We start from the raw sequence: 72,089 nt of genomic DNA, 5'->3' as shown, positions 1-72,089 counted from the left end.
CAGTATCAGACATGGCTCCACGTCGAAGCTCCCATTTGGAGGGTGGTGGCAGTGGAACAACCATGGAATCCTGACCTCGACGTTGTTACCGGAAAACGGAGGATGTTGGGCTGATCACGACTGCAAGGGGAGGCTCGTTGGGCCCTTGTCAAGGATGGTAACCAACACAGAGGAAGAAAGGAAACTCCTCTCGCGCAACTACGTCCCCATCGAGGCAGTATGTGAAAATGCAGCTGGAAGCATACGAGAAAAGTTGACATGAGGAACATGAGGCGGTAATACCGGCCATGGACCAACTTCAATGTTTTGAGTGTCAATTCCAGGAACAAGTGGTGGTGGTCTCGCGCATGCATATGCACATTTTAGACAAGCTGGAGCAGTTAGAGGCCTTGTTGGCTCGCCCGGAGCAATGCACTAGCTGGCCATCCCACCCTCCCCTTCCTTCAAGGATGGGACCAGACGATCCAACCTTTATCAACTTTGATGATTGAGTATGTCTTTTGGTGTCTTTCTTATTTTGTCAAATTTTTGGCATTTTTTTCCCTTACGGTTATGGTCGTCCAACCTTTGTCTTTTTTGGAATGTTTGTTTTCGACTGGTGGCAATGGTCAACAAACTTGGTTGGGGTGAGATGACAAAATTTTAAGAAACAACCCTATAAATATTTACATTTACAACTAATAGAAAGTTCCGACTTACAAAAAAACAAAATCACTACACAAATATATAAAAAACATGCATGAATATTGCAACCATATCCATACATTATAGCATAAAAAATGTAAGATAGTTATCCACATGGCATTATATTGTGTAAGGGATGTAATAAAACCTTCAAGTTATGGTCCAATCAAATGTTTGATTTTTTTTAATAATATTTAAAAATAAATATTTATTTTTCAAGCTTAAACATTATAATTTGCATTGTTCAATGCTAAACTAATAATGATTAACAAACAAATAGATTGTTAGAGTTTTGCCTTGGTAGAGATTAATAATGATTCCATAACCATATTTAAATTTATTTAATAAGCACATAAAAACTTAATACTTACAATATAACAAGTTTCTTATCCATGGATACCCACCCCCACTTTACCACGAATATTATTAACTTATAAATATGTTTTGTTACAATACCATGGACCAATAACATGACTTATCGATACCACATGCCTAAAAACCATAACTCATTTCACAATAAAAAATTAAAATGTAAAATATTTTAGACACTACATATAACATTGATTACATAGAATGAAAATTCTCCATGATATGGATGAGGGGGGGGGGGGCAAAGGAAAGAGGGAGGGAGATAGTGACAAAGCTGGAGAGAGAGAGAGAGAGAGAGAGAGAGAGAGGGAGGGAAGAACAAAGACATAGAGAGAGAGAGGGGGTGACAAGGGAGAAATGGAGAGATAGGGAGAGAGGAGAGGAGGGAAGACATAGAGAAGGAGAGGAGAGAGAGAGGGAGAGAGGAGAGGAGGGAAGGCAGAGAGAAGGAGAGGAGAGAGAGAGGGAGAGAAACAAATAGAAAGGAAGAGAAAGAGGGAGACTAGTGATGGAGGGGGGGGGGAGAGAGAAGGAGAGAGGGAGGGAGACGGTGATAGAGTTGGATGGTAAAGAGGGAGAGAGATGGGGGGAAAAGAGAGAAGGAGGTGGGAGAGAAAGGGAGAGAGATGAAGGAAGAGAGAGGAGGAGACAGGGAGGGAGGGAGAGAGAGAGATGGAAGAACAAAGGCATATAGAGATAGAGGTGGAGAGAGAGAGCGAGTGACAAGGAAGAGATGGAGAAAGAGTGAGTGAGAGAGGAGAGGAGGAGAGAGAGAGAGGGAGAGAAAGGAAAGAGAGAGAGGGAGGCACAAAAATGGAGGGGGAGAGAAGGGGAGAGAGAGAAGAAGATAGGGAGGGAGATAGTGATAGAGTTGGAGGGAAGAGAGAGAGAGAGATGGGGAGGAGAGAGAGGGAGGTGGGAGATAAAGGGAGAGAGAGGAAGGAAAAGACAGAGGGAAGGAGAGATGGAGGGAGAGATAGATGGAGTTGGAGGTGGAGAGAGAGGGAGGGAAGAAGAAATACATAAAGACAGAAAGGTGGAGAGAAAGAGAGAGAGGGTGATAAGGGAGAGATGGAGAGAGAGTGAGGGAGAGAGAAGAGAGAGAGGGTGATAAGGGAGAGATGGAGAGAGAGTGAGGGAGAGAGAAGAGAGAGAGAGGAAGGAGGGATGGATCCAACCTAGATATGGTATGTGTATATATAAAAATCAACCTAGATCCATTTTAACCCTAGATCTATCAAGCGCTGAGAGATCAAAACTTTTCACTTTAAAAAAGATTTGTATCTCAAGCGATTTAATCCCTCTTGGCACTTGATAGATCGAGAGTTAAGATAGATCTAAGCTAATTTATCCAAATAAAAATAATGATGATTAACATTCACTAAAATCAAATATGATTTATAAGACCATAAAAAAAAAAAAGAAATGACTTAAAACTCTAAAATTTTATTTCTATATTTGTAAAACATTAAGAAAACCATTATAAAGTAACCATAATTTTATCAAATTAACAACTCCCAACTCCTTTCAAAATTAAATAGAATTTTTAATTAAAAATATTATAGTATTACCTTTTTACGAATATTACGAAAAACATTCTAAAATAACCATAATTTTATCAAATTAACAACTCCCAACTCCCTTCAAAATTGAGTAGACTTTTTAATTAAAAATATTATAGTATTACCTTTTTTCATAACTAACTTGGGATTTTAAAATATGAAAATATTTAAATAAAGATACTTACTATGAATGGTATAATAAGATAAAGAAAATAAAATGGTTTTTTTTTCTTTTTCTTCTTCTTTCACGTTTCCATTATTCAATTTATTTGATAATAATTTATATTGTGATTATGAGTTTTCTTATAATTATTTATTTTAAAAAGGTTCACTATTTTCTTTAGTGACAATAATGAGTTGTACTAACTAAAACTTATAATAGCATTTACAACAATATTATATTAATAAAAAATGTTTCTAATCAACTATTCACAAGTCAAAAAATATTATATATAATAATAAATTTAAAGGATTTCAAATTTATTTTTCCAAAAAGATGCTCAAATGATAGTCAAATTGAAGCTTGAATGTTTTGTGAGGCTAAGGATGAGTGCCAAAATTGCTGCATATAAGGTTATAAATGCAAACATCTAGCTTAGCCAAGAGCCTATGAATCATTAGCCATGAAAGTCTAAGTATTGCCACATTAAAATCCCTCTATGATTACATCGAGATTGGTCGAATGATTCAAAGACACGTATGAGGGAAGACGAGTTGTGGAATGACATTGGCGATCTTGTCTTACCCTCCCTTGGTCGAGGATGTTGGTCCCCAGGTCCCGGTTCAAGTCTTGGGTGAAAAATGTAATTAAAAGTGAACAAATATACTCAAAAAAATGAACAATGAATATACTAGCAATTGCCCCTAAAGGTGCAAAGATACACCGAAGGCATAGAAGATTTGGAAATATCATCTTGTGAAAAATAATCTCAACATAAACAATAGAACATCAACTTCTCAATTTCCATTATCATTGTGATGAAAAAATTGTTACAAGACCTAAATGTAAGGAATCTAAGTTATTTCTCATACATATCCATCCATTATGTTTATTCAAGGAAAATTCTAGAGAAAGACATCACCAACCTAGATATAACACAAACTACATCTATTAAAATACCCACTTAAGAGCCTCCTTGTGTGTAATCTGAAATTTCCCTCCATACTTTTTAATGAATTATAATTCCCTTGACATTATATTTCCTTTGATATGTCAAAATAGTGAAGATGATTGTTTAAATTGAATGTAACAACACCAATAATTTCATCCAATATATTATTAAGTCAATACAATATATAATTTACAATAAAATATTGTAAAATATCTTAATAAAGTATAAAAATATAAAATTCCAAATAAAAAAATCTTTCATCAAATAAAATAAGAAATTGTGATGTTTAAACCTTATTACAATCCATTTCAATGACTTATACACTCACTTAAAAAAAAAAAGTACATAAATACACATTGAAAAAAAAATGCATAAATACACATTGAAACTTTTCAATTTCAGTGCACTACATATCATCATCTCTAACTTGATAAAACTCACAAATAAGAATCATTAAAACATTATTTTCGGTCATTTACCCATTCAATTTGTATTAAATATTCATATTAATTTGTATTTGGTGTTTGGAAAAACATTTATAACTTTAAAACATCCCATGAATTAACCCTCCCATAAAAATCATGATTATGAAATCCCATTGAAACTAGTGTTCAGATTGACATCCTTACAGTAATCGACTTACACAGAAATATTAAACCTAAAAAAACAAATGAAATGCAAAAGAAGTCAGAGACTTCTGTCACATATCCCATTACCAACCCTTCCTCCTTGATGGTCACAACTTTAAAGAAAAAGCATGTGTTTGGACTTCATAGGAATTTCTATTACGTAGCAGGACCCTTGAGAACATCATTTATCTCAGTGTGCACTAAAAATAACAAACACAATCCTTTCACTTTTTACCGCCTTGTGAAAAAATACGGGTGCTTTGTTGTGGGCATCTTCATTGACTCATATTCTCTGAAGTTCTTTGTATTTTTTTGGAATTGTTTATACTGCCCGTTGCTATAAAAGAAAGGCATGTGTGCAGATATTTGTACTTGCCAGATATTATTTCACCATATTTGGTTCTGCTAGCAGAATGGGATAATCGGTTGGACGAGTTCTAATCCATGCCATAGCTCTCGCATGGCTATGGTTAAACATTTTTGCTATTACTGGAGCTTCCCATGTGATGCAGACCATCAATGCAACGAACTCAAGCGTTGAACAACGGTAATTTTCAACCTCAAAAGAACTCGATGAATGATTTGTATATTCTATCTTATTCAAGTTTGATTTCACATTTAAGTTTTCTATTTTGATTTTTAATTAGATCTTCTAACTCTCTTTTCGTTTGTGGAGCTAAGGAAAGAGTTCTCAAACACAACTGAGAAATGGAAATTCCTTCCAAAAAAAAAAGGATTTGGGTATAAATACAGAAATGTCGGCCTGCTAATGGCATGTAAGGTTGAATCACTACACAGAGTAAACTTATCATTTTGTCCAAAACAAACCCTAAATTTTCTATATTGATAATAAAAAAATTCCCAGAACTCCAACATTTTAGCTTTTACAAACAAACACTGAAATCATACTAGTAGTATGAGCCCTGACAACATTGTTGCTTAATTAATTTAACAGTAAAACATACTAACGAACACTTTTTAAAATTCTAATTGTTTTGAAACTGTAAATGTGTTAGAAAACTTGCACAGATGAATCTAGCTAGTAAAGGTTGAACACACAGCTTTGCAGAGCAAAAACACTAAAAGAAAATCGAAAGAAGAAAAGAATGATTCATTCGAAAATATGTTACAATGCTCGTGATATAGCATCACTGGGTGAAGATCCCAAGGTAATGCACTATAGTGGTGATCAATGAGAAGACTCAACACCTACAACAAGTTCCGGAGATAACTAGTCAGTTGCGGAGTTAAAGAAGGAGCAAATCAAGGAGTAAATCATGCAAAAGGAATCTTGCATGCAATCCCATGCTCTAACTAAGAGTCCGCATGTAGGTGTGTAGTAGTTCCAACATGCAAAAGGAATCTTGCATGCAGTCCCATGCTCTAACTAAGAGTCTGCATGTAGGTGTGTAGTAGTTCCAACACCCCCCCTGAACACCACTATGGGGAAAAATAGAAAATGGGCCCTGGCAACTAAGGCCAAAGGTCACCCAAAATACAGTGCAACTTGTACTAAAATTGAGGAAAGAGGGAAAACCTCGTGGGAAACCCCCCCCCTCAAAATACAATGTAATCAAAAGAAAAGAGGAAGAAAAAATACAGTTGCTAAGCAATCGTGTCCTTCACTCCAAGATGATCGCGCAAAGAGCAAAACTTCTGCTCAGTGAATGTCTTGGTGAAGATGTCTGCAGTCTGTTCTACTGAAGTACGGAACTGCAAATCAATGACCCGATCATGTACTAAGTCTCTGATGTAGTGCATATGGATCTCTATGTGCTTCGTCTGCTGCCGCTGTACTGGATCCCTGCAAAATTTGAGAGTGCTCTGGTTGTCACACCAGATGACAATGGGCTGGTGGAAGTGGACGCCCAACTCAGTGAGGAAGTGCTGTAGCCACAGAGCCTGAATGGTGATGTTGACTACTCCTCGGTACTCAGCCTCAGTTGAAGAGAGAGCAATAGCAGCCTGCTTCTTGCTCGACCAACAGATAGGGCCAGATCCTAGACTGAGTGAATATCCGGAGGTGGACTTGCGATCAATGTTGTCTCCCGCCCAATCAAAATCTGTGAAGCCAAGGAGATTCAATGCAGTTCCTGCTGCATAGTGAATCCGAAGGTGATGGTGCCCTGCACATATCGGAGGATGCGCTTGGCAACATTCCAGTGTAGCTCATGCGGCTCCTGCATGTATCTGGAAACTGCCCCTACTGCATATGAGAGATCTGGTCTGGAGTGGGTGAGGTACAATAAGCTCCCCACTAGCTGTCGGTAGAGAGTGCTGTCAACTAATGGAGTATCACCTCCATCCTCAAGGCGGACCCCAGACAGAAAAGGAGTCGGTGCTGGCTTGCAGTCAGTCATGCGAAATCTCTCGAGGAGATCGCGTGCATACTTAGCCTGAGAGAGTTTGATGCCTATGGCATTCTGGCTGATCTCAAGACCAAGAAATAAGTGTAATGGACCCATGTCCGTCATCAAGAACCTATCATGCAAGGCCCTCTTGACTGTAGCAATGGCTGAAGCCGAGCTGCCAGTGATTAGGAGATCATCTACATACACAACTAAGATAAGAAGAGAATCATGTGTCCTAAGCATGTAAACATTCGGATCAGACTTACATCTTTCAAAGTTTTATGATAAGAGAAAAGAATCCATCTTCGCGTACCAAGCTCTCGGGGCCTGCTTAAGGTCGTAGAGAGATTTCTTCAGTCTGCAGACCAAAGATGAATCCTGAATGAAACCATGTGGCTGCTCCATGTAGATCTCCTCAGATAGGTCTCCATGAAGAAAGGCATTCTTCACATCCATCTGATGTACTTCCCACTGCTGGGCAGCCACAATGGCAAGTGTAAGGTGTATGGAATCCATCTTTTCTACTGGAGCAAAGGTCTCGTCATAATCAATGCCATGCACTTGTTGGAAGCCTTTGGCTACTAGCCTTGCTTTCTGTCTGGTGATTTGCCCATCTGCAACACTCTTGGTCCTGTAGACCCATTTGCATCGGACAAGTTTCCTTCCTGAAGGAAGGGGGACCAGATCCCAAGTCTGGTTCTCGAGGAGGGAGTTATACTCCTCCTCCATGGCAGACTCCCAAGATGGATGCTCAGCAACCTCAGCATAAGACTGTGGATCAGAAGACTGAACCAAATGACAATGCCAGGAGGGCGATGGTTCAGTGGCAGTGAGGACAAGAGGAGGCTCAATAAACTATGAGCTAGTCCTCTACAGATCAGAATTATCCCCCACAAGAACATTTCTAGCAGCTGGTTGGTCTTGTGCATATATCTCACGTAAGCTCCTTGTTCTCTGATTTATGACAGGGGAATATGATTCACTGCTGGAAGCCCGATCTGGGCTTGGATGTGGATCATCATTTGCATGCACTAGATTTGGATCTGAAGACTCTGTCTTTGCATCTGCATGCTCTTCCTCGGCATCTGCATGATCTGTATCTGCATCTAAGTGCACTGAGTCATCATCTCGGACATGAGGTAGATAAAAAGTGTTTGCATGCGGCGCTTGAGGTGCATGCAAGAGACTTTCCTCAAATTTGACACTTCGCTCAATGATGAGCTTGTCCGTAGAGGGAATCGGGAGTCGATATCCCTTCACACCATGAGGGTATCCAACAAAGATGCACTCAATGCTCTGTGGATCAAGAGCTTTCCTCTTTTCAGAGGGGATCCGGGCCCATGCTCGAGAGCCGAAAAGACGGAGGTGAGTGACCTTTGGTTTAGTGCCGCTCCAAGCCTCAAAGGGGGTCTGATCCTTGACAGACCTATGAGGAGATCTGTTCTGGATGTAGTTAGCACAATTAAGTGCTTCGGCCTAGAGCTTATGAGGTAGTGACTTGGCATGCAACATGCAGAAGCCATCTCTTTGAGAGATCGGTTCTTTCTCTCAGCAACTCCATTCTGCTGCGGAGTGTATGGAACTATGTACTGCAACTATATGCCGGACTGAAGGCAAAGGTTCCGAAGTGCTGTGTTAACATATTCCGCCCCATTGTCTGTACGGAGGGCTTTGATCTTTCTCTTTGACTGTGTCTCAACTAGTGCTTTGAAATCTTCAAAGTGCTAAAAAACTTCAGATTTGTTCCCGAGAAGATACACCCAAGTATACCGTGAGAAATCATCAATAAATGTAAGCACATACCTTGCTTTGTTGATGGAAGGATGAGGAAAAGGCCCCATGAGATCACTATGGATCAGATCTAGAGGAGAGGATGCTCTGTGAGTCTTGCCGGTGTCAAACTTTTCTCTGGGATGTTTGCCAAGAACACACCCTTCACAAACTCCTTTGGAGAAACTGATATTTGGCAAGCCTTCCACCATCTCATTCTTGCTTAGCTGCTGCATATACCTGTAATTTAAGTGACCAAACCTCTCGTGCCAAAGCCTACTACTATCATCAGCATGTGTAAGCAATAAGGAGGATTCAGATTCAATAAATTCAGAAAATGTATACAGTCTGGCTCCATTGTTTACCTCACCAGTTGCAATTTTGGCGCTGCTATGTAGATCATATATGTTCACTACATCTGGAGTGAATTCCACTCTCTTTCCAGTGCCGGAATGAGTGATCTGATAAACTAAAAGCAGGTTTACCGAAAGTTTTGGAACATGAAGCACATCTTCAAAGCTTCCGTGTAAAAGTTCCACTCTACCTTTTCCGGTGACCTCAATAGGTGAGTCATCTCCCATGAGGATGGGAGGTCCTTTGCATGCATCCAAAGAGGAATAGACTTCCTTTGCAGCAACCATATGATGTGATGCACCAGAATCTATAATCCATGCATCAGAAGAAGAATTAATTGCAACTAAAGCATGAAAATTGTTACCTTTCCCGTGTGGTGGATCCTCAGTTTTCTTCTTGGTGCCCTGAGGGATGTGGTCCCCAAGGTTGTGCTTATGAAGGATTTCTGCCATTTGGTCAATTTGTTTCTTCATGCAAGAGGATTATGGATGGAATCCTCTTTGACAGTAGGTGCATCTGTTTCCTTTCTTTCCTTTCTCATTTCTCGAGCCGGAGGAGTCATTGAAGGGCTTGGTGTACCCTTCCTTCTTTGGATGGGAATGTGCTTTTCCTTTGTCTTTTTGCTGCTGATTTTTCTGATTTGAATCAGATCCGTGATTTTTATTGTGGCTGCCATCATGCACAGCAAGTGCATGTGCTTTTGGAGGTTTAATTTTCCCCATGCCAATGAGTTTATCTTGCTAAAAAATAAGGGACTCCATAAATTCTTTGAGAGAAGGCATAGTGTAGGATTTACCTGTTGCGAGCCTTATTGAATGAAATGTAGACACAAAGACGGAGTATTCTGGTCCGAGCTTTGACATAATAGAGAGAACTTGGCGACTCTCCTCTTTGGATTTGTCAATTCCACAACCCTTGAGTTGCAGCAATAGATCATTATATTTGGTGAAGAAGTCTTGAATTCTGTCATAGTTCCGTGGATCCAATGATAGCAGCTCCACTTCGAGCAGATGTCCTTTCATCTCATCCTGTTTCCCGTAGAGATCTTCAACCTTTTTCCAAATCTCATTGGGAGTATTGCAGGCAAATAGATGAAACTGCAACTCTGGAGAGATGCACATGCATATGGATCTGTGGGCCTCATCCATACGGTTGAGGTACTTGGATTTCTCTATGGCTGAAGTGGGTTCCACTTCTGTAGCCATGGTAATCATGTACAACCCTTTATGACGAAGGTATCGAGCCATTTGGTCCTTCCATTCATGATAGTTGTACGGTGTTAGGATCGATGCTTTGGGAAACTCCATTTTTCTGTCAATCTTCGATCTCCAAGCTGTAATACTTGCAAAATAAAGTACTGGTGCGCCTTTTATCTAGCAACCTGTGGGCTCTGATACCATGTAAATGTGTTAGAAAACTTGCACAGATGAATCTAGCTAGTAAAGGTTGAACACACAGCTTTGCAGAGCAAAAACACTAAAAGAAAATCGAAAGAAGAAAAGAATGATTCATTTGAAAATATGTTACAATGCTCATGATATAGCATCACTGGGTGAAGATCCCAAGGTAATGCACTATAGTGGTGATCAATGAGAAGACTCAACACCTACAACAAGTTCCGGAGATAACTAGTCAGTTGCGGAGTTAAAGAAGGAGCAAATCAAGGAGTAAATCATGCAAAAGGAATCTTGCATGCAATCCCATGCTCTAACTAAGAGTCCGCATGTAGGTGTGTAGTAGTTCCAACATGCAAAAGGAATCTTGCATGCAGTCCCATGCTCTAACTAAGAGTCTGCATGTAGGTGTGTAGTAGTTCCAACAGAAACATAAATCAATCAAACGAGGTTCGTCAAAGCCTGGAAGGCTTCAATATCAACCCCACAAAGAAAATTCCTATAGTACTATTGAGTGTCGGTTTTCCTCAAATTTGGTCAATCATTCCGCAATTTCAAAAATTAAGAACCACCAAATGATTATGGAGATGCATCGGTGAAATACAAAGTTGTAAAAAAAGAAAACAAAGTAGAAAATGGAGAACGATGAATGCAGCAAGCCAGGTGCACGAGTTTTGTATCGACTTAGTTCTCATCATCAAAGTTTTAAGGTCCCTGCCAGCTTTTGTTCGCCATTTGTTTGGCTTGATTTAATTTAAGGCGAGGTATCTCAGGCAACCTTGGAATCAAAAATGTCTGGGACGCTGACGAATCGTGCAAAATGCAATCTGATTAATTTGATTTGGGTCGAAGTAAGTTGGAATTTTTTTCCATTTCATTTGATTCAAGACCAAGAGAGTTCCACTTGGCCTAATCTTACCACACTAAAGAAATGTTGAAGACGGCTTCTTGGCCCCCTGATTTGGTGGCAGCCGAGGAAAATATGTACAGGTGCTGGCGTCTCAGAAGCTCAAGGCGTCTACCATGATTGGACGTCGGAAAACCTTGCCCTACCCCCAGTTTTCCTACGGGGACAGAGGATGTGCACCAGAAAATTCGCTCATGTTAATTGTGCAGATGAGGGGCTAGGTTTCGTGTTGTGCAAACGAGAGGCCAGGTTTCGTGGTGGGAAAGGTTGGACGTGGCATCAAATCAAGCGAGTAAAATAATGACCACTGTTTTTAAATGAACGGTAGCAAATGAAAAGGTTGACGAAAGTCGGTGTTGAGCTCTTTCAAAAGAGAACACTTTCGGTGTAAATACATAAAAAAGGACAATAATAGAATTCCTTATCTCTATTGAATTTTGAATACACAAAAATTTAGTAATTCAAATTATTATTATTATTATTTAATTTTAAGGTCACAATCAAGCTAGACACCAAATTGGTGTATGAGACCCCTTGTTTGTGGGACAAGAGACCCATCTCTGCGTAGCCATTTGACTACTAAGCCTACGAAGACATACATACTCCACCCCTTTGGTTTTGAACCTGTGACCTCTTAGGAGGAAACACATGCTCTTAACCATTAAGCCCACTCAAACTATTATATTCAATGAAATTATTAGGGAGTTGTCTTTAGTGCGACTTTTCGGAAGCTTTTACGGTGGGTTTTTCCGGTCAAATTTCTCTAAAATCTGGTAAGAATTTATTGAAATGATAAGCTTGATGGGTAATCCTGTGCAATAAAAGTGCCCTAGGGTTTTTCGAGGGTGCTGAATTCATATATCCAGTAAAAATAACTAGTTTAAATAACACAAATCAAAATTTCACCTCAAAATTTTCCACCGATTTTAGCACAAAAAAGTCCAAAAAATCACACTAAAAACAACTCTAATTATTAAAAATGATACTAATACTCTAAACACATGTATAGATAACTTTTTCCATTGAAAGTAAAAATAAAACCCCAAACTTACCACCCCTCTAACAAGTTAATTAAAGCCATAAATATTTCATAATTTTTTTATATAATAGATTGGAAATTATACATTACTTTTATTCGCAAGAAGATGGAATAACATCTGTAAACCATCCATGTGCTTCCCAAAATCCGAAGGGACTCCTAGGCATTTTTTTTAATTAGCGGACGCAAGAATTTTTAAATTGAACACAAAATTTAAATGCCAATGCCAACGCCAACTTCCAAGGATATTCCCACCCTTGCTCACTAGCAAAAATGAGTGGATAAAGAACGCCCTGTTTCTCCTACTGTGTTTTGTTGGTGTTCTCAAGGAAATAAGAAGTATTGTTAGCTCGCATGGCTCTCATGGCGTTTTCCTTGCGATTATCCCCTACATTCGCTTGCCCTCTGAAAGCAAGAGATGGTTATCAGATGCGCCGTTCTCAACCCCTGGTTGTTAGATGCGCAGAGACGGAGAAGGGGAGCGGCATCCGCAGAGGAGGAGGTATCACTCAGCCGCGTCCCATTTCGCCGGCCATGCAAAAGTTCTTAGGCGTCTCCGAGATACCTCGCACCAAGGCCATTAAGAAGATATGGGAGTATATCAAGGAAAACAACTTGCAGGTGGGTTTTGGATTCAATTTATCCTCTCTCTTATACTCTTTGATGCCCAACTGTACTGTCTTTCATGGTGCGAACATGCTAGAAACCTGAGTCGTATGTTTATATTAATGGATATTGATTGGAATCAAATTTAGGGTTTTAAGTATAAACAACCAGTAGGTTTACGCCTTGGTAGAACAAATATGTACAAGATTTGTTAAAATTAATGAGCATAAAAGATTGGCAACATGATGGTCTAATGGGTTTCTCCTGTGCAGTTGTGTGCTTTAGATATGAGGGGATAGTTCACGGCTTTAATCTCGGGAACTCTATTGGGTTTCTCTGGTCTAGTCTTCTGCCTCTTCTCTCGGGGTTGTTCCCTTTTCTTGTCGCTACTACCGTGGTACCTAAGCCACTTGGGTTTTTTGCTTTCTTCTAGAAACCGTCTTTATACGTAGCTGGAAGAAGTTTTCTTTTAGGCTTCACCAAGGAGAACTTCCTATTCTTTTTTGGCGCTAACATCTTCACAACCGTAGTTCCCAATACAGTTGTATTTGTTCTTTCTCCTCATTTTGATTTTCTACGAACCATCTTTATACGCAATTGGAAGATGTTTTCATTCAGGCTACACCTAGGAAAATCTCCTGGGACAATTATCCATGGAGTGGAATTTTTTTGTGGAAGATCTTGCACTTGGAAGCAACGTCTTCATATTTATAACAATTGCGGTCCTTTGGGGCGTAGAGGCCAGATTCTGCTGTATTGGAATTTGTGGTATGGAAATTCATTACTATTCAGTGGTATCACATTTTTTTATTATACTATAAATATGATATGATCAACTTATTTTTGATTATGTGATAATATATTTCATATATTTTGATACTTATTTGTTGAAATATATAACTAGGTTCCGTCTTCATAATAACATATGTAATCATGATTTAATGTATTTGATGTAAAGAGAAAAACAAATTTATTATTGTCATTCTTGAGGCATGGGTTTCATGCTCAAGGTAAATTTATTTATAGTTCAAGCACCCATTGAGTGCTTCTAGGGCTTGTCATTGAGTCAACAAGTCAATTAAGTCATTGTCATGTATGGAAGACCCTTTTGGGCATGTTGTATCTTGTAAAGAAAATTATTGTACAGTGAAAAGTGTCATAAAGACCCTCCAAGACCTTGTCAAAAAAGTAGCAACAAGTCGTCCTACATGAAAGACCAAGTCGGCCTCATGAAGGGCTATTCGATCACCTTGTGAAGCATATATATAAGAGACATCAACCTCACTTGAAGATCACTCACTCACCACACAAGAAATTTGATCAAGGAAGAGAAAGAGACCTAAAAGAGTAAAGAAAAGGAGGAATAAAGGAACAAAGTCTTTGAGTATTGCTTTTGGGCTATCTTCTCCTCACACATGGGAAGATTAGGGCAACTTTACTACAACAAATTCGGAAGTTACAAAAGAAACTGCTTGGAAATCGAGTGTTAGCAAGGTTAGCACATGTGAGGTGACCACTAAGTACATGGTTAGCACATGTGAGATGACCATTGGGTGATCATCAAGGTTAGCACATGTGAGATGACCACCAAGTACAATCATTCAACCAAGGAGAAGTGAGACTCACCCAAACCAAAGAACTCCATCAAATATATAATGCCATGAAGAGGAGGAGCTCGATGAAGATAAATCCTCCAAGTCAGTTTGTTGCTCCAAGATATCGATGACAAATCTCCATCATTGTGATGAAAATCACAAAGTGGAACCTCATACAGTGTGAGGTGTATCAACTCCTAGGAGATGTGCTAGTGATGTAGCATTGGTCTCTTCCATCCATGAGATCTCTAGTTATTCATTGGATGAGAGGTTTGATGCCTTGATGGATGATGCTGAGATTGATTCTGATTCTGGGGTTGTAATTGATGGGAATATTATGGAGCATAGAGCTAGGAGGGATTTTGGATTCACTGAGATAAAGGGAGTTAACCTTGAAGATGTTCTTATTTATAGTTTCTCTTGAGATGGGGAAGTTGATCTAGTTCATGTTGGTTTAGTTGCTAGGGTATTTAAGGTACATGAAAAGGGTTGTCATGTTGACAAGTTGATGATGATCTTGCATAGTTTAATGACTATACAATGAGCTTTATATTCTAGGTTTGTCTTGATCTTGTATGGAGATGTGATTGTCTTTGTAGGATGTCCTGGAGAGTTCATGACGTGGTTTCCATTAATGTTGGCTTGTGATGTGGACGTGGAGGATGATGGAGTTTGGTAGGTTGTTTTTGCTATAGGGAGATATTCCTTCATATTCGTAGATGGTTGTTATTCATTGGATGACTGAGATTTTGTGATAGCACAGTTGACAACTTTGTTGCAAATGACAATGGTTGATTTTGAGACCATAGCTAGTACTATTTTGCAAATAGTAGGTTTGGTGGGGTTGTTGAGGGACTTAATAGGTATTGATGTAAACAATTTCCTCATGAAGAGGGAGTATTATATTTCTAGTTTATATATGTTGATGTGAGTAGCATCGGAACGTCTTCTACAATTTTAGCATGTGGAAGACAGTATTTGCCTCTTCTAGTGATTTATATCTTCTTTCCTAAGTTTAACTTAGGAAAAGTACAATAATTAAAGTCAATTAATTATTATGGACTATTGGGTTATTTTATAAGGATAAATAATTTAATTATTTAAGTGACTTAGAAATAATCTCAACCGTTGATCTTCAAGATGTTTCTAGAAGGAAGATTTAAGATGTTTCTAGAAGGAAGATTCAAGATGTTTCTAAAAGGAATCTTTAAGATGTTTCTGGAAGGAAGATTTAAGATGTTTCTAGAAGGAAGATTCAAGATGTTTCTAGAGGGGATATTGGGGTTAGAGATTTGGACTCAATGAAGATTATAAATGGAGGCTAGCGATGGAGGTGAAGGCACAACAAAGAGCACAAGTGTGTGAGCGAGTCATTATGAGAGAGAGCGATTCTCTCTGAGTGGCTCAATGACCAGTGCACAGAGGAGGAGAAGTGCGAGTGGGTTTGAGTGAATCCAGGAGGGTAAGTTGGAGGAGATTGTAGGGTTGTGTTGTTGGAAGGAGATCGAGTTTGTCTGGAGGAGGTGAGTTGTTGGAGTGTTGGGATTTTCCAATGCATGTTAGTGGCAGGGCGCAGGTCGAGTTGCTGGAGGGCGTAGATATAGTTGTTGGAGGGCACAAATCTAGTTGTTGGAGGGCACAGATCTAGTTGTTGGAGGGTGCATATATGATTGTTGCAAGCTGATTTCTTCAGAGTGATTTCATCTAGAGGCAAATTTCCTTAAGGCCGTTTACCTAGGACGAATTCATTCTGAGGGAGCCAAGTTGTAGGTTTCAGATTGCATTTTTCCTTGTATCTTTGTGGGTCGAAAAACCCAATTTTTCTAGATAATGAATTGACAGATAATTGTTTGTGGGTTAATTAATTTTGTAATGTGTGATTGATATCTCTGGTTTATTTCTGCTGCATATTTTTTATTCTAGATGTTAAAGATATTGATGGTTTTATTTTTCAGTGATTCAATTATTATTTGGGTAAATAAATAATAAACTGGGGATACATTAAATTGTCGGGAGAAAATAGATCTGGCCGATATTAGAAATTTAACAGTTGTGCTTCCTGAGATTTGGAGCACATGGTGTGCATTCGCCCCTTGGATGGTTTGAGATGGATTGTAGCATGAGAGATGGTTCGTGATGGACATGCATAATTGAGATAGCTTTCTCAATGGATGCTTAACTTTAATTTATTGTAGGCTCAATGCTATTCCTTGTTCTTCCCTTGGATGTTGGAGATCTCTTGTTAGTTTGGTGGATGCCCTTCATTGAGGCCTCATGGAAGAGTCACATGTTTGGAGAAGTATGTTACAAGGGACGTGAAGCACTGTGCATCACTGAGGAGGGATTCAAGCCATAGTTGGCATGTGGTAATTTGGTTTCATGTTTGGAGGATTTGAGATGGCTTGGGGATACTTGGAGTTTTGATAGTGTTATTGTAGGAAGTAGTTGATCAAGTGGAGTACATGGCTTTGGCGGATAAATGGAGTTTGTGGAGGATTGTGATGGAGTGGTGTGGACTTTCCTTGTGTGGCTACAATATCATGGAGTCATTATTGTGCATGATATTGCCTTTGGAGCATGACACTTATACAAGTCATTGGACATGCCCTTAAGGGGTCACGTGTGACAAATCCCACATGTTGGACATAGATTTGTTAGGGCACATGTCGAACATGAGTTTGGCATGTGTCATGTTCATAGGACACATGCCAAACTCATGTTTGACACATGTCCTACATGTGTCCCAGTTTTAGGACGTGCCTTGTCAAAAAAGCAGATGTGGGATGTATTTACAAGCAAAGTGAAGAGTGGTTAAATGGAAGGATAATGACGTGGGATGTGTTTTCTGATGATACGGGTTTGGATAGTAGTGTTGAGTTTGCATTAGCCAACTTGGATCTTAATGAACCAATGCTAGAGGCAGTCACTTTTGAAGATGGTAATCCTCTTGAAGGGTCATCCTCCACACTAATAGATGCATTGATTGGATTGGATATAGAGGAGGAGGGGAAGTATTAAGGAGAGATAAATGGCAGTGATTGTGATTTTGATGATTTTAACATGAAGGATAGAATATTGGCAGTTACGAGCTTTGAAATTCTTCCATCTATGGTTCTATTATCTACCCTATTTTGTGTTTTCGATTGTCACTCCCATTTATAGTAGCAATGACTCAATATCTATGTAATACATTTTGTTTTGATTAATTAATGAGAAATTGTCGTTTATGGTTCTAATTTTTGTGCATTCGTCATGAGATCATCATTGATGTAGACTGTATTACTAGTAAGTACTAAGTAGTAACTAGTTGTATGATGGAATTTGTATCATTTAAATGTTTTGGTTTCTAAATTCTAACAAAATTTGAATCTTTGTCTATATATCATCTTTGAATGTGTAACTTACATATATATATATATATATATATATATATATATATATATATATATATATATATGTTCTTCATGTCCTATTTCTCGGTCACTCATGTTTCTATGTCCACCATGTCTTGTCAAGTGACATAGCTTGTACTCTAGAGTGGATGCCCCGCTTTATATTTCCAAGGTCGTTATGTCATGTGTCGTCCACTCATGTTTATGTGTCCTCCATGTCTTGTGTCCACTGACTTAGCTTGTACTCTAGAGTGGATGCCCCACTATATATATATATATATATATATATATATAATCAGACTATGTAATCCATGTCCTATTGCCAAGGTCGCTATGTCTTGTGTTGGACACTTGTGTTTTTGTCCTCCATGTCTCGTGTCAAGTGACTTAGCTTGTACTCTAAGTGGATGTCCCACTTATGTGGCCTACAAGGGCCCATGAAGGTGGCTTGTAAGGGTTTAGACCCACATAATATTGTTGGCCTCCCTTACGTCTTGTATAAGTAGAGGATGGAGAGTCTTGCCACAACATATTCATTTAGTCACTTGTATTCACTCTTGTGATGAGATGTGACTAAGAGAAGAGAGTGTGCACTTCCTCTCTCTCTCTTTCTCTCTCAAGTCTTCACTTGTACTTCTATTTTATTCTCTCTGTCCCTTGAGGCGCTAGGTTTTCTTGGTCTTCATGGAGCATCTTGGAATTCTAGGGTTAGGGTTTATCTCTTGGAGATTTGAGATTATGGTTTTGAGAGAAAACTGTAGGGTGGATTTTTGAAGAATAATTGAAGAGGAGGATAACTTGTCTTGGAGGTTATGTTGAAGAGATTCTTACACTTGGATCTTCTTGTCTCAGCTAGAGTTTGGTGATTTACCCTAGCTAGGGCTTTTTGAATAGTTGGAGTTTTTATGATAGTCTCGAGAGAAGACTATGGTATGCACTTGTACTTGTTCATGAAGTTTCCAGCTGTCTACATCTTGTACCTTTTTCACATTTGAATTTTAGCTATATGTGTTTTTTTATGTTTTGCTATTTATAGTCATTTATGTCTTGCTGATTGGACACAAGTAAAAGTGATTATTGTTAAGCGATCTGACATCCAAGGAAGATTATAAGGGATTGATTTTACTGCTATAAAAGTGTATGTTCCAAATCTGGTTATTTGCTGATAAGTTGTTGTAGAAGGGGCTGAAACTTATCTCTTTGTGTGGTATCTTTTCTCTTTGAATTGCTGAGAAGTTTGGGGTTGATTAAAGTGAATTATTGTCATGCTTCCGCTGTTGTTTTATACTCTAATTGACAGCAGTCCTAAGGACAGAAAATTGTATGGCAAAGATCCAATAAACATTCTAGGAAGAAGGTGAAATTTGAGTTTTGCATTAATTGTTTGACTGCATGAAATTTCCTCAAAGGGAACTTTAACCAAAAAGGATAGTGGGTGTGTCCTCAACTCTTGAGATGAAAATTTGCTCCATGATTGAATGTAGGCCGGAGAACGAGAAATGTTCCACATACCATATTGTAACACCAACCTCATTGCTTCCTTGGAGTTGAACAATTATCCCAACTTCTCTAGTGACATATGAACTTGAAAATTGTTAAGTTTGTCATTTTGTCCTTTTTGCATATAGTAGTAGCTAGATAGATGGAATCAATATAGAGGAAGTGTGCCTTTTGTTAAAATTAATCTTTGGTGCTATTCTGATGAGACTCCCTTCCATCCAAATTTGAAGTGCTTAAAGGCCACCCTTTATTGTGAATTAATACCTTTGGGATTTCTTATGGGAGGAGGCCTACAACCTAGGAAGGAAGAATAGTCAATATGAATGATACTCCTAGATCAAGGCTTCCTAAAGAGAGAAATACTTCTCTTATGGTCTTGTGAGATAACAAGCATATGAAGTTTTGGGACCACAAGGGAGGCCTAAGAGGATTTGAGCAAGGCCTAGAGTTTGCAAATTTCAATGAGAATAAGATGCCTCAATCAAGCAAGGATGACAAGGGTCAACGAATGATTAATTTCTAATGAGTTTTAGGAACAAATGACGCAAGAAAATCTGCTAACTAAAGAAGCATAGGGGAAGGAAATGATGTTGGAGCTAAGGTTTGAATTTTCTCTAAATCTAGCTTGCCAATTAGCACTTCAAGATGACCACCTTAATGCATTTCACACTAAGCCCTAGAAGACCCTCTAAGGTTGGGGCAAAAAATGGGAGAGGGAGAGAAAAGAAGAAATTTGACGTGATTAAACTAGGATTTAAGGTCTGTTGACCACTGGAGTGGCTCCTGATGAATATATGAAGACTCCATGCCCAAGGATGATCCAGAGGACACTTGTATCATCAGATATCATCAGTCAACGAAGTTTTTTAACTCTACTTCTATCTTCTCATCATCTTTCTTGTACCCAGATTCCACACCCTACGGGGAATTGTAATAAGTGATACTAGTAATGATGAGTTTTGAGTCTGTAACAGGCCTAGGATGTTGGAACTCGATCAGCAAACGAGTACACCTTGGAGTGTTTTTTTAATTTGGTTAATTATCCCTTCTTTTTCAGAGGTGGATAATTTTCTAGGTTTTTGCACTCATGTTTTACCCCAAAGCCGGGGTGACGGTTTGAAGGTTGAGCCCCTGACACATCTTAGTGTCTAAAATCGATGTATATTACCATACTAGATGACACAAAATTTTTTGTGGAATTTGGCTAGGTCTAGATAGTCATTTTTTAATTTTTTAGATTTCCCGCAGGTCAAAAATTGCAAATAAAATTGTATTTAAATTGTAATAAGTGTAGTCTAGAGAAGTTGTATGGGGTATGAGTAATCAAATCTACACCCCGCACCCTCAACTTTCTACTATGACACACTTTGAGAGGTTAATAATGTGTTTTGGACCCTCAAAATCCACTTTTCCTAAGTTTAGTGGGAAATCTGGCAATTAATTAAAGCCAGAAATTAAATAAATGGAGAAAAATAAATATCCACACATGCTAATGTTGTGGAAATGAAGTGGAAAATTATGGGGGAGTTAAAGTGAAGTCCCAAGGTGATGTGGACTCCTAAAATCAAGGAAAGGACATATGCTCAAATAAAATCGAATTTCTGGCATTAAATAAAAACGCTGCTTGGAAATTCGAATTTGTGAAGTTAATGCACATTTGGGAGGATTTGGGAGAATATTTGGTGGAGATTTTTGTGAGAAATTGTCCCCACATGGGTTACCACCCATATATACTTGTCATTCCACCATAAAATTCGAATTTGGCACATAAGGGAAGAAGAAAATGATGTCCACTTGCCAAAATTCGATTTTTACACTTGGCATTGGAGCTCCATTCAACAAATTCGAATTTATCTTTGGGATTGTCACCTCATGGCACTTGTTTAATCACTTTTACATTGGGATTGGCTCCAATGCCATTTGTCATTGTCATTCTTCATTGAGATTTGCTCCCAACTTTCTATATAATAGAGCCATCGGCTCTCACATTAGAATAAGATTGTTACTAGCTATTGTGCTTGCGAAAGCGCCACTGTCTTGTACACTTTCAGAAATATCAATAAAGACTTTGGGGTTTCATTCATGAGGTGTTCCTCCTTTTCGAGTGTGATGAATTGTTGAGCATTGGTATAATTCTTTTTACGCATGCTTTGATCTAATTTGTTTTCATATGCTTTTGTAGATTTGTTAATGTAGAGCTATCTTGCATTGACATTTGATTTAGAAGTATGCTCTAGGTATAGAATGCTCTAGTTGGTTTTAAATAAATCTCTAGAGTTTCTTATCATTGTTTATTGCTAAATATATATGAAACTAATTCTTGATTGAAGTTTTGTAGAGAGAACATCTTGTTGAGATTACAAAATCAAGCGTGAGGGGAAGTCTTTGGAGAGACCAACCCACTCTTGATACATTCTTAAAGGAGCTCTCATTTGTTCTTTGAACCTTCATAGTCTTATCTTACAAAGTGGTTTTGCAGGGATTTTGGCACATAGCTTGTACACAAGTTGAGAACTTCTAAATTTAAATCTCTTTTAAAAAACATTGTACTTCATTTCTTTCATTTGCTATCTAAGAGCTTGAAGATGGCTAAGCAAAAACGAGAGTTTACTCTCACTCTTTAGCTTAGCCTTTTGTAAATTATAATTGTACATATACATTTTATCTTGTTGATTTTTCCATTAATACTTAACTTATTTTGCAGCCATTGTTTGGATTGTTTGCTAACTCTTGTGTGGTAGATTTTGAAGAGAAACTTCCCGCAACATCTAACAAATGTTTGCAAGACCTTTGGCAAGTGTTGGGGGTTCGATTTCCAAGGATGTCGTGAGCCATTTTGAGGCTTATTTTGGCCAAGTCGAGTTCACTAGAGGGTTGCCCATTTTCCGCTTTAAGCCGTGGGCATTTAGAGGAAACTCACACCTTGTTTCCCTTGCATAAGTTTTGTGAGATCTTGTCACTACTTTCTCAAAAAAGGAGGTCTAGTGTCCAAGTTTCAAGCAATTATTGTGAGGACTTTCCTTGAAGTATAATTGAGAACTTTGAAGGGCCCTTTTCTCTTTGTAATATTAATAAAAGATCTAACTTGCTTGTGGGAATTTGGGATTTCTCCCATGGTATCCTATCTCCCCATTTAGAGGGAGGCTTTTCTTGGGTGGATTGACATTTGCATGGTTTAAGCTTTCATACTTCATTCACTTACATGCATGCTTAAATTGGGAATTAACACAACCTCACTATCACATTTCATTAAGTTAAAGTTTTTTACAATTTCATGTGAGCTTTGCATTATCTATCTCATTGTTGCTTGAAGCTACAAGCTTACATTTTACTTTGGGCAATTCATCCTTTACATGCAAGAATTTTATATTCTTAACAAACTTTGATTCGTTTCCAGTTACCTTCGTAAATTGTTTCATGAGCACTTGAATACATGTTTCAATTTTATGCTACATTGTTATCTTGAATATTGGAGCAATTTATTGCCAGTCTATTTGAAACAAATTTTACTTTCAAGCAAATTACTTGTATCATTTTAATTCATTGATGAAACACATGCAACACTTGTAAGCTAATTTTATTCCTCCAGTTGAAGTTATAATTGCAACTTATGTTGAACACTATTTCATTCTCAAGCATTGCAAATCAATCTATTTGAAGCATTTGCATGTATAATTATTTTAATATGGAGAATTAACACAGTTTGCATTTCATCTAGGCATTTTAGTGTAGGAAGGCTCCAAGCCTTATTAAAATTTTATCTCCAACATAAGTTGGTTGAAGTAGACATCTTAGAGATCCTCTACTCTTCTATTGACTCCTCACTGTGAGATCCATATCATTGGGTGAGGGTGAGGTTTGAGGATTGAAGAGTTAAATTGTAATCTTGTTGTAGAGCTAATTAATAAAATTAACCAAGAGCACTTTCCATTACATTTACTTTACTTGTCTCTTGATGGTTTGAGTTTTCATATGCAAAGTCTATTCCAAAAGCAAGTATTGTAATCATTTCAAACAAGTGTTTTCTTTTCATGTTTCGAGTCTAATTGCATATTGATGTCTTGGTTTAGCACTTCCTTTCTTTTACATTTCCAAGTTAATTACTAATTTTTGTGTTTTGGCAAGATATGTTTCACATGTTTTGATTTATAAAGTTGATTATATCAAAAGCATTTTGTATCTTACATCTCTTGTGCTAACAATTCTTATTTACATTTCAGGGTGACTTTGTTTTCTCTTTTGAGAGCATTTCATTTTACTTTTGAGCAAATATATCTTTAAATTGTTGAGCAAATTCCTTATAAGGCACTGGTTTTATGGTTTTTAATCATATTAATGATTGACATTGTTGTTTCAAGTTGCTCATTTCATATTTGCTCATAAATCTTTAAAAGTAATCCATTTTCACTATAACACTCTCCTAGAAACTCACATTTTTTAACTTAACTTTTCATTAGGGACCACCCCCCTTAGCTAACCTAAGAGATAGCTCAAATGGAGAGAGTCGGGATTAGTGTGGCAGCCCTTCTCTGAGTTCCCTGCCACCAACCACACCTTGTGGGGTTGAAGGCTTTTCTCACTGACTTGTAGGTAGGTGTAGGCGGGAGGGTCAACAAGGTCAATGCTTGGTTCTTGGGAGGATTGGAGTCAAAATTGTTGAGAAATCTAGGAGGCAACAAGTGTAGGTGATTTCTCTTACTTTGATAACTGCTTGATGTATTTTTACTTTACTTGATTAACTTCTTCTTTCCTTTATTATTATTAGAGTTCTCTATTTTCAAATAACTACCAAATCATAAAGAACAATGGGACAATATGACATAAGATACAGGTGATCAACTATGGCCAAAACCTCTCCAATTAAGAGGAGAAACCCACCAGAACCCTTATCTTCTTATAGAACTTCAATTGATGAATTCTAAGACCTATGACCCTTGACCAACACCATCCAAGACCAAGTCATCCTCCCTTCTTGATGAGCTTTCCTTACACAACTTCCAACAACAAACTTCGACCTTCCAACAACTTCTCCAGCAACTTCGACCCCAACAACAATTTTTGCAGTGTTGACTTAGCAACTTCAACAATTTTGACCTAGTAGCTTCACAACTTCGACCTTGATGTAGCTTCAACCTGGTAGCTTCACAACTTCGATCTAGAGGCAACTTCACAACTTCGACCTTGCAGCTTCACAGCGTTGATGCAACTTCATAATTTTGTCTAGCCCAAAAACTATAGAAACCCTAACAAAAGAGAGAGAGGCCAAAAACTTCGACCTTGATCTTCTTCTTCTTCTTGGTCCTTTTCCAGCTTCTATGTTGAGGAGATCGAACTTGCTTGAGTGAGTGTGCAAATGAGGTTGAATGTTGGAAATACTGAGGGGGGGTGAATTAGTATTCCTTTCACTTACTATTATTATTAATCTTTCAGAGCATTAGTTAATCTTCAATTATTATTAGTGTTTGTAAAATGATAGCAGTAAACAAAAGGAACACAAATGCTCACTTATGGTGGAAACCCCCTCCGGGGCAAAATCCACTTGAACGCTTTTCTAATAATTCTTTAATCTTCAACTCCAATTGAAAAGACAGCTCCAACTTCCTAGAATCTAGAAAAGCATTCTTCTTCAGCTCCCACTAGATGGACGCTCCAACGCCCGAGATTCTTCAGTAGTCAACTGAACAGATGCCCCAACACCCAATGAGCTACAACTCATCCTAGCACCACCCTGAAGTTTTTACAGGCTTGAACTTGTTGGTGACTTCATGCACCAACCTAGCACCACCCTACCACCCTATAGAAGAATAAAAGAAGAATGGACTCTCGTGCCAGGGAAAATGGTCCACTTTACAATGATATAGAATGATGTAGAAGAAGAAGACACACTAGACCATAACTCCAACAATGACACAACCACCTAATGATGATCCTAGTCCTCCTGACACTGCCTCTTCAACTCTTGGCAGATAGACACTTGTACAACTTTCACAATGATGCTTTTACAATGATTGTATGCAGTGCTGCCCACTTGAAGACTTCATATGGTGAACTTCTTGTTGCCGTTCTGCACCTTGATTGCTGCTCTTGTCATGCTACCCTTTCTCACTCTTCAGAACATTAGATTATGCATTGAGTCTTCTCTTGATGAATATATAATACCTATAGAAAGTCTTCAAGGAAATACCCATGACATGATAATAGCAAAACTTACCTCATCCTGCAGAGCATATGTCAGTGCTAAAGAAAAACAACAAATTAGAATACAAAGAACCTAATGCAATTAAGAGATGAACATGCATATACAGAAGATACTTACCTAGAACTTACCTTTGCTGCATCATTTTGATGTACCTTGCTCTTTGTTGCCCTAGAAAGTCTGGTCCTTTGCACCTCTTGACAACACTTGATCTAGTTTTTTTTCTTGCCTTCTAGGAGCACAATATTGAATCTGATGTATCTTTGTGATTTCAGATCCCCAATATGTGATCTTTGGTCCTATAGTAGCCCTCTGAGTCTTCTTTCCAATGCCACAGGTTTGACCTGATTTGGATTCTTCAAGGCAAAGTTATGCCCAATCTCTCACAATGACCTAATTATGGACTAGTTCAGTAGAGCGAACTTGTACGACGTGCCATATGTCACTCTTTCCTCCGGATCTGAAATTGATACACAGAAAACTACAGTCTGTGCACTATCCGCCACTTTTTACAGAATTCCAATTTGCTTCTCAGAGAGAGAGTTATGACAATTTTCCCAAGGTCACCTCTTTGAGATGAAATTCGGGAGCCTGCAAAAACCCTAACTTCCACAGATCATATCTCCGAAAATATAGTGAACCAAGATCTGAAATTCGGTCACGACGTTCATCAAGATTTCGGCTCAAATGGGTTTTAATTTCAGCATCTAAGACTTCGCAGAAATAAAGTTATAGCGAAAATGCCACGATCACTACTTTTGGAGGATATATGAGATTTTTTTTTATAGAGTTGAGAGGGGCTTCTATAAAGAATGTTGGAGGGATTTTAGGAGCTTAAAAAAATATTAATTATTGACTATTCAATGACCAAAATCAATGATAAATGCCATGCCACAACTCCATGGGGTTTTAGCCCACTAATTGGGGTTACTAACTTCAATCTTGAATAATTTACAAACTGAGAGGAATTACGAGGAGAGCTATATATCGATAGAAAGATATTTTTGAGTAGAGTATTCCTATAATGGTTATGAGACGAGAAACCATGAATAATAATGCCCAATGTGCCATGGAAGTTCAGGGTCATCCTTGGTGCTGCTTGGGTTGACATCAATGACAACCTCAGATCATCTTTAGATCAACATCGAATTCCTTCTTATTTATAGGCTTGTGAGGGGTACGAATTGCTATCTCGAGGCCGACTTGTCCCTTCATGTACGCTGACTTGATCTTTGTGCCATGACGAGGTCTTGGAGAGTCTTTTTGTTGAGAAACCAATGCTAGTAGAGTTAGGGTTAGATTTCTCTTTCTTGATAATTACTTGTGAATTAACTTGGCTTCTTTTTCTTCTTTGTTATATTATCTTTCATCAAGCAATTACCAAATTATGTGTATGAAGATCACAAAAATACGAGACACAAGATGTAGGCACTCTACCAAGGCAAAACCCCTATCCAAGGGGAAACCCAGTCAAAATCTCTTTCTTAAATAGTTTTCTTGAGATAATCCAAGACTCTTCAACCTAGACAAATATCTCCTCCAACCACCAAGTCAACCTCTCCTCCCAGCAAGTTTGACCTAGATCTTCGACCCAACAAATCCATAATTTCGACCTTCTAGCAACAAAATCTTCAACCCAACACTTTCAAAATTTTGACCCTTCAGCAATAAAACTTCGATCAACAATTGGCCCAATAACTTCGTATAAGAGAGAAAGAGATAACACAAAACCTTCAACCTTGATCCTTCCGACACTTCTTATTCTCTTGTTGGAATTTCACACTTTTCCTGCCTGCTTCACTTGGATATCGAACTTGTAAGAGAGATGCCTCCAAATGAATTCAAACTGCTTGTATATATAGGCTTTAGGCGAGGTCGAATTGCCTAGTTTGAGGCCGACTTGGTGTGGAGGTGTCAAATACCTTATTTGACCCAATAATGATCATTTTTATATGATTCAAAAGTCCAAGAAGGGTCTCATAAAATTTACAATGACTTTAATGACTCATTATAAATCCTAGTAGTCCACAATGGGGACTTTGACTAATAAAATATGAGTCAAGCATGAAACCCATGCTTTGATAAGTCATTGTAGTAATAATAAAAAATTTCTTTTTCATTCTTTTGATAAGTACATTACATAATGACTCAAATACATTTATGAAGACCGAACCTAGTTACATTCTTCAACACTCCCTCTTAACTAGCGAGGTATTCATAATAACATATACAAGTACAATGAAGATCTCAAAACATATGAACTATGAAGAGTTTAGGCACCGCAATGCCATGGACTAGATTCCTGACCAGGGCAATCTATCCAGGTGGGACTAAGATGGACTAAAGCTTTTAGCTTCTCTAGGTACCATTAACCTTACTTGCTAACCATCAACACAGGGATCCAGGTGCGTATCCAAGGTCAGAGCTCTATGACCAATGCCACCCTCCCTACTTCGGGATGCCGGCCTGATGTCCTCCCAGGCAATGTGTCTCACACACAAAGCCTCAACAAATCTCTTCCAAACTTTTATCATTATCAAGAAGATCAACAATATCTACTAAACCGAGCATGTTTCTAAGATATTCAAATTTCTTATTTGGAAGAGATCGTCGATTGAGACATACTGTAGCTTCACGATCCCACCCTACACCAAGTTCCTAATGTAGTGGAACTTATTGTTGATATGCTTCGTCCTAGCATGAAACACGGGATCTTCAGATATCTTGATGCAACTTTGATTATCATAGTTTATCACAGTAAGACCTACAGTCTTCTCGAACAAATATGTCAGAAGCTTTCTCAACCATACAACCTCCTTTCCTACTTCACATGCAACCACATACTCTGCTTCAACACTACTCAAAGCAACAAGATCTTGCTTTCTACTAATCCATGAGATCATGGCAGATCCTAAACTAAAGCACCCACCTGTAGTGCTTCTTCCATCGGTCTCACTGCTAACCCAATCAGAATCTGTGAAGCCAATCAACTTGACTTCCTTGCTATCGTACTTTAGGTAGTGATGTATAGTGCCATGAACATATCTCAATATATGCTTGGCAGCTACCCATTGATCATGACGAGGCTCTAATTGAAACTGACTAAGAATGTTCACAGCGCAACATATATCCGACCTAGTATTTACCAGATACATAAGAAAACCCACCAACTTATGATAGAAGGTAGGATCTACGAGACTTGAGTTAGAGCTCCTCAACTTCTTGAGATTGGTGACAATAAAAGTAGTCATGGGCTTGGAATCCATCATTCCAAATTTCTTCAACAACTTGATGATATACTTTCCTTGCCTCAGAATCTAGATATATCTTCCCAGGTTTCTGCCATACTTCCAAACCTAGGTAATAGTGCATCAATCCCAGATCCTTCATGTCAAATTCAGCTGCCAACATCTTCTTGCATTCTTGTAGCCTTCGCTCCACATCTGTAATGAATAGATCATCCACATCTAGTAGAATAATGACTAGCTATTATCCACAACCTTGATGTTGAGATTTGGATCAACAGTACTTTTCACGAACCCAATTGTTAGAAGGTATGCATCCATTCTTGCATACCATGCCCTAGGAGCTTGCTTCAAACCATATAGGGCCTTCTTGAGTCTACAAACATGAGTGTCTTTGGTACTTACTTCAAAGCTTTTAGGTTGCTCAATGTATACTTCCTCAACGATGGTCCAATTCAGAAATGTTGTCTTTACATCCATTTGATGGATATTCCATCCATTGTAGTAGCCAATGAAACCAAAAATCTAATGGTCGTATACTTGTCGATGGGTGCAAAGTTTTCTTCATAATTTATGCCTTCCTTTTGAGAGAAACCCCTTGCAACAAATCTAGCTTTGTATTTGTCTATACTTCCATCAACAACGTGCTTGATCTTGTAGATCCATTTGGAGGTGACAACTGATTTGTCACTAGGTCTAGGAACGATTTCCCAAACCCCATTCTTCATGATGGATTGATATTCTTCCTGCATTGCCTTCTTCCATACTTCTTGATGAGCAACTTCTTCAAATGTAGATGGTTCAACTTCAATCAGTTTTGTCATATATGCAACATATCCAGAATATCTTTTCGGCCTTTTGCTTTCTCTAAAGGTTCCCTTCACAGCTCCATGTCCTCTACCATCTTCAAGAGTAGCTTTTAACCAATTTTGGCCTCTTCCTAGTGTTTAGTATGATCACAAGTTGAATAGGCTCACTTGGTCCTTCTTTTTCTTCTTGAATTGTAGAGGGATTGTTGTGGTGTACTTCTTCTTCTTCGAATATTGGTATATCTCCTTCATTGGAATCAATAGGGATATCTTTGGATCTTTTGTAGGCATGATTTTCATCAAATATAACGTCCCTTCTTACTTCAATATGTCTTCCTTCCTTGATGTAGATTCTATATGCTTTTGAGGAGAGACTATAGCCAACAAAGATCCCTTTGATGCTTGTAGAATCTAACTTCTTTTGTTTGTCCTTTGGAACGTGGATATGGGTAAGACTCCCAAAGATTCAAAGATGGTCCACACTTGGCTTCTTTCTAGTGAATGCTTCCTTAGGTGTCATATTCTCAAGAATTCTATGAGGACTTCTATTTTGGATGTATATTGTTGTCATTGCTACTTCTCCCCATAGAAATTTTGGTAAGTCTTGATCAAGGGGCATTGTTCGTATATTTTCTTCAATTGTCCTATTCTTTCTTTCGACCACTCCATTTTGTTCGGGATAGTAGGGAACAATGAGCTCCCTCTTAATTCCTGCTTCTTTACAATATGCAATCAATTCTTTAGAAGTGTATTCCCCATCATTGTCGGATCTCAAAGTCTTTATTTTTCTTTCGATTAGGGTTTCCACTTCAAATCTAAACTCCTTGAATTTCTTAAATACTTCATCCTTTTTCTTGAGAAGATAGAGCCATGTCTTTCTAGAGTGATCATCAATGAATGTTACATAGTAAAGATGACCTCCAAGTGATTTGTCAAACATAGGTTTGTTACCCACCATTTTGTGGGTGATATCCCTAGGAGAAATTATTTCTCCAAGATGGTCCTTAGCCAGTAGCCAACAGCCCCTTGCAGTCACCAACTAGCTCGTTGTGCCACGGCTTCGCCACTTGAGCCAGTCATGTGGTTCCTCACCCATCTGCCATGATCGTATGTTTGAAGGTGGGCTTCCAGAACCTAAAGGTATGCCTTATCATTTGGTAATTGAGTATTATAGTTTGCTTATCATGGACACTTCTGGGCATGGATTAATGGGGTGATTCAGTGGAAAGAATGAGCTAGGTTTGTGCTCTTGTCCCCTAGACCCTTTTGGATGTTAACCTTGGATTTTGGTCCCGTGGGACTCTTTTACTGACCCTTTGGCTTTAGGGATGGTACTTCATGGGAAACCCTAATTTTGGTTGCGTGGTCCCGCTCCCTCATCCATATATATTGCCCCCTTTCCACTCATTATAAGTTCCCCATTCATCGTTTCTCCCACTTGGGTCCATATTCCTCCACTGGGTCCACATAAGGTTAGCTTTCCCCTTCCCTTTTCCCACACCTTGGGTCAGGGTTGGAATGATGCCTCGGAGGTTGATGCAGCTGAAAAGAAAAGTAAAAGCATAATTGGCCACATTCAACAAGAAAATGTACCACAAAATGCAAAATATGGTCGGGACAAACACATTTAGCATGTGGGAAAAACCCAATACATGAGCTCTACCCCATCATTATCGCCATCACCTTGGTTCCTATAGGCCCTAGATGAGCCTCTTTTATCATTTAGGAACCCATGATTGTCCCAACCCCTTATGAGCAATGAACCGCCCTACCTTAAAGGGGGTATCCACTATTATATCTCACATGTCATGCTCTTACCCCTTGAGCCTTGAACAATTAATTAAAGAAAAGTCAGAAAAGGCAAAAGGCATATAAAGAAGGGTGGAAAAATCAAGGCGGGGGCACTTCATGTACCATCATTGCTCCCTCTTACACATTATATACATAAGTGTGGACTTCCCTTTTACTAGAGACCCTTGTACCCTGGCATGTGGCTCAGGGCTGCCCCGTTTCATTCCCTACTCTGTTCATCTCTTTATCACATGCCACCACCTTTTAAAGGATGTACCTTGGACATATTATCTGGATCCCCTTTAGAAGTAGAAACTACTTAATGAGATACTTGGTTAACCCTGTTTGGAGCTTGGAGTCATTAGCACATGCCAATGCCCATTATGGAAGAACTTGCCATTATGAAGTCCCCACCTGTTGTCCATGGTTTGTAAGCTCTTTTTACTCGATTTCTTTGACAACTTGGTGTACTGGAAGGCTAGGGTAAGCATTGGATCTTATGCAAGATTGTAGGTGGTCTCCATCTTGGGTTTGGTATCCCTATATGGGGTCCTAACCCTCCAGAGGGCTACATTGGCACATGTAGGGTGTGTGTTGAGAGCCATGGGCCTCCACAATAGTAGACAACACTCCATGGATCCCCAAAGATGTTCAGAGATTGCTCGATATTCACCTATTGGACGAGGAAGATGCACTTGGTTCACCTTTGCCCAACCAACCCCACAGTAGTACCATGCACTTGGCAGATAACCCAGGATTTGTATGCTGATGTGGCATCACTCACACCATCATCTGAGCCCTTACAGATGGTTTACAAACATCTTCGACTTGGAAACCCATGAGGTCACTTTGTGTGCTCTCATAGCCATTGGGAGCACCATAGGTTTATTATGTGATTCATCATTTTGGCACTTATGGAGTTCATCAGGCCTTTTAGAGAGCCCAATGACATGCATTATTGATTATTCGACGTCTTGGGAGGCTTGTTATCTTGTATATGAGCTAGTTTGGTGAGCTTGTCACCAAAAGTTAGTTATTTGCACATTATTTTTATTTGATGGGCTAATGTAGGCTCAAATTAGGTAATTTGAAATCTTAATGAGTGTATAAATAGGAGAGACATGAATTCATTTTGTATCATCACTTAGATTGGATCATATCTTCTTGTGGATGAGACTTTTTGAGGATGAGACTTTCGCTATTTTTTGAGGATGAGACTTTTTGGATGAATGGATGAATTTCGATGTTTGGTTATTCTTCTTTGTCTTGGAGCTTCTATGATTGGCATATCTTGGTGATTGGATATATTTTTTTTACATGTAAGTACTATGTTAATGCTATTTTGATTCTTTATGTTGCAACATTCATGATATTGGCATTTTCGATATTCTAGGGTTAATTTGCTGCTTTTCTTGGAATGAAATAGTGGAAATTAAATTTCTAAATAGTGTTGTATCATGATTGGGCCATGTTCGAATGAATGAATGTTCCTAAAGACATCATTCTCTTGACAAGTCACCAAATATTGTTGAACAAAGTATAAATGACCTTGAAGCTACTTCCATTAAAGCCCTAATGCCCAACGAAGTTGTCTTTTAGGCCTCCTTGACACTTGGAAATCAATCCAAACTCTAAATCTTCCATGACTCCATCTCTCCCAAAGGACAAAGCAATGGTCCTCCTCTGGTGATCACTTTAAAGCTTATTTCTTTCCCCTTCCCCTCTTTTTCTAGGCCTAGCCTACATAGGTCACCTAGGACATCAATTATCTCATAATCTAGGTATCCAAATGCTTTGATTTTTGGTGCACAACTGCGCTGGTGTCTCCTCAAGAAGCCTCCAAATTTCATGAGATTTCGATGGTGGGATCTTGAGATATCGCAAGCCCTAGCTCGAAGACCAATTCTTGTCCTTAGTTTCCCTTAGGCTAGAAACCTCATTGGGATCCTTGCATTGCCTTTCATTGAAAATTCATTCCTTGATCCCTTTCCCCTCCCTAAGTAGGTCAATTATATCATTGGTCGCTAAATCCTATCCCCTTGACCTAACCTAAGGTCCACTTGGTCGCATGTGGTCCCATGCACTATCAAGGTTAATTCTTTAAAGATCACCTAGAACCCAAGTTTCCACAAGAATTCTAAGGCTTAGGGATCTCCTTGATAAGACACATACTCAAAACCTACCCATTGAAATTCTCCTCAAGCCCTTCTTAGAGAGCCTTCCATCTTGTCTTCCAAGACAAGCAAGCCACAATCTTGAGGCTCTCTTGTGAATAGGCTTCTAGGATCACCCTTCATCCTGTTGAAGAAAATGTAATTAGGTTCGGTCTTCATAAATGTACTTTTGATATTTGTCTTTATTCAAGAAAAAAATATTATTTTTATAATATATGTCAACGAGTTTCTTGCTCATTGAATTAGGTCTAGCACAAGTTAAAGTGCTATAGGTGAGTCTAATAGTCAAAAGAAAATATGGAAGACCTTAAGCGCATGATATACTATGTATAAAATATTATAAAGGTCAAAGGAATACCTCCAAGACAAGTGCAAGTCCTCTCTATGCAGCAACGTCCTCCTCAAGAAGCAAATCAAAGAAAATAATGAAGAAATAGTCAAGTCGGCCTAAGGACAGCTAGTCGGCCTCAAGTCGGCCTAAAGGAGGGATAGTCCTCTATATATAGAGGTTGTCCGCTCCCTCTCAATGTCATTAATCAAGCTCTGAAATTAGGGAAGGTAGAAGTCGAGAAAGTGAATGTGAAAGACGAGTCTAAGGGTCCCCAAGACAAGCAAAGAAAGAAGGAAGAAGACTGAAGTGTAAGGGACTGTTTCTAGGGCTAGAAACAGTGACACGTGCGAGGAACAGTAAGGCAAATTTGCGGCATAACATTAGCTAGAGAGCAATTCATGAATTATCATTGTTTGAGTGAAAGATCAAGTCTACAAAGCCTCCCAAGTCAAGCGAAGGAGTCTTTATCTAGCGAAGGAAAAAGAGCCCTAATTCTCTAGGGTTCCTACTACACATAGCTAAACTAGGCCTGCTGTTTAGTTACACCAGTTTGCAGACCTATCTCAAGAAGAACCTCTTTGGATCAAGGAAAGGGTGTCTTCATGAGTGAAGATCATCTTTAAGTAAAAAGGAAGCATATCACATCAAGAAGCTCACATGAGCAAGAACTATCTCTAGACAAAGATTGAAGAAGGAGGATGAAGTGCTAGGAAGCAAAGTGCCGGAAGGAGGAAGTCTATGTGCCGGGAACAAAGAGCAGAACAGAGGAAGGGCTTGACTTGTGCTTGGAGGATATCCTAGTCAGGGGTCTAGGGTTTGGCATTAATCAATAAGAAGTCTCAATAAGAGAAACTTACTAAAGGGTTTTTCATCTCAAGAGAAGAAAAGTTTTGGCCCTGGTAGAGCCAACATCTTGTGTTCTTGTTCTTATGTTTTGATAGCAGTTTGATGAAGTACACGCATGTGCATTAATAATAAGAAGAAGAAGATTAAGCTAACAAGAAAAAAGTAAAAGGACTCCACAAATTGTTATCAAGTAACGAAGAATCACACTACACCTAATTGCCTTAGATTCTTCAACACATCCTATATTTGATCTATTCAACTTTTGTGATCCTTATCATATCGGGTCTCCTCCCATCGGTGAAAGTCTATAAAGAGTAGGGAGATTGAATTGAGGTGATAGTGGGCTATTGCTCCATTATTGCCCTTGAACTTGTTGGGAATTACGATTTCCATTAGACCAAAACCCACGGGTGGTAGTCAATGTTCGCATCGCTAGAGATAAGGATCCACGAGAGGCATTTAGTCCATGTCACGAAACACACGGGGAGCGTTGGTTTATCCCATGTCCAACAGTCGTCCCCCAACGCGAGCTAGATGTGTATCGAACTCGTGACCTATGGTTTCATACCACTTGTTGGGAATCACAATTGTCGTTAAACCAAAACCCGGAGGGGTTAGTCAACGATTGCATCACCAAAGATAAGGATCCATGAGAGGCGGTTAGTCCATGTCACAAAACACACATGAAGAGTTGGTTTATCTTAATGTCCAACAAATTGTTGGTTAAAGTTGTCATTGATGTCAAATGACATTATTGAAGATGGGTAAACCCTAATCTCTTGGAAACCCTATTCTTGCATTGAACGAAACCCTAGACTACTTAAAACCTTATCCTTAAGTGCAAATCTTAAATGATCTAACCCTAACCATGCAAAATCGTAATCTTAGATGTACATGTGCAAACCCTTATCCATCAAACCCTAAGATGATAGAAATCTTTGTCCTAACCTTAGAATCATTATGTCAAGATTAACCCTAACCCTAACTTTGTTAAAACCCTAAATCTATCCCATATCCTATTTACTTGATCCTAATTCTTAAATTTTATAATTCTTGAAAAATCCTAAAGCAAAACCTAACCTTAGCTTTAATCCTAACTGCAATACTTAATGTCCTAAATTATTATATTCTTTATTCCTAAGATAATGAAACCCCAAATACCTTAGCCCTAATTACAAAATACAGTGAATACATATCATGGTAAATGGAGTACGCTAGTCAATGGTCGGCTTTAATACTTACAAGTCGGCTCCTTCATGAAGTTGGGACGTTTCAACCCTTACAAATAGTATAAATATAACACAAAAGGCTATTCATTTAGAGCATCAATTCATCAAACATAAATGAGAAGAAAAAAGTAGAGTTCACATCTTGTGAACTTGCAAGGAAGTCTGAAATTCTTCGGCTTGTTGAAGACCATTTTGCGAATCTATGGAGAAGCTCCTTCAGACTTGTAGAGAAGTTTTTGGATATGGAGAAATCTGAATAGTTACCTCCTTGTGTCATCTTTGTGACTAAAACTCTGGCTTGTGGTGACTCATTTTCTGAAGTGGCTTATAAATGCAGATCTATGAAAGCTCGCATTTCTTGAAAACCTGTGGTGGATCTATGAACTATTCGAGGTACTATTTGTGAACTTGTGGAAGTTTTTGTGCAGTTCGAGCTACATAGCAAATTTGTGAAATTTCAGTGTGGATCTGTGGAGTGGCATCTCTTTGCGAATTTGTGGGCTATCTATTGTACCTTGCCGAGTTGAGGAAGAACCACTATTGCAAACTTACGGATGTGAGAAAGTATAATTGTTACAAATTTTTCCTTCATTTGCGGACAGATTGATATTTGTTATTGTAGATTGACTTGTGTTTGGAGTTTTTGACCTAAGAAGATTTAGAGGATTGAAGATCTACAGTGAAAGCAATATTGTGAAAGCTATGAAATAAATTTTGAAGCTCATTTGTTATTAGAGGATTGGCGTCCTCACCAAGATTGGAGTCTTGGGGTATTTGCTCAAGGTTGAGGCCTTTAAGCTCATATTTGATTAAAGGATTGGAGTCCTCAAGGTTGAGGCCTTTAAGCTCATATTTGATTAAAGGATTGGAGTCCTCAAGGTTGTGGAGCCTTGAAACATCTTTGTGTAAGTTGGAGCTTGTTATTGTTGTAAAAGAGGATTGGTGTCGCCAACTTCTTGTTAATAAAATTATTTTATTTTTAACTTCTGGTTCGATTTGTGATAAATCCTCACTGGCATTTATAGCAATTGAAAGAAATACCGATTCAACCCCCCTCTCAATATTTCAACAATTGGTATTAGAGCCAACTTCTTCATAGTCAACCTAACAACTGGAAGAAGGATTCCTAGTCACAATGACCAGTAAGGACGCAGGAAAAATCCCTTAATTTGATGGAACAAATTTTTCTTTTTCGAAAGTTAGGATGAAAGTTTATTTGACGTCTCTTGGACCAGAAGTATGGCAATCAGTCCTAGATGGTTATAGTTCCACCTTCCCCACCAAAAAATCAGGACAAAAGAAAAGTTTATATAGCGAATGCCAAAGCCCTAAATTCCATAACAAGTGGAATTTCTGATTCAAAGTTTACAAAAGTTATGAACTTTGAATCTACAAAAGAAATGTGGGACAAGCTAGTTGCCATCTATGATGGAGACACCAAGGTCAAGAAGGCAAAACTTGAAACTCATAGAAGACGATTTGAGAGCCTTTTTTCTTCGAGTGGATGAAGTTGTCAACTTACTCAAGGGTCTAGGTGAAAACATTGAAGAAAGTGCAGTTGTCCAAAAGGGTTTTGAGATCACTTCTAGAACGTTTTGATTCCAAAGTCAGTGCCATAGAAGAAATAAAGGACTTGGATACCGTAACAATGGACGAACTTCATAGGATTCTCATTGCATATGAAATGAGAAAAGGAATCTCAAACCCTAAGGATGCTGCATTCAAGGCTTCAAAAACATCGAGAAGAGGAAAAAGTTGTAATTGTAGCAGTGATGATTTCGATACTGAAACAGAACTAGCACAATTTGTGAAGAAACTAAGGAAAGGGTCCAAACTCAAAGGTAAGTATCCTCTCATTTGTTTTAAGTGTGGTAGAATAGGACATTATGCTGCAAAATGTCCTTTCAAGCATGATAGTGATGATGAAGATGAATACTCAAAGAGGATATTCAAGAAGAAAGGGTCAAATAAAAAGAATTTCTTCTCCAAACAAGTTGACTCCGATGAAGATGAATTCGAGATTACAAAGAAAAATTCAACTAAAAATACCTTCCTTCTCAAAAGGGATAGTGATGAGTCTAATGAAGAAGATGACTATGCTGAAAGTAGTGAAGTATTATTCATGGCATTTACAAATGATGGCGAATCCGAAGGAGAATAAGAAGGAAATATGGATGAATTACTAATTAGTGTTGTTGAAAAAAATGAAAAATTAAGGAAGAATGTCATTTCTCTTAACACTGAAAAGGAAGAAGCAAAAAGGAAGGAAGAGTTTTTGAACAACAAATTAAAAGAAAGAGAAGAAATGTGTGAGAAACTTGAAGCTGAAATTGTCTCTCTAAAGAAAGAATTGAATCAAGTTAATAAGAGTTTGCACAGGTCTCAAACTCTAGATATCATCCTTAATACTCAAAGACCTCAACATGATAAGGCTGGAATTGGTTTCAAAGATGAGTAATCAAGTTCAAAGAAGAATGCCAACGAAGAAATTGAAAAAATCTATGTTGACATCCTTTGCAATTATCCAAAAGAAGAGAAGTTGTTCCACCTAGAACAAAGATCCACCTACAACAATCCAAGGAATGAAAGAATACTATATCCAGGAAGGAATACTACATCAAGTCAAGGCTATCCAAATAGGTATCAAACTATCTTTCTTGGTTATTGGTTCTACTGTAAAAATTCTGGTCATCAAGCTAAACATTGCAAGGCTTATAAGGATAATAGCTCCAGGAGGTATAAGACCAATTATCAAAATAAGCTGCTTGGTTCAAAAGGACGATCAAATCAAGACCTATAATTCATTTAATCCTTTGTCTAAGTATGGTCTAGAATGTTCCAAATGCAATAATTTAGGTCAAGATGCACAAAATTGTTCACTTATGTCAAAAAGGAAAGAACTGGAAAAAGGGAAACCCACTACAGATAAATGTGGTCTAGCTTTATGTGCACAAAGTGATGAAAATCAATGGTTTGTATATAGTGGATGTTCAAGACACATGACAGGTGACCAAAAGAAGTTTGGCTCATTAAATAAAAAGGATGGAATTGTATCCTTTGGAAGTGGATCTGCTAAGATTGCTGGAAAAGGTACAATTGCTCTTGTTAATGAAGAAGGCAAAGCACAAAACATATTACTAGTAGAAGGGCTCAAGCACAATCTTTTGAGCGTTAGCCAAATTTGTGACCAAGGACATAATGTTATTTTCAATTCTAAAGATTGTGAGGTAAGAAAATCCTCATTAGGAGAACTTGTGGGAAAAGGAGTAAGAACACTAGATAACGTATATATTTTGAGTAAAATTCAAGAAGAAAAATGCTACATGAGTCAAACAGATAAAAGCTGGTTATGGCAAAAGCAATTGGGACATCAAAATTTTGACAATTTGGTTAAAATCAACAAAACAAATGCAACAAGAGACATTCCAAAAATTTTAAAACTGGAACAAGTTGTTTGTGGTCCATGTCAACATGGCAAGCAAACTAAGACTTGCTTGAAGACCAAGGAATTCTCAACATCAAAGCCTTTGGAGATCATACATGCAGATTTATGTGGGCCAACCAGGACTCCAACTCTACAAGGAGAAAGGTACTTTGCTCTATTTATAGATGACTATACTAGAATGATGTGGGTATTTTTTATAAAATTTAAATCAGAAGCACTTGAATGTTTTAAGAATTTCAAAGCTCTTGTGGAAAATGAAAAAGAATAAAAAATCAAGTGTCTTAGAATAGATAGAGGATGAGAGTTTACTTCAAGAGAATTTAATGAATTCTGTGAAACATGTGGAATCAAAAGGGAACTTTTTGTTGCTAGAACCCCTCAACAAAATGGAGTAGTTGAAAGAAGAAACATAACTGTACAAGAGATGGCGAGAACAATGTTGCTTGCAGCCGATTTGTAGGCTAAATTTTGGAAAGAAGCAGTTGGAACAACAATGTATACCTTGAATAAAGCTCAACTCTGAACAAATAATGATAAGACTATGTATGAATTATGGAAAGGAAGACCCGCTTTAGTAAAATATTTTAGAATTTTTGGAAGTAAATGCTTTATGAAGATCAATGATAACTCACCAGGAAAGTTCGATTCTTGTGTTTATGAAGAAATATTTCTTGGATATTCTACAAGAAGCAAAGCATACAAATGCTACAATAATTGATTGCGGAAGGTGGTAGAAAGTATTGATGTAAAGATTGACGAGGCACTTCCAGAAAAGGGAATTGAAATTCTTGAAGATCCTATTCTTGGAGAATCTGAAGAAGATACTACAAAGGAACCATCTCAAACTCCATCAAAATTAAAATTCATTCAAAAACATCATTTAGAAGAATAGATTATTGGTGATGTAGATGATGGAATACAAACCCGAAGAAGGATGACAAATACACCAAGAAAGGGTGATGTTGCTCTACTGTCTATGATAGAACCAGAAAACTTTGCCCAAGCTAGTAAGGATCCTCATTGGATAAAAGCTATGGAAGAAGAAATGTATCAAATCGAAAAGAATGAAACATGGGAACTAGTACCTCGTCCAAAGGATAAAAATATTATTGGAACCAAGTGGGTGTTCAAAATCAAAATGAATGAAGATGGACAAATCATTAGAAATAAGGCAAGGCTGGTTTGCAAAGGATATTCACAAGTTGAAGGAATTGACTTTGAAGAAACTTTTGCCCTTGTAGCTCGATTGGAAGCAATAAGAATGTTTTTGGCATTTGCTTGTTCGAAAGGTTTCAAAGTTTATCAAATGGACGTAAAATCAACATTTTGAAATGGCGACCTAAAGGAAGAAGTTTACATGGAGCAACTAGAGGGTTTCGATGTGGCAAAGGAAAAGATTTTGTTTGCAAATTAAAGAAGACGTTGTATGGATTAAAACAAGCTCCTAGAGCTTGGTACACAAGATTGGATCATTATCTACAACAACAAGGTTTCAAACATGGAGTGGCTGGAAGCAATCTCTACATGAAGATAGACAAGGATAGACTACTAATCACACTTGTATATGTTGACGATATGATTTTCGCCAACAATAATGATGAGATGAGTCATCAATTTGCTCAAAACATGTCCAAGGAATTTGAAATGTCTATGATTAGCGAATTATCTTATTTCCTTGGACTACAGGTAGCTCAAACTAAAGCAGGCATGTTCATATCCCAAACCAAATATAGAGACATGCTTAAAAGATATGGGATAGAAGAATGTGCTATTATGAGCACACCAATGACTACAAATTGCAAATTAAACAAGGATGATCAATCTCCTTTGGTAGACGCAACTCTTTACAGATCAATAATTGGAGCTCTTCTTTACTTAACTACCTTGAGACCCAATATTATGCAAGTAGTAGGAATGGTGGCAAGATTTTAGTCAGCTCCTAAGGAATCCCATTTGATGGCTGTAAAAAGAATCGTCAGATATTTGAAAGGTACTCCTAATTTTGGCCTATGGTATCCCAAAGCACAACTCTTACATTGACAACATACACTGATGTTGATTGGGCTGAAAGCATAGACGGCCGAAAAAGTACTAGCGGAAATTCATTCTTCATGTAAACTTGTCTTGTACCATGGCTCAGCAAAAAGCAATGATCTATATCTCTTTCTACACTCAAAGTCGAATACATAGTTGTTGTAGATTGTTGTACACAAACATTGTGGATGAAGGAAGCTTTGAAAGATGTCAACATAGAAACAAATCAACCAATCACTATCTATTGTAACAACACCAACGCCATCAATCTTTCAAAGAATCTGGTAATGCATTTAAAGACAAAACATATCCCAATCAAATACCATTTCCTCCTAGAACAAGTTGCAAAACAAAATGTCAGATTGGAATATGGCAATACAAAGGAACAAATTGCAGATATTTTCACAAAACCCCTACCACGAGAAGCTGTTGAATACCTTCATCAAAAGATGGGGGTCATTTCTCTTGCATCACATTAAGACAACAAATTAACAGGGGGAGGAGCACCATGACAAGGGGAGCATAATATAAAGGAGTTTCCATTGATGTCAAAGGGGGAGGAAAAATCGGAAGAGGCAGTGTATTGCCATCAATGGCAAGGAGGGAGATTGTTGGTTAAAGTTGTAATTGATGTCAATATGACATTGTTGAAGATGGCTAAACCCTCATCGCTTGGTAACCCTAATCTTGCATTGAACGAAACCCTAGGCTACTTGAAACACTATCCTTAAGTGCAAATCTTAAATGATCTAACCCTAACCAAGCAAAACCCTAATCCTAGATGTACATGTGCAAACCCTAGATCCTATATCCATGAAACCCTAAGATGATAGAAATCTATGTCCTAACCAATGTTGCACGAAGCGGGAGCGAAGCGGAAGCGCGAAGCGCGGAAGCGTCATTTTCCAAAAATCTAGGGAGCGAAGCGTCCGCGGAAGCGTCTGCTATATATATATATATTTTTATATATTTTTTTGCATTTATACTCAAAACAAACATCCCAAATACCAAATTAATTGTAGAAGACATGAAAACATGCATATTTTTGCATAAATCAAGATAGATATGGCATCCATGATTCCATTGTAGTTACTAGTATGTACAACAATCATCTATATTCTAGCTATTACAAACATACATCAAATTTTTAAGCATATTATAAAACATAAAACATTTAAGCATATTATAAAACATAAAACATAGAGCATATTATGATTTATCTAGCAAGTGAGCAACTGTCAACATTTGTCATGTCCAAAATTCAAATAATAATGTTTACAAAATATGTCACTTGGTCACCGCCAAGCCAAAAAGGTTCAAAATTCAAATTCACAAGTCTACAAGTCTAATGAGTAATCTATAGACTATGACAAAAAGAAGTAGATTGTGAATATATCTACTAATCTCTCCTCCTTCCACCACGAATAGAACGTGATGGCGTGCCTCCACGTGGTGGCAATGAAGAAGATGGTCCCTGTGTAAGTCGTGGCACTGGAACTGATGAAGAAGAACCCCCTGCTGTTGGTGTTGAACCATGGAACCTAGGACCAGCTGGGGGTGGGGGTGGTGGCATATCAACACGGTCATCATCATCCTAGAATCGCTCAAAAAATTCATGCAAAAAAAAAAAAACACTAGTTAACAAAAAAATTAAAAACATGAATTAGAGAAATGCTTTATAAGGGAAAATTGGAAAATTCATACCACAATGGACATACCTGGATAAGAGCATCCTCTAATTGCTCTAGTTGCAACACTCCATCCTCCAAATTGGGCTCCTCTGGATGCTTGTCCCAAGTCAACAAGTCTTTATTAGACTTTGCATCTTCACAGTAATGGGACAACAATCGCAAGTTGTAATGAACATAAACCAAGCTCTCTGCCCGATCTAAACTCAACCTGTTCCTTTTAACACTGTGGATGAAAGAATAAGAGCTCCAACACCTCTCTGCAGAAGAAGTGTTTACCACCTGTGATAGCACCCGCAATGCCAAACTCTGTAGAAGTGGAGTAGGCCCTCCATGCATGTTCCACCACTCAAGAGCAGAAAAATGCTCTCGATCTTCAATTGAATGCATGCTCCCAAATGGACCAGTGTTGAGCGTATAGTTGCTCACCTGTCTCCGTACCAATGCAGCCTCCTCATTATCAGGGATTAATCTACTCAATGCAGCCATATATTTTTCGTGAACCTCTTTATCTTGGTGTGGTTTTTTCCTGCTTCCCCCCCCAGGTGCTGGTTTTGAAAGCCATGATGGATGATAGTACCTAGGTGTCAAAACATATGCTAATGCATGCAATGGAACATTTAGCATATCCCATCGCTTTTCCACCTCTTCACGAATATAATTGTACAAGGTGGTATCTCTAGGCTCAACAATGTCTTTAATCTGCCCCAACATGCTATCCATTTGCTCATACACCTCCCCAATTACTGGTCGATCTGAATCTGCAAACTTGATCATGTAATAAATTGGTTTGGTGAATTGCAAAACATATTTAACCTGTGACCAAAAGTAAGTGTCAAGAACAGTGTCCTTGACTACATTAGCAGTAGCACCATCTGTACACTGGTTAATTTCATCCCATGTTTCAGCACACAGCAGATTAGTTAAAGCTTGTCTCACCTTCACTAGCCGCCTAAAGGTGAGGTAATAACTAGCAAATCTTGTCTTTGCAATTTTAAGCAATTGCAACTTGGAGTAAGTGCCATAGAAGTAATTTACCCTTGTATGCCCTGTGATGAATTTAATGAGCTGCTTCCCTTTCCTGTAAACCTCAGCAATCCACCCACATTCTTTGTGTTTCACAATATCATGCATCAAAAGGTTCAATGTGTGAACCAGGCACCCAGACCAAAAGATGTGTGGATGAGTACGCTCAATAATTTTTCCTGCTGCCTTACAATTTGCTGCATTATCTGTGATCACTTGAACCACATTATTCGGACCAACATCTTTGATTGATTTCAATAGGAGATCTGCAATGTTTTGTGCAGTTGCACTGATGGAGGAGGAGTCATGACATGCAATAAATACTGCACCCTTAGAAGAAACACCAAGAACATTTATCAAATGTTGGTTTCTAATATTTGTCCACCCATCTGATACAATGGATACCCCATAATCCACCCACTCATGTGTAAAACGTGTCACAGCTCTTTGAACCTTAGCTTTTTCTCTTTCTAATAACACTGTTCTAGCTTTCTCATAGTTGGGGGCCTTGTATCCTTTTGGGGCTTCATTGATGGCCTTTACCATGTCATGCCAATAGGGAGAGCGAAGCACATTGAATGGTACACCGCAAGCACAAAGAAAACGGACTACCTTTCCATCCACATCATCCCTCCCAGTAACATTAAGGAAATCCCCTATTGTTTTTCTACCTCCAGAGGTTGCAGAAGTACCATAAGGAGATGGGCAACTACCAAATTTAGAGGTTGCACTTGATTCTGAATGAGTTTTTTGTTTCTTGTTTTTTTGTTGTGCAGCCATCTCTATTTTGATGTATTTTTGTCTTTGTTCACTTGAAATTTTTGGGCAAATGGCTACCCCCACAGAACCCTTTTTTTCATCACTCTCTAGCACCCCACAAAAATGCCTCCTCAGACGGGTATATGAACCCGTATATGGTTTTCCTCCATGACAATCATGAGGGCACATCCATTTGTAAGATCCACCACCCTTTCCCCCTTCAAGTTTGGTCACATAGTTCCACAAGGGATTTGATGTACCTTTCCCATCTTGTGCTTCAGTGTCCTCTTCAAGTTCATCCCCTTCCTCTTCAAACCCTTCCTCCTCATCATACATTGGGTCACTACTATTAGGACCAAGTTCATCCCCTTCCTCTTCCCCTCTATTCCTCACCCTTGCCATCATTAAAACCAAGAGTGGAATGATACATAGAAGCCAAAAGAACACCATCTTGGAATATGGATATAGGTGGTGGACAACCTGTAAATAAAGGAGCAAGTAGAAACAATGGGAAAGAGTAGGAGAGGGAGGAGAAAAATACAATTTTTTTTTCAAAAAAACAAGGGAGTTTGGGGTTTGAACTTACCTCTTTAGCTCTTGTAGATGAAGTCCTCCAAGCTCTTGCTCCAAGCTCCTCCTCCTTCTCCTAGCTCCTCCTTCTTCACTCCTCCAAGCTCTCCTCTCTTCTCCTCTCCTTTCCTCTCTTCTCTTCTCCTCTCCTCTCTTCTCTTCTCCAACTCTCATAAACTCAAAGTGAGAAAATGAGAAGAGAATGGGGGCTTTATTCTTTTCTAAAGTCACCCTAGACTCACCCTAAACTAACCTAACCCACCCCCTCATGCTAGTTAAGTCACATATTAAAACAAATTTAAAAAAAATAAATTAAAAAAAAGGAGGCCGCGGGGTTGCTTCCGGAATCGCCTGGGTGGCGTGCGGTTCCGGGCCGGAAGCGTGGCGCCACCCCGTGCCCGAACCGCCCTCCGATCCGCGGTTCCGGGGTGGCCGCAACCCAAAAGGCAGGAATCGCATTTAAATTCCGGAACCGCGCCACCTCCTCCTCCGAATCGCGCTTCCAAATTGGATTCCGGGACGGTTCGCTCCGATCCGCGGTTCCGGGTTTGGATCCTCCGGGGGGGGGGCGATTCCTGCAACCCTGGTCCTAACCCTAGAACCATTATGTCAAGATTAACCCTAACCCTAACTTTGTCAAAACCCTAAATCTATCCCATATCCCTATTTACTCGATCCTAATTTTTAAATTTTATAATCATTGAAAAATCCTAAAGCAAAATCTAACTTTAGCTTTAATCCTAACCCCAATCCTTAATGTCCTAAATTATTATATTCTTTATTCCTAAGATAATGAAACCCCAAATACCTTAGCCATAAGTACATAATACGATGAATACATATCACAGTAAATGGAGTACACTAGTCAATGGTCGGCTTTAATACTCACAAGTCGACTCCTTCACGAAGTTGGGACGTTTCAACCCTCACTCTTGGAAGCTGTTGTTGGAATTCTAGGGAACATCTTCCAAGGAAGTCTCTTCAAAGGTCTTAAAGGCACCAAGAAGGTTGGAGACATTGTCAAGGAGAATCTTGGTTATCAAGTAAGTATCATATTATTACATCATGTTTGAATCTACAGGTCATATGGGTTCTTTCTACAAGGAGAGCAATAAGCTCGTTGGAGCATCAAATTATCTAGCATGGAAGAAAAGGGTTGACTTGATACTCACAAAACAAGAAGTAATGGAGTATGTTACTGGGGAAATTACTGAACCTAGCAAAGACAAGACACAAGAACTAGCAAAGTATAAGAAAGGGGAAGTAAGGGCTCAAAGGATCATAGTTGAATCCATTAAAGATTCTCTTCTTCCATTTGTTGCAAACTTGAAAACTTCCAAGGCTATGTATGACAATCTAGTGAACTTGTACTCTATAAGTACATCAGGACAAAATATGTCTTTGTGGAATAAGTTATATAGAATGAAGAAATCAAAGGATGAGGATATGGCATCCTTTTTCATTAAAGTCTCTTAGCTAAGAGACCATTTGCAAGGACTTGGAGAAACAATTTCTGATTCGGAAGTAACCATTTGTGTACTATTACCCACCACTTGTGGGTAGTGTATATAGGAGAAAAGTTTTCTCCTAGATGGCCCTCAACTGGTAGCTAGCAATCCTTTGCAGCCACTAGATAGCTCGATGTGCCATTTTCTCCGCCACCTGAGCCAACCATGTGGTCCCTTGCCCATCTATTATTAATGTATGTTTGAAGGTTGGCCTGTCGACCCCAAAGGTATGACCTATCATTTTAGTTAAATAATTTTGTTTACTTTTCATGGACACTTTGGGGCATGGATTGGTGTGGGGATTCGACAGAAAGAGTGGGCTAGGTTTGTGCTTTTGTCTTCCCTGCTTGATTTGGTGTTTAACCTTGTATCCCAGTCCTGTGAGATCTCCTTTACTGACCGCTAGCTTTAGAGTTGGCAATACATGAGAAACCCTGTGTGGTCCCACTTCCCAACACCATATACATTGCCCCTTTCCGCTCATTTGGACCCCATTCATCATTTTTCCTATCTAGGTCCACATGTATCAACTGGGTCCACATAAGTTTAACCTCACCATCCCATTGTCCACACCTTGGGTCGGGCCTGGAACGATGCTCGAAGGTTGATGCAATGAAAAAGCATAGTTTGGCCACTTTCAATAGGAAATGTACCACAAAATGCAAAAGATGGTTGGGACATATAAATTTAGCACGTGGGCAAAAACCACAACATGAACTGTACCCCTTTTCCATGGCCATCACCCTAGTTCCTATGGGCCCTAGATGAGCCCCCTCCATCGTTAAGGAACCCATGATTGTCCCAACCTCTAGTGGGCAATAAATTGCCCCACCTTAAGGGGGTGTCCATGGCTATATATTACACAACATGCTCTCATCCACTGGAGCAAGGTTACTTGGGAGGGGGAGCGAAAACAGGGAGCGGGAGCGAGAGCGACATTTTCATAAGCTTCTGGTTTGGGAGCGATATATATATATATATATATTTTATATTTTTTATATTTTGATGCATATATGTCAACAAAAGCATGTAGAATGATGAATTAGATATAAAAAGCATTAAAAACACAAATTGAACCATATAACAAGAATCATCTAGAAGTTATAATCTTCATCAACCACATCCACAAGTTAGTAACATAGTAACATACAACATATTGAATCTCATGATTCATCAATCTTAAAGTTTAAAGCTTTCAAGATTCAATATATAACATTTATCATCTTTGATCACCAAAGTTGTACTTGTAAGCTAAGTGTAACCGTTACAACAAATAATGCCCAACATGAAATGAAATGTTCTAAAATGAAATGAAATGAAACAACTTCCAACTTTCACGCAACGTCATATTCATATTTCATTACCAATGAGTTATAATTGCCAACTTCAAACTTCAAACTTAAATTGTCATATATTGTTTACAAAAATTATCATAATAAATATGAAAGGGTCAACAACTATAAAAACTACTAGAAACTAGAAAAGACAAGTAAATCTATTATCTATTGCTAATGCTTGGGCCTCTTGCCGCCACGAGAAATGTCTAATTTTTTAGTCTTGTTGGAAAATCAAGATCTTTGTCATTATGTGACCCTCTAAGCATTAATATCTAGAGGTATCTTTGTCATTACCTCTGGATCTGTATAGGGATCTTTGTCATTAATATCACCCTCTAAGCATTAACATAAGATAGAAAAAACATAGCATGTCAACTCAAGATTTTGTTTGAGTGATGGGTACATTTTTAGTAGGGTCATGATAGAGGAGTTCGACAACCAATGTCACTAACATCAAGGTACATAAAGGGATTGGTGGTCTTGATTAAATACGAGTTCCATACCCTAATACATGACAAAATCCAATGGAAACATTGCAATCCCCCCAATCCAGAAATATTGAAAAACTGATAAGTTTGCTGGATTTTGAATGAGATCTAAAATTCTACTTTCTCCATATGAAATCCAATGAGGTCGGAACCACTCTCAAACATCCCGAGTCATTTCATGGTAATGTTTAAGAATTTAACATTACCATGAATCTCATATCAATACTAGGGCCATAGGCTTGATCATTAGGCCGCCTCACTCAAAAATTATTTGTTTCTTTGAAAAAAAATTCCATTTGGAATGTCACTGCAATTTTTTTTTGCAAAAAAGACTAGGGAGCATCCCTAATTGCTTCCTAAAAACTAGGGAACGTGCTCCTGAGCAAAGCGCAAATTGGGAGTAGGTTCGTGGGGGAGGGGGGCGCTCCCCCGCAACCCTGCCCTAGAACCCCGAGCAGTTACGAAGAAAATTCAATCAAAGGCAAAAGGCATATGAAGAAGGGTGGAAAAACAAAGGCCGATGTAACTCATGTATCGCGATTTTCTCCCTCCCACATTCATATACCCAGGTGTGGGCTTCCCTTATTATTGCTACCCTTGTACCAGAACATGTGATCTAGATGATTTCCTTGATCTCCACTCTGTTCCACCACTTTATCATTTGCCACCTACCACTTGAAGGACGTACCATGAACATGTCACCCCCTTTAAAGGAAGAAAGCACCTAATAGGATCCTTGGATAACCCCCTTATTGAGCTTGGAGACACTTGTACATGCCAAAGGCCACTATGGAAGGGAATGCCGCCATGAAATGCCCCATTGCTTCCATGATTTTTAAACTCTTTTACTTGATTATGCTAATGATTCATTGTATTGGAGGGCAAGGGGACTCATTGAATCTTATGTAGGATTGCAGGTGGGTCTCCATTCGGGGCTTGGTCTCTCTATACGGGTATGTAGCCCTCTAGAGGGCCACATGGGCACTTGTAGGGTGAGCATTGAGAGCCATGTGCCTCCATCATAACAGAGATTACTTCGTGGATCCCCAACACCACCCATTGATTGCTCGCGTTCCACCTTTTATATGAGGATGATGCACCTGATTCGCTATGCCCAGTCGGCCCCACACTTGCACCATACACTTGGTAGATGTTCCAGGATCCAGAGGATGTCTCTCGCTACAAAGGGAGGGCTTACATCATCATCCTAGCCCTTACAGATGATCTACACACATTTTTGATCCACTTGGAGACCCATGAGGATGTCCTTGTGCCCCCACACCTAGTTGGGGGCACCAAGGTTCTTTCTTGGAAAACAAGGGGCCAACCCCTTGTCCACTATGTTGGGAGTCCAGTTTCACATCATTAGGCCAACCCTTTGGACTTCATTAGGCCTCCTCAAAGGCCCAACAATTCACTTTATTGATCATTCGACCCTCTTGAGAGGCTTATTATTGTATTATTGAGCTATCTTGGTGGGCTTGTCACTAAGAGATGTTGTTATTGCACATTATTTTATTATTTGGGGCTCAATTAGGCCATATTAGGAAAATCGAACTCCTTAGTGATTATATAAATAAAAGTGACATGATTCATTTTGATCATCATCACATGGGATGTATTATTGCACATTATTTTATTATTTGGGGCTCAACTAGGCCATATTAGGCAAATCAAACTCCTTAGTGATTATATAAATAAAAGTGAGATGATTCCTTCTGATCATAATCACTTGGATTGGGCTATTAACTCTTGTGAGATTTTCGCTATCCCTTTTAGAGGACAAGTTTGGATGATATAGATGAATTTTGATGTTTGGATCTCTTTCTCGTCTTGGAGCTTCATTATTGGCATAATTTGATGATTCAATATACTCTTTTGTACATGTAAGTGCTCTTTTCATGCTTATTCTTGTTATTTACTTTTGTCACATGAATGTTGCTAGGATTTTCACTATACAAGTCTGAAATTTACTGTTTTTCTATACGAATTGGTGGAAATTGTGATCTTTTATAGCGTTGCATCATGTCATGGGCCATGTATGAATGGGTGAATGTTCTTAGAGATAATTTGTGCTAAATACATCTCGATAAGTAATCAATTACTGCAAATCGAAGTATAAAGCACTTGAAGTAGCGCCTCTCATGCCCTAATGCCATGCGAAGTTGTTTGAAGGTCTCCTTGAAAGGGTGAATTGTTTCTGAACATTAAAATCTCCTTGACTCCATCTCTCCCAAAGGACAAGGCACTAATCCTCCATAGGTGGTCACTTTCAAAGCTTATTTCTCTCACCTCTCCTTCTCTCTCTAGGCCTAGCCTCCATAGGTCACCTAGGGCATCAATTATCTCATGTTTTAGCCATCAAAAGCCCGTGATCTCTCGTCATCTACTGCGCTAGGGTTTTTTCTAGAGGCTCTCCAAATTTCACAAAATTCCGACAGTGGGATCTCGAGATATTGCAAGCCCTAGCCCAAGAATCGTCTCTTGCCCTAGGTTTCCCTTGGCTAGTGACCTCATTTGGATCATTGCATTCTATTATAAGACGATTTGTCCATTGGTCCTCTTATCTTCCACAATTAGGTCAAGCCCATTTTTGAGTGATCAATTCCACCTCCTTGACCTAATTTTGGGTCCACTTGGTCTTGCAACTTTATAACTCCGACTCCACAAAGATCACACAAAGACTAAGTCTCCATAAGGGTTTCTAGGCTTAGGAATCATCTTTTCAAGATACATTACCAAATCCTAACCTTAAGAGTCCTACCCCTTCCTAGAGAGCCTATCACCTTGCTTCTTAAGCAAGAAAGCCATATAATTAAGTCTCTCTTGTGAATAGGCCTTGGGAATCACTCCTCGTCCTCTTATTAACCTATTCATATAGTGATTCCTCTTTATACCAAGTCTCCTCGCATCAGTGAAAGTCCATAAAGAGTAGGGAGCCTTAGCTAATGTGATAGTGGGCTATCGCTCCATTGTTTCCTTTGACCTAGTAGTTGCCCTTTAGGATTGTTAGATCCTTATAATATTAGTGATTCCCCATTACTATTGTCATTGTAGCCCTTATTGTTATTATTGTGCCCCTATTGTCCCCATATTGTTATTAGTGTGCCCCATAGAAACCCACTATTGTTATTGTTGTGCCCTTATGTTATTCTGTTATGTCAGCTTGATTATATTGTGACCCCTTAAACTCCTATATATAGAAGGGAGGTTTAGTCATTTGTATCATTCAAGAATTGTTCATTTGGGTAATGTAAAGGAGGTTGCTCCATCGAAGAGGCTGAATTCTAAGGCGTTGATCTATCGTTTCTATCTTTTTGTGAGCTGGTTTCATAACATTTGGTATCAGAGCTTTGGATTCTAGGGTTTCGCTGCTCCAAACAGGTCATTGTGGCATTTTCGCTATAATTTTTTATTTTTTATTTTTATTTTTGTTTTTTTTGTTTTTTTTTGTTTTCTGCGACGTTTCAGAAATTAAAAAAAAACCCATTTGAGTCGAAATCGTTTTGAACTTCGGGTCCAAATTTCAGAGCTTGTTTCGCTATATTTTTGGAGATATGATTTGAGGAAGTTAGGGTTTTTGCAGACTCCTGAATTACATTCCAAACAGGTGACTTGGGGAAAATCGTCATAACTTTTGTTCTGAGCATCAAATTGAAATTTCATAAGAAGTTTCAGAAAGAGGACGGCCTGTGGTTTTCTGTATATTAGTTTCAGGTACTAAGGTCGAACAGTGACACGTGGCACTTCGTACAAGTTTGCTCTACTGAACTAGTCTATAATCATGTCACTGTGGGAGATTTGGCATAACTCTTCCTTGGAGAATCCAATCTTGATTAGACTTGCGAGGTTAGAAAGAGGACTGAAAGGGCTACTGTAGGACACGATTTTAGATATTTGAGATCCGCAGTTACAAAGATACAACAGATTCAATATCGAGCTCTTACAAAGTGAAAAAAAGGTGTGTAGTTTTTTTTAAATTTTGCATAAGATTGGTTTGAAAAATTAGTTTGAAGGAATTCAAAGGGAATAGTGAAGAATTATTAGCATTAATTGATGCCACCTAGTAAGCAACCTGAAAGCTTTAGCATGACTTGTGAAGAAGAGGAAGAAATGCAGCCGGATATATCAAAATTACAAGACCAAGTACAACAAATTTCACTCTCACAAAAGGTAATTGAAGCGAAGATGAATGGCGTGGAAGCTAAGATGAATGGCATGGACGCTAAGATGGAAGAATTGAAGATAAATTTGAATAAGTTGCTACAAGAAATGGTTACTAATGGTGAAAGGTTAGTAAAGGAAACTCATGATGAGAACAAAAGAAATGTTAATCATGATTTCATTGACTCTAATGTTGGATTGAAGAACCACCATGTTTCAAAAATCGATATGAGAAAGTTTGATGGCAAAGATACCGGAACATGGATACTACAGATGGAGCAATTTTTCGATTTCCATAATGTGCAAAACACACAAAAGGTACGTATTGCAACTTTATATTTGGAACCAAATCAGTTTGTATGGTATCGATGGCTTTTCTGTCGTAAACAAATTGTCACTTGGGCAATTTTTATGGAAGAAATGATAACACATTATGAGGATACAAAAAAAACACCTTTTTTAGCCAATTGATAAATCTCAAACAAAAGGGTTCAATGATGGAGCACATTGAGGACTTCCAAAAATTGAACATAAGGGTAAAAGATATTCCAAAGGAGCGTAGGATGGATGTGTTCATAGGGACTTTAAAGGATAATATCCAACATGAGGTTCGCCTTTGAGAACTTGATTCATTGGAGAAGGCATTCAGGTTAGTAAGAAAAATGGAAAGCAAAATTATGCCTACTAGGAAGCCTACCACTCACAACTATAAAGATGGAAGTGTTGTTGCCCCTAGCCTTCCACAACCTGCAAGGGTGACACCACAACAATTGGAAGAAAAAAAGAGCAAAAGGGCTTTGTTACAGTTGTGATAGCAAATACACTAAAGGTCATAAGTGTGCTGAGAAGAAATTATTCTACATAGATTGTGAAGGGGAGGAAGAAAAGGAACAAGAAATGTCAAAAGAAGAGGATATGCTCCAGGAACAAACCCTAGATAAAGAAGAAATGAGTCCAACCATATCTTGTAATGCATTGGCTAGAATTACCACTCCTCAAACTATCAAGAGAGAAGGACATATCACGAATAAAAAGGTAGTGTTGATTGATTCGGGAAGTACACATAATTTTATTCATTGTAAGATAACCAAGGGATTGGATTGCTTCCTATATCCAGTACTAGAGTGTCAAGTGATGTTTGCAAGTGGAGGAACCATAAATTGCTCTCGAAAGTGCCATAATATCAAGCTATCCATGGGAGAATATGTATTGGATAGCCTAATTCTTTCCATTCCAATGGGTGGTGCTGATGTTGTACTAGGAGTCCAATGGCTACAATCCTTGGGTACAATAGCTTTTAATTTTCAAGAACTTTTCATGAAATTTTGTGCGGAAGGAAAGGAAGTTGAATTAAAGGGTATTGCAGGGAAACCGGGAAAGATAATCAGCTCTAACGGTATGACAAAGCTTCTAAAGAAGGAACAACGAGGCGTAATTGCACAATTATGTTCGCTAGAGGTTCCCACATCGAAATCATCTATTTCTCCAGATCTCCAAAAAGTCTTGGACAATCATTCCAAGGTATTTGAGACTCCCAAAGGCCTCCCACCTATTCGTGATCATGATCATGCTATTCATTTGATTCCAGGAAGTGTTCCTCCAAACATCAGGCCGTACAGATATCCCTATGCCCAAAAGAGTGAAATTGAATGTATGGTTGGATAAATGCTAGAGGTTGGTATAATTCAACCTAGTCAAAGTTCTTTCTCTGCTCCAGTAGTATTGGTGCACAAGAAGGATGGATCATGGCGCATGTGTTCGGATTATAGGGAGCTCAACAAGCTCACTATTAAAGATAAATTTCCCATTCCCGTCATTGATGGGAGCTCAACAAGCTCACTATTAAAGAGAAATTTCCCATTCCTGCCATTGATGAATTATTGGATGAATTGCATGGATCAATTTACTTCACCGAGTTGGATCTTCATTCAGGATATATCATCAAATCAGAATGAAGATTGAAGACATTCCGAAAAGAGCATTTAGAACTCATGAGGGTCATTATGAATTTTTGGTCATGCCTTTTGGCTTTACCAATGCACCTTCAACATTTCAAGGTTTGATGAATTCCATTTTGAAACCCCTCCTTAGAAAATTTGTGTTAGTATTTTTTTATGATATACTAATCTACAACAAGTCTCGGAAGGATCATGTTCAACATGTTGACAGGGTGCTCAAACTATTGGAGGAGAAACAATTATATGCAAAAAGCTTCAAATGTTTTTTTGGAGTACAAGAGGTGGAATATCTGGGTCATATTATATCTCATGAAGGTGTTAAGGTAGACCCTAGCAAAATTAAAGTCATTAGGGAATGGAAAATCCCCATATCCATAAAGCATCTGCGAGGATTTCTCGGGTTGACAACGTATTATCGCAAGTTTGTTAAGAATTATGGGAGAATAGCAGCACCTCTAACAACATTATTGAAGAAAGATGCATTTTCATGGACTCCAAAGCAATAAACACTGTCGAACATCTTAAAGAGGGAATGTGCCAAGCACCGGTCTTAGCTACATCGGACTTCACAAAAACCTTTATTGTGGAATGTGATGCTTTAGGAAATGGAATTGGTGTTGTTTTAATGCAAGATGAAAGATCCATTGCTTTCGAAAGTCGTCCAATGAAAGGAAAGTATTTACACAAATCTATTTATGAGAAGGAAATGTTGGCAATACTACATGCACTTAAGAAATGACAACCCTAACTAATGGGAAGACACTTCAAGGTAAACACAGATCATGATAGTCTTAAATATTTTTTAGAACAGAGATTATCCTCTGAAGAGCAACAAAAATGGGTCACAAAGATGTTGGGTTATGACTTTGAAATGATCTACAAAAAGGGGAAGCAAAATGTTGTGGCAGATGCACTCTCAAGAAAGGATGAGGATGTGGAAGCATTGTTGTGCGCCATTTCTATTATCCAACCAGATTGGATAAATGAAGCAAGAGATGAATGGAAGAATGACAAAGAAATGTGGGCATTCATTCAAAAGTTACAACAAGATCCCAGTACATCTGATACATTTAGCTGGAAAAATGATTCATTAGTACAAAGATCGCTTATACTTATGTAAGAATTCCCAACTCAAACAAAAGATTTCTATGGAATTGCACACTTCTCCCTTAGGAGGGCACTTAGAATTTTTAAAAACTTACCACAGGGTTAAGAAGGAATTTTTTTGGGATGGCTTTAAATCAGATCCCTACTAGTTTGAGCGGTAAAATGTACTAAATGCATTGCCACTAGAATCAAGGATCAAGCTTTGTAACAAGCATCTGCTCCAAGAAAGATTCAACTCCCTTTGATGAGTTGTGGGCTTAATGCATTCTGGAAGAATCAAGGATCAAGGATCAAATGAGCAGTCTCAAGCATTTCTAACCCGAGTCAAGACGCTGAAGAAGGGAAAGTTTGGAAAGCCCAAAGAAGAAAGACATGTCCAAGGTTCAGTGCTTTAAGTGCAATGAGTTTGGACTTTAAGAGGGACTATCCAAGCCAACAAACCAACAAGAGAAAGGAAAGAAGTGAAGCTCATGTAGCCGAGGTAGTGGGAGAACTTGAGAAGAAGTCGAAGAAGGAAGAAGTGAAAGATCTTTACTATTAAAGAAGGCACTTTGTTTGGCAGGTTCTTTATATAGGATGTTTAGTATAACATCATAAAGAGAAGCATATGATAGTAACATGTATAGAATTTACATGATTAAGTTGCTTTGTAGGGATCATCTAGATAGATGGATAGATAGACTATTCTTGCATAATGTTCATCCAATTATTATCTAACATTATGTTAGAAGTTGTCATCCTGCTTAGTTGAATCATCATGATTCAGGAAGGACCATCATTTTGGAAGGTCCTTGGGAAAAGCATCATGACAAGGTTAGTAAACATTCCATGTAATGTGGAATCAATACTGTTAAAGGGATGAAAGAATGCAATGGGTTAGGTTGCAAGTTCACTTTAGGATAGATAGCTAGATGATCTGGTGACAACATAGGAATGCATGCTGAATGTAAAACTTTGGATAAGATTCATATGTATAGAATCTTGTGAAAAGAAAGTTGTTCATAGAATATATTATATGCTTAAGTATATGGATAAAGATTAAGACTTTCTCTAGAATATGTAAAATAATGATTGACATCCAGTGTAGTCTTTGGAAGATAAGTTCGAACTTGGTAATCAAGTTCAATCCTTGGGTACTATGATGCATGAAGGAAGTTTTCAAGTGGAGATGGTTGATGAGGATGTTGATGGTACGAGAAGGTTACCATGATGAGGTAAGTTTGATTTTAATTGTTAGTTATCTTGTTAACATGTTATTTTTGCTACTTGGAAGAATGTTGCAGGAATACATGATGACAGTTGAGGCAAACTCAAATGTATGCATAGGAAATGTATGAAGAATGTTGAGGAAAGCTCAATATATGGTACCTGGCAACTATGAATTCAAGATGTGCCATCTTGGGATTGAAAGGTAACTGTGTGAGAAGATAACCTTAAGGTCAAAGAAGACCACTTTTATGAGGAAGCTGTGATCAACTTGAGGTTTGAAAAGGCTCAATGCAATGGCTTCATGTCGAAGATTAAAGTGATGAACAAGAAAAATGCCTTGGATCTTGTCACAAGAACGAAGAGTGGAGATGGCTTCATGATACCTTGAAAGGAAGCAAGCTCAATGCAAGAAATACAGAAGAAAGAGGGAGCCATGTAGCTATGGAGATCAAGTAGCTGGAAACTTTTCTAGATCTGAGAGGTAGCAAAGGAGTCTGCTTGAATAGGAGCAAGGATCTATTCTCTAATAACATGGGAGAATAGGGATGTCCTCTCCTATTGAGGAGTGATGTTGACATCACATGTGCATTCTCTTCTTTAGGTGATGAAGAGAGAATGGCGGAGGATTGGATAAGCATATGTGGTTTCCTTGAGGATATAGCATCTAAGAAAGGAAAGGTACCGACACTCTTTGAGAATGGGATAGGCATTCAAGGGAAGAGTGGTTGAAGAGGACCGATATTCTTTGAGGACTCAGGTTCGGATATCCAAGATAATAATAGTCCTAAAAGGACATACCTTGTGGACATTCGGATGGGGTATGTGCCTTGTAGAGGTAGTGCAGTATCACGCATAAAGCCTCCCAACATAATGCTCTTGAATCAGTGTTTTAAAAACCGTTTTTAAAAACCGGTTACCGGTCAAACCGGTCGGTTAGCAAGGCTGCCGGTCGGAACCGGCCAAAAAACCCAGTTGGACAGGGCATTTCGCCATTTTTTAGCCCTAACCGGTGAAAATCGGCCGGTTTAGGACGGAACTGGCCGGTTTGTATCAAACCGGCCGGTTCCGTCCTAAACCGGCCGGTTTTAGGCACACCCACCGTAAAGTTAAAAAATCATATTTCTGATTGTGTTTTAGGGGTTTTGGGGGGAACTAAGGGTGTTTGTATCAAACCGGCCGGTTCCGTCCTAAACCGGCCGGTTTTAGGCACACCCACCGTAAAGTTAAAAAATCATATTTCTGACTGTGTTTTAGGGGTTTTGGGGGGGAACTAAGGGTGTTTCAACCCTAACAATGTTGGCAATTAATGATAATGTTAAATTCTTAAAGTAAAAGTGACATTTCCTTTAATTTTCATTTTCATCCTTTTACTTAAATTTTTAACATTACCATGAAATGACTCAGGATGTTTGAGAGTGGTTTCGACCTCATTGGATTTCATATGGAGAAACTATAATTTTAGATTTCACTCAAAATTCAGCAGACTTAATGGTTTTCAGGATTTCATGGTTTGGGGGTAAACAATAAATGCAATCAGAGCTCCAAATGATGAGCAAAACTCCTGATCTAGATCCCATTGTGTTGGATGATATTGATCCAACATCAGAATGGGTGGAGGAGACTGAAGAACCTGTGTTTGAGGCTGATTTTGATATCGACATGGCTTTAGCGGGGGATGAAGCAGATTATGTGGTGGCATCAGAACCAGGATCAGTAGCGGCATCAAGGAAAGGCAAAGAACCAATGGAAGGCACTAGTCATGCAGGTCGACAAACTCATGCTTCCATTAGGTCCACTTCTATTGTCATTGGTGGCATTGATACTGAGGTTGCAGATCAGGTTGAGGCATCCTCAGACTCTAAACCAGATGATGTCTATGTAGCTCTTGATGATGATCCTGTGTCTAGTAGTGGTGATGAACTTGATGATTGATCATGTGTACACTGTAGACTTGTAGTAGGCCAATGGCCTCATAGCTTGCAACATTGTTTTTGGACTTTATAGGCCATTTAGAGCCTCATTTCTTATGTATTTTGCTATTTTGTCGATGATATGTATTGCACTCGGTGCCATTTTGATATATTCATCTTTACATGGTATATAAATGAGCAAACTTTGCATTTTTTGTCTCTATTGGCTTGGAATCATGGTTTTACATCATAAAAATAGTTTTGTTTCATTAAAAATTAATTATTTAATGTATTTTTTTAAAACCAGTTTGTTTAGACCAAACCAGTGCCGGTTAGATCGGTTCCGGTCGGTAAACCGGTCATTAGGTGGACCGGTTCGGTCACCGGTTCCGGTTTTAAAAACATTGTCTTGAATGAAGTAGAGCTTGTCTAGTTCGGCCTCAGAGACAATGCTGGTCATGATGATGATTCTTACATTATGGCTTATCAATTCGACTCTTCTTATGAGAACTCTTCAATTTGAGAATGATGTTGTATTGTTTGTACAATTATGAGTACCTCCCTAGTTAAGAGGGAGTGTTGAAAATGTAAGTAGTTTCGATCTTCATAATTGTTGTACTTATTGCAATATGTATCCTATGTGACAAACAAGAGAAGAAAAGAAAAAGTTATTATTATTAAAGCATGGGTTTCATGCTCTTTATTGATGGTGTTCTAGGTAAAAGCATGTTCTTCATGCTTCTAGGATTTGTTAGGTCTTAGGATTTATTGTCAGGAGTCAAAGGAGTCAACATCATGTTTATAAGACCTTTTCGGGAAAATTGTAATTGTTAAAAAAAGAATTATTTCGAGTATAGAAAGTCTGGGAAAACTCCAAAAGTAACAGTCGGCCCTAACAATTACAAGTCGGCCTAAAGGAGGGAATTCAACCCCTTGAGAAGGCTATATAAAGGAGTAGTTCGACTGCATTTGGCACTTACTCATCCACAAAGAATACCCTACCGTGACCTTGTTGACCTTGGGAAGAGATGTCTTGCTTTAGGAAGGTCTCAGGAAGAGGCAAAATTAGGGTTTCATTAGAAGATGCAAGGCCAAAATTGCAAGGTTGAAGTTGCAGTTTGAAGCTGGTTGATGCGGAATAAGGAAAAGACTTGTTGGAGGGTTGACTTAGTACTTGGACAAAGACTTGGTCTAGGGTTTGGGTTTTTGTGTCTCATTTTGAAGTAGATTCTATAAGATGAGAAGAGTTTACCAGGTTTTCCCCCTTGGAGGGGTTTTGCCCTGGCTGAGAGCCTAATTTCTGTGTCTTCCATTGTTGTTTCATTCTTGATATTTGTTTGATGAAAAGATCTAACTAAAGAACACAAGAAGAATAACTAAGTTCACAAGCAAGTATTAAGGTAACAGGAAAATAAGATTTAAATAGTTGCCACTTTGCATTTTCCAACATGAAGCAACAAGAAGATCAAGAAGTTCAAGATTGATGGTGGTGGTGAATATATTTAGCAATGCTTTCTAATCATTTCTCAAATTTTAGGGTATCTCTTGGAAAAGCATTGTTCATTATATTGAAAATGTAACTAGTTTCGGTCTTCATAATTGTTGTTGTACTCATTTCAATATGTATCCTATGTAAAAAACAAAAGAAGAAAAGAAAATGTTATTATTTTAAAGCATGGGTTTCATGCTCATTTTTGATGGTCTTCTAGGTAAAAGCATGTTCTTCGTGCTTCTAGGGTTTGTCGGGTCTTAGGATTTATTGTCATGAGTCAAAGGAGTCAACATCATGTTTATAAGATCCTTTAAGGCAAAATGCAATTGGAAAAAGAATTATTTTCGAGTCTAGAAAGTCCTGGAAACTCCAAAAGTACAAGTCGACCTAAAGGAGGGAATTCGATGCCTTAGAAAGGCTATATAAAGGAGCAATTCGACCTCATTTGGTACTCACTCACCAAGAAGTTTGATCTGAAGTAAAAAGTTCGATCTATAGTTGGGAAACATGGAGACAAGAAGAGCGAAGGTCTAAAAGAAGAAGCAGACTTGTTTTTGGGCTCTCTCTCTCTCTCGTACATGCAAAAGTCTAGGGTTTCTGTAGCTACAAAGGAGGCCAAAATCGCAGATCCGAGTTACAGTAGGGCGAAGTGCAGTCTCTTGTTGTTGGAAGGAAGAATACTCTGTCTTGACCTCATTGACCTTGGGAGGAGCTGTCTTGCTCGAGGAAGGTCTCAAGAGGATGTTGGATTAGGGTTTCCACAATTGCTGCATGGCTGAAGTTGTAGGTTGAAGAAGTAGTATTGAAGCTGGGAGGTCGAAGTTGCAGTTTGAAGCTGGTTGGTGCTAGATCAAGGAAGAATTCAAAGGAAGGGCTGGCTTGGTAGTTGGAGAAGGACTTGGTCTAGGATTAGGTTTTTTTGGTCTAATTGGAAGCAGATACTATAAGAAGAGGAGTTTTCCCGGGTTTTCTCCTTGAAGGGGTTTTGCTCTAGTTGAGAGCCTAATTTCTGTGTACTCTGTTATTGATGTTTATGTTCTTGATATTTGTTTGATGAAAATATCTAAATAAAGAACACAAGAAGACTAACTAAGTTCACAAGCAAATATTAAGTTAAAGGAAAATTGATTTAATAAGTTGCCACTTTGAATTTTCCAACATGGTATCAGAGCTAAGGTGAACAAGAAGGCAATTGGAAGGATCATCTTGTGGACACAAAGAAGGGTTTGCTTGTCAAGGGGAATCATTTGTGGAAGAAAAGAAGTAGAAGACCTATTGATCTGGAAGGAGGGTTTCTACATTGAAGAAGATCAAGACTACATCAAGCTCTCATCAAAGGAAGGCTTGAGAGGAAGACTACAAGAAAGGTTGTCTCTTGAGAGAAGGAGATCTATTTAAAGGCTCATTGAAAGGCATCTTTGAAGGAAGCATCAAAAGGATCTTGGTATCATTCATCACTCTTGAAAGTTGTTGTTGGAGGAATCCTAGGAAACATCTTTCAAGGACATTATTGAAGTTTCTTCAAAGATCTTGAGGGCATCAAGAAAGGTTGAAGACATCATCAAGGAAGAGGAGAATCTTGGTTATCAAGCAAGTATCTCATTATTACTCTGTTTGAATCTACAGGTCATATGGGTTCTTTATGCAAGGAGAGCAACAAACTTGTTGGAGCATCAAATTACCTAGCATGGAAGAAAAGGATTGACCTGTCACTTATAGAGCATGAGGTAATGGAATACTAGGGAAATCACGGAACCTAAGAAGGACAAGACTCAAGAACTAGCAAAATACAAGGAAGGGGAAGTAAAGGCACAAAGGATCATAGTTGAGTCCATTAAAGATCCTCTTGTTCCATTTGTTGCAAACTTGAAAACTTCCAAGGTTATGTATGACAAGCTAGTGAACTTGTACTTTGTAAGTACATTTGGACAAAATATGTCTTTGCGGAATAAACTATACAAGATGAATAAATCAAAGGATGAGGACATGACATCCTTTCTAATGAAGATCTCTCAATTAAGAGATCACTTGTAGGGACTTGGAGAGACAATTTCTGATTCAAAAATGACCATCTGTGTATTAAATGCATTGCCACTAGAATGGAGCAACTTTGCAACAAGCATCTACTCTAAGAAAGATTCAACTCCTTTTGATGAGTTGTGGGCTCAATGTATTTTGGAAAAGTCAAGGATTAAAGTAAAAGATGACATTGGACAAGATGAATAATCTCAAGCCTTTCTAGCTCGAGTCAAGAAGCTGAAGAAGGGAAAGTTCGAGAAGTTTCAATGCTTAAGTGCAATGAATATGGACACTATAAAAGGGACTATCCAAGCCAACAGAACAACAAGAGAAAGGAAAGATGTGAGGCTCACATAGATGAGGAAATAGGAGAACTTGAGAAGAAACAGAAGAAGGAAGATGTGAAAGATCTTTACTATTGAAGAAGGCACACTGCCTGTTAGGTTCTTTATGAGGATTAATCTTTCCTTTAGAATAATATGCATTGTTGTTTACTTGATTTTATATAGCATCATAGAGACAAGCATGTGGTAGTAGCATATGTAGAGTCTACTTGGTTAAGTTGTTTTGTAGAAATCATCTAGTCTTTAAGAGTATCTAAATAGACCATTTTGCATATTGTTCATCCAAGCATTACCTAACATTAAAGTTGCTTTGTAGAAGTCATCTAGTCTTTAAGAGTAGATAGATAGACCATTTTGCATATTGTTCATCCAGGCATTATCTAACATTATGTTAGAGGCAATCATCTTTCTTAGATGGATCATCATGATCTTGGAAGGACCATCATTTTGAAGGTTCTTGGAAGAAGCATTATGACAAGGATAGTATACATTCTATGTAATGTGGAAACAATATTGATAAAGGGATGAAGGAATGCAATGGGTCAAGATGCAGGCTCATTATGAGACATATAGCTAGATGATGGAATAAGAGGCATAAGGATATACGTTGGAAATGAATATTGGTTAAGATTCATGTGTGTAGAATCTTGTAACATGCTTAGTATGATTGTATGATGTTTAAAAAGAATAATTTGACTTACTTAAGGATGTATGAAAGATTAAGACTTTCTTTAGAATATGTAAAATTAACATCCAGTATAATCTTCAAAGAAAAAGTTGTAACTTGGTAATCAAGTTCGATCCTTGGCCATTCTGATGTGTGAAGGAAGATTCAAGTGGAGATGGACCATAAGGATGTTGATGTTCAGACGAGGTCATCGTGAGGAGGTAACTCTATTTTTAATTATTGTTGGTTATTTGGTTAACATATTATTTTGCTACTTGGAAGGATGTTGCAGGAATACATGATGACAATTGATGCAAGTTAACTATATGGATGGAAATGTATGAAGAATGTTGAGGAGAGCTCAATATATGATACTTGACCACTGTGAAGTCAAGATATGCCCATCTTGGGATTGAAGAGGTAGTAGTGTGAGAAGATAACCTGAAGGTCAAAGGAGATCACTTTCATGAGAAAGCTATGATCAACGTGAAGTTTGGAAAATGCTCAATGCAATGCCTTTATGATGTCGAAGATGAAAGTGATGAAAAAGACAAATGACTTGGATCTTGTCTCAAGATTGAAGAGAGAAGATGGCTCCATGATACCTCGAAAGGAAGTAGGCTCGATACGATGAGATGCAAAGAAAAGTTGGAGCCAAGAAGCTATGAAGAACTGGTAGCTGATACTCTTATGAAGACAAGCTATAAGGGTTGTGGTGTCGACTTCCCAAATAGAAAGGAAGTCTAGAATGTCCTCTAGATTTGAGAGGGAGTAAAGGAGTCTCCTTAAATAGGAGCAAGGATCTATTCCCTAGGTAAGAGGGAATAGGGAGTGATGTTAGACATAACATGTGCATTCTCGTCTTCAGGTAATGAAGAGAGAATGGTGGATGATTGGATAAGCATATGTGGTTTTCTTGAGGATATAAAATCTAAGAAAGGAAAGGCACTAACACTCTTTAAGGATTGGACATGTATCTAAGAGAAGAGTGGTCCAAGAGGACTGATATTCTTTGAGGACTCAGGATTGGAGATCCAAGATAAGATTAGTCCTAAAAGGATATACCTTGTGAACATCTAGATGGGGTATTTACCTTGTAGAGGTAGTGCGGTATCACACGTAAAGCCTCCTAGCATAATGCTCTCAAATGAAGTAGAGCTTGTCAAGTTAGGCCTCGGTGACAGTGCCGATTATAATGATGATGCTTACAGTTGGCTTATCAATCCGACCCTTTTTATGAGAACTCTTTAGTTTGAGAATGATGTTGTACTGGTTGTACAATTATGAATACCTCCCTAGTTAAGAGAGAGTGTTGAAAATGTAACTAGTTTTGGTCTTCATAATTGTTGTTGTACTCATTTCAATATGTATCCTATGTAACAAACAAAAGAAGAAAATAAAAAGTTATTATTTTAAATCATGGGTGTCATGTTCATTTTTTATGGTTTTCTAGGTAAAAAGTTAAAAACATGTTCTTTGTGCTTCTAGGGTTTGTTAGGTCTTAGGGTTTATTGTCATGAGTCAAAGGAGTCAACATCATGTTTATAAGACCCTTTCGGGCAAAATGTAATTGGAAAAATAATTATTTTTGAGTCTAGAAAGTCTTAGAAACTCCAAAAGTACAAGTCGGCTTAAAAGAGGGAATTCAACCCCTTGGAAAGGCTATATAAAGCAGTTTGACCTCATTTGGTACTCACTCACCAAGAAGTTCGATCTCAAGGAAAAAGTTCGATCTATAGCTGGGAAGCAAGAAGACAAGAAGAACGAAGGTCTAGAAGAAGTATAATTGTTTTTGGCTATCTCTCTCTCACACGTGTGGGACGAAGTGCAGTCTCTTGTTGCTGGAAGGAAGAATACTCTGTCTTGACCTCATTGACCTTCGAAGGAGCTGTCTTGCTCTAGGAAGGTCTCAAGAGGACGCTGGATGAGGATTTCTGCAACTGCTATAGAGCTGAAGTTGCAGGTCAAAGAAATAATATTGAAGCTGAGAGGTTGAAGTTGCAGTTTGAAGTTGGTTAGTGCTAGATCAAGGAAGGGCTGACTTGGTACTTGGAAGGACTTGGTCTAGGATTGGGTCTTTGTTGTCTCATTGGAAGCAGATTCGATAAGAAGAGAGGAGTTTTTCCAGGTTTTCACTTTGGAGGGGTTTTTCCCTGACTGAGCCTAATTTCTTTGTCCTCTGTTATTGCTGTTTCTGTTCATGATATTTGTTTGATGAAAATATCTAAATAAAGAACACAATAAGTCTAACTAAGTTCACAAGCAAATATTAAGGTAAAGGAAAATTGATTTAATAAGCTGCCACTTTGAATTTTCCAATACATTACACTCCACATCAAAATGGAGTAGCAGAACAGAAGAATAGGGCAATCATGGAGATGGCTCATTTCATGCTTCATTTCAAGAAGATTAGCTTTGATTCTTGGGAGTGGTAGCACAACCCATAACATCAATAGAGCACCTACTTTTGCTGTCACAGGGATTTCTACTTGTGATAAATATCATGGCAACAAACCTTCTATCTTGCATTTTAGAATATTTGGAGCTAGTGCATGGGCCTATGCTCATAATGAAAAGGGAAATAAATCTGTCTTTGGACTTCTGGTGCACTTTGGATGCAATGGAACTTGTTAGAGATACGTCCTCTTTAATCCCACCACTCAAAGGGCGGTTGGATATAGAGGATATTTTTGACGAGTTTCCTTGTCATGGTCTACTTGTAGTATTTCTCCCTTTAATTCTTTCAGCCAATTCTTTAGATGGATCTCGGCATACTTCCATGGATCATGCTCTGTCATCACCATGTAGGTCCTCTTTTAGATGATTCCTACCGTATTTTAATGGACCCCCTGCTTTTTCAAATTATGTGTTGGTCCTGGCTCTACCTTTACGAGTACTCTCTCATGCATTCCTATAGTGTTTGGAAAATTCCTATCACTAATGATGGCCCTGTTGATGGCTGATCTAATCTTTTTGTTGCAGATGTATCTTCACTTCTTCAGGGTATTCTCATCAGTGGCTCATCTAGTGCTCATGTTGTAGAGGATCAATGGCTTATCTAGTCTTCATGTTGTTGATGACTTCTCACCTATTTAGGATGCCCTTGTCAGTTCAAATCCATTATTCACTGCTTTCAGGCCGAATTTGATGCAATTGAGTTACTTGTTCGTCCATTTGAGAACTATCAAGAGGAAGTTCCTCTAGTACGAGCCATTACTCAATTGTATTTGTGGAACTACAACATTTCCCACGTAAATCTATCTGGAGCTCAGTCTCTGTTGTTGATGATCTTGAAGGCTTTAATAAGGAGAAATGTGGAGTTCAAAGTGGTGATCTGGCCCATTGTTCAATGTGAAGAGGTGAAGTAAATTTAGTTAATTTTGTATTAAATTACTTCCCTTTGTGGTCCGTTGTTCATCTCAAGGCGGGCGGGTATTGAAATTATTGGTGTAATCTATACATGTGGCCACAATCCATTCATATGTATCATTATATACTTGTAATTATGGCTAATGCGATATTTTATTTCATTTATTATATACTAGGTTTGTGGTTAAGGCCGACCTAGTCGAACTTTATTTATGTATTTATTTTTTCTTTTGTATCAGGAGAATCATTAGGCCTGCTGCCTGTTATCAATGTGGCTTGGTGTTGAATTGGAGGCACTGCCCCTATACTCTTGAGCCTAGTTCAACTGCCCACAAGCCATGCTAGGCAGGTTAACTGAGTTTCGAACTTGGGCAGGGCCCAATATTGGTTGGCAAACACTTTTCGGTGTGGGACTTCAACTGGTCGGCCTAGCTCAATGGGCTAGTCAAATTTGATTTGTAGGCTCAATAATCCATTTGGGGTGGGTGCCCTTGTTATATATGAGCCTATAACCCCTCTTGGGAGTATGCTTCTCTAGAGCTGTGTATAAATACATAGCTTCAGTTCGCATTTTTATCATCTCATCTTGTGATTTTCTTCATCAATAATACAATGTGTGTGATAAGCCTAACGGCAATTTTATTTGGCATTTCTCTCTTGTGCACACTTGTGCATTTCTCTTTTCAGCGCACTCGTGTTTGGGTTTACACACACTCTCAAGTTCACTAGAGGTAACATAGCTTCAGTTCGCATTTTTATCATCTCATCTTGTGATTCTCTTGATCAATAATACAAAGTGTGATAAGCCTAAGGGCATTTCTGTTTGGCATTTCTCTCTTGGGCGCACTTGTGCATTTCTCTTTTCAGCGCACTTGTGTTGGGTTTACACACTCTCTCAAATTCACTATTTCAGAAATTGGGTGACATCTGATTTAATTGATTCTCGTGTTGACCCTTTTAAATCTCAACATGCAAGATCACTCTGGAACCGCTGATGCTTATATCCAATTGAAAATCTCTGGACAGTGGATGTCATTATTGCTACCTTGATATTGTTTTTAAATTTTGAGAGTATCAGGGGGCAAATCTGAAATTGCCTGTATTTGGCTGCCAAGGATCAGATAGTGCCGCTGCCAAGAAAAATTCCCCTGGCCTGATATGATAGCCAGAAAACCATATCGAGCAAAGCTAACTAGGATTCAAACTGAGGTGGGCAGCATTATCACTGTGAGTCCCAACCACTCTCGCCACTCTTGACAGGCACCACCTGGATATCTTATCAAGTCAGAGCTCCTCAGGTATTATCAGAAAATTCAATGGCTGACACATCTGCAAGCACATAATTCTACACATTGAACACCTTTTCTTTACTCACCAAAGTCTAACTGGAGAACTCTTGATTAACTTGACGCGGAAGTAAATTCAGGCTAGTTTCTGTGTACACTGTAAAGTATTGTCCAGTTCTATAGTTGATCATATAATATGTTGTGAGAATGTAGGCAGGATCGTGGTTTAACTTTATATTATGATAAATCGTTTTAAGACGATGTATTCACTGCTATAGATTAAGTTCGGAGTTGTCCATATTTCATAACTATGACTGAAGTTATATCTGGTGAATATTTACAGGATCCCGCGAACAAAAAGGAGATTGTCTGCGATGAAAATCTCAAGAGCATCTTTGCAGGAAGGGAACGTGTTGGCTTTCTTGAGATTTCTGGGCTAATGGGGGCCCATTTTCTTAAAAAATGAGTGAATGGTTGTTAACGAAGATAGCAAATATATCAATCTGCATTACTTCAACAGTTTTTGATAATATTCTGTGACGTTTCTTTTGATTGGTTCAATTTGACAGAGTCATGCCTTGTTCTGTTTATTTGCAGTTATTTTGAATGTCGCTAGAATAATTTTGAAGTCCACAATTATCTTGGCGGGATTCTTTTTGGCGGTCTAGTTGTTATGTGGGAATGGACAGCTTACAGACTGTCTATTTACATTCAGCTTTTGCCTTCAAAATGATTAGATATGGAGACATTAGTATGTGTAATTCCAGGATGGAGGATATTGTATTTGACTCCAGTTCTTCATGTATATGCAATTTCAGATGCCTGTTCCCCATGCTATCACAAATCTTGTTGCGATTAATTAGAGCACTGTATAGTCCTCGACATGTCAGAACTTCATGTTCGGTTTACACCTTTGCATGAGTTCATTTACCGTGTATTTTGACTGGTGCTCTACGCAGAAAATGTTGCAGGAACTGAACTTATGTTCCGTTTCTGATAGAATATGAACTTTAGCACCAACCTTTTATTCCTTGAATTTTTGTATTTTGGTGTAAACAACCACAAAGCAACGTAATCTATATTGTTACATGGTCACTCTTTTGAAAATGTGTTGTATTTCACGAGGATTTAATTTAAAATCAAAGTGCTCATAGTCATACAGAGAAAGCCTTGGGAGATCACTATTCACGGCCTATATCACCTTCTTGCCACCTTGTTGGAGCCTATATTCTCTAGTTGACTTGTTAGGAGTTTACAGAAAACAACATTTATCACATTCTAGCGTGTACCTATCTGTAAGACTAGACATTTTGACTGTTCATGCATAACATACGTTCTTACATTTAGGTACATAATTATGCTTCAATTACTAAGATATTTTTTTTGGTTTACTTTGAACACTAGGGGTGAATAATATACTTAATTTTAAAGCTGGAAACTCAGGATCATCTACAAAACTTAATTTTAAAGCTAGAAACTCAGGATCATCTTATTTTTGTGAAGACTAAATGATATGTAGTTATCAGACATGATAAATTTTTAATATATATTAATTTTATTTTTAATGTAATGAGAAGAAAAATAACATATGGGTAACAAAGGTGAAGGATATTTGATATTATATATTGTTTTAAAAAGTATTTTTAAAAACAATATAATGAGCTTTTATATAAGTTTGCAGTGAGCATAAAATATTTATTCAAAATATATTAAACAAATATAATATAATCATGAATTGTTGGAATTAATGTAAATAATAAAATTAATGATGCATTAGTTAGTGATTTCTGTTGTGTAAAGTTATATTGTATTAAGTTTTAGACTTGAGAAGAAAGGCCAATAGTCTTGCTTTCTGGATGATCCGTCTTTTAAAACAGACGATCAAAGGCCATTAACAACCTTCATAAAAATTATAATCGGAACAACTTTTATTAATTCTTTTTTATAACATTTCACAACTTTTAATCTAAACAAAGGGCTTAGTGATTATATATTGTTTTGGATGAAAATTTCAATTGATCAAAGGCCATTAACAACCGTCGTAAAAATTTTAATTGGAACAACTTTTATTAATTTTTTTTTACAACATTTCACAACTTTTAATCTAAACAGAGGGCTTAGTGATTATATTGTTTTGGGTGAAAATTTCAATTGATCGCTCTTTCTCCCGCTTAACTACCATGTATCATTTCTCGAGTTTTGTTACAGTGCCTCTTTATTGCCCTTAAATATATTACATTTCTACATTATATGTGCTAACACATAAGTGAACATTAGAGAAGGGGCTTTTCATCTCAAATCAAACTAAGATAGTATGACCGAAGTTCAACATAACTCTAGCTAAAAGTAGAGTCTCTTGTTTCACAGCAAGGAATTATAGAACTAGCAACTTTGGATAAAGCACACGCAAGACTCTTTTGGAAGTGTGTTTCTATTTCGGTGGTGGCTGAGGTGTCCTTGTCATACTCTTGTAATGTTTCTTCCTGTAGCATCCATTTGCAATAGGGTTTTGAAAGAATTTTACCATCATGTCAATTAATTGTCTAAGTGGTTTCTAGTGTTCTTGTGGAGCCTGTTTCTCATTCCAAGCACCTTGTGATGAGAAAGATACTTTATTTTAGTTTCCTTTATTGTTTAGTGTGATCTTGTACATGCCTTTTCTTACCTTTGCACTACTTTCACAGAGAAATGGAGTTGGACCCAAACCACTCAACAACACTGGACAATATTAGTTGTATCTATAAGGGGTTTGGGTTTTCTAGAGAAGAAATTAATAGTCTCAATGCTGAATTAATAGTCAAGTGCACCATCTTTTGTAAAATTAGATAACTATCTTAAACCCCCAATTTGCCTAAGCATTCGACCCCTCAAAAGAAAATAGTGGATGAGTCCTCAATCCTTGAAAATGTTATTGATGCCCATGGATGCATTTCAAAAAGACTATTTTGTTTGGTAGTTTTATAAAGCTTTTTATGTGCAAATTTGAATTTAGTCTTTCCAAAGGTAATAGAGATAGGAATATTGTTTCAAATTGGCTTTATCCTGTTAGATTATTGTTATGATCATTTTTATACCATTTCCCTATTGCATATTCTCCTTCAACACTATTTGTTGCTTGTAAATCAATTATTTGATTTTAACTATAGTGGTTATTCTTGTTAGTACAAACTCTCAATTGCTTTATTTTTTTAGTAAGGTGAGAGTAGTTCTATTAGATGATGCAAGACAAAATTACATCATAGATATTCATCATTGGTCTACCATTGGGGAAACCAAACTAGTAACATAAACTAAGAAGTTTCAGGTTGCTTCTACTATTTCTAATCTATTGATGTGAAGCAACAAACCATGAACAAAAAGAACATATTACATAAGCCATAATGCATGTGCTAATAGACAAAAACATATCATAAAACAAAATGTGAGACAAGGCATGCACTTCGAGTGCCATCATGTTCTTGGAATGTGTTGTTGATCGGGCTGTTGGGGATTTGCACAGGTGTTCGATGTGGGGTGTTCAACATCGGTGATGTGCTTCATCAATAGATTGATATTGTCATTGATTGTGTCCATTTTTTCCATAAGTTCTCCCATACATATTATGATCTCTTGTTGAGCATCTGCTTTATTTGTGAGAACCTTGCCCATGAGAGTTTTGATGTGCCAATAAAGATTTATGGTTCCCATGTCGATTGAGGTCCTAGCCTTGGTTGAGTTTCCAACTTCAGGTATCCAATCTTGGGTCTCTCTCCATCTGATAGTCAGGGATAAATCTATAGGCTTGCCTAACCTAGTCTTAAATTTTTGCAATGGTCTTTTGAACA

General features: G+C 38.2%; 1 protein-coding gene across 2 annotated transcripts; it reads left to right on the top strand.

The window, feature by feature from the left end:
- Window positions 1–12,380: 12,380 nt before the first annotated feature.
- On the top strand, window positions 12,381–69,360 carry LOC149258420 (upstream activation factor subunit UAF30-like). 2 transcript variants are annotated; one of them, XM_089415339.1, is made up of 3 exons: window positions 12,381–12,792; window positions 68,609–68,738; window positions 68,863–69,360. In XM_089415339.1, the coding sequence occupies exons 1-2, from the start codon at window positions 12,526–12,528 to the stop codon at window positions 68,729–68,731; spliced, it is 390 nt and encodes a 129-aa protein (XP_089271465.1). In that variant the 5' UTR covers window positions 12,381–12,525; the 3' UTR covers window positions 68,732–68,738; window positions 68,863–69,360. The 2 variants fall into 2 exon arrangements, with proteins under 2 accessions (XP_089271465.1, XP_089271463.1); XM_089415337.1 differs by having other exon boundaries at window positions 68,609–69,360.
- Window positions 69,361–72,089: the final 2,729 nt, after the last annotated feature.

The sequence above is a fragment of the Pinus tabuliformis genome, chromosome 6 (assembly GCF_031772625.1).
Source record: "Pinus tabuliformis cultivar Carrire ecotype Pingquan chromosome 6, CPIR1, whole genome shotgun sequence".
Lineage (NCBI taxonomy): Eukaryota > Viridiplantae > Streptophyta > Pinopsida > Pinales > Pinaceae > Pinus > Pinus tabuliformis.
The sequence above is the reverse complement of the archived record's forward strand: the minus strand, read 5'-3'. Positions and strand labels throughout refer to the sequence as shown.

What these genes read in the sequence shown, in the direction of transcription:
- LOC149258420 (XM_089415339.1), top strand. Translation starts at nt 12,526, where the DNA reads ATGGCTCTCATGGCGTTTTCCTTGCGATTATCCCCTACATTCGCTTGC. An exon ending in TCAAGGAAAACAACTTGCAG is followed by an intron (nt 12,793 to 68,608) that starts GTGGGTTTTGGA and finishes GAATATTTACAG; the next exon opens with GATCCCGCGAACAAAAAGGA.